Source organism: Amblyomma americanum, chromosome 2 (assembly GCF_052857255.1).
Source record: "Amblyomma americanum isolate KBUSLIRL-KWMA chromosome 2, ASM5285725v1, whole genome shotgun sequence".
In the NCBI taxonomy this organism is placed as follows: domain Eukaryota; kingdom Metazoa; phylum Arthropoda; class Arachnida; order Ixodida; family Ixodidae; genus Amblyomma; species Amblyomma americanum.
This window is the reverse complement of record NC_135498.1, coordinates 31,779,307-31,850,198: the sequence shown is the minus strand read 5'-3', so window position 1 is coordinate 31,850,198 and position 70,892 is coordinate 31,779,307. Positions and strand designations below refer to the sequence as shown.

The window sequence follows — 70,892 nt, the reverse complement described above, 5'->3', positions numbered from 1 at the left end:
AGATTTGAAGTGCGTTGGGGATCGCTATATATATTTGCCCTGTATTCCTTCCTTTAGTAAAGTTGTAAGTCTGCGTTAGTGTGTGTCTGCCTCCCTTTCGTCCGTGTTCTTGTTGCGCAGTTCGTCTTTTTTGCCTTGTAACAATGTCTGGCGTCTTCTGAAGATGCGTCGTTAGCGTGTTCATACTCACTCTCTTTCATCTCCACCAGAACCGCACTAGCCAGAGGCAACGCGTCAGTTTGTTCCGCGTTAGAAATAAGTGCAATGCGTCGTTTGGAATTGAAAGGAACCACACCTTCAAAGAAGCGTAACTCTCCTGGTTGTGTAAGACGCTCTAATCGATGATCTGATGAAACGCCCACTAGGTATCCCAGCGATGTGTTATCAGGACAAGAAGGATTCTAAAAGGAAATAATGTCGCGCCACTGCTATATAGACGTGCTGCATAACAACTATAATTAAACGCCAGATTTAGTTAGAAGACATCCTGTAAGCAAGCAAGCCACAAATATCGATAAGACGTATCCGAAAGGAACAAACGTCCTAGATGGGAATTGTAGCCCATTCAAGATCCCTTGTGCATCCAATAACTTTAAACTGTGGTGTATGTTATACGTTGTGGCACAGAAGTACTACGACTTAAACTGCCTATTCTGCATACGTTCTACGCAAGATACCTTTCTGATGAGGGAAATGCATGTTTTCTAAACTGGCCACCATAAAATTCTCATGAAATTCGGACTTATTTTAGGTCACAATGTAATCTGGGATAGATGACCAGAATGTAGTACATTTTGAACACTTGGCTGGTGCTGCAATGTGCGTGCAGGAACAGCTACTACTCTTGAATTTATTTTTAGCGTTTCGCCACTAATCAGCCTGTTCACTACCTGAACGATTAAGGTTATCTATTGAATCGTATCCTACTCAGAATATTTTAAATAACCTCGATGTTTATTCAGATAGCTTTGCTGATCAACATTTCGCATCCAGCATACCTGGGTACTCCTTATTTGAGCGGAATGCTTCTGTGTTTGGATCGCGCGGGCGTATAGTGCGTACGCTACTTGGTGTTATTGCTGCTATAAAGACGTGCAGTAGGAGAGCTATTATTCGACGCCATATTGAGTTACAAGAAATCTTGTAAGCAAGTAAGTCACAAATATCAATTAAACGTACATCAAAGGACCAAATGTCCGGGACGAAAAATATAGCCCAATCAGTATCCCTTGTGCATCGAATAATTTGAAACGCGTGACGCATAAGTTTCCTGCACTCAAAGCCTATTTCCATTTCGATCAAACTACCTACTTTGCATACGTTCTTCACATATCTGTGGAATGATATGCTCACAATGGCCATAATGACCTGAAAGATACATACACAGTATTCGTGCTGGTGCTTTTTGCTTCAAAGTTGTTTTTCCAGACATTCATAGGACGTGACAAATATCCAGCCTTTTCATCTGTGCTCATCATTCAAAGCGCGTTAGAGGTACCAACGCATTTCTGATCTCCTTATTCTACTGCATAGCGCAAGGTGTGCAAGGGGTGCATAAACAAATAACAATATCCATTCACGGTGCAGTACAATGCCGACCACCTAGCATTATGCACGTGTTCGACAACGGATATTACTGGATATCTAAGAAGTTCCTACATTCCTTGCAGTGACAGCTACCAGAATTCTCACGAAGAGTCTACCCATCTTTACGGGGAAAGCTGTTGATCAGAACAGTTATCTGGATGATTGTTTTGGCTATTCACGCCAAATTTCCGGAGCACAATGCGGTAGGTCTATTTAGGACATTCTGTTAGCGGAAAAGTGGGGTGAAATCACTTCAAGAAAGATTGTGTGAATTTCTGCATGATTCAAAACGCGCAAGCTTGCGCAAAGATATCCTGGCTGGCCCTCTAGCCAGCCTGCAACGGTACTTTCAGCGTGCAAACTGTATAGAATGTCTTCTACACGTGTGAAAAAAGGTGTCTTGCAGCCGGCATGAAAGGTTTGTTTCATGGACATCTTGCAAGAGCTTACAAAGCCCGGAATAGCAGAAGCGTTGTAGATATGCCTAGCACAAAAATTTTCAAAGCGTATAAAGATTCTTTTTTTCAACGCATCTTAGGCTCAGAACACTCGAAATATTCCATATATGCCTTCTAGACATCCAGAAAGAAATTCCTTCAAGAAGGACTGTCGCAAACGATGATAAGTTTTCCAGCGGAAACCATTTTACGCATTACTAGATATAATGATATAAGATTTTTTTTTGTAATCAAATCAGGCATTATTGGTTGCAGAATTATTACAACATATAAACTATACAGGTTAGAGTCGTCAAGTCAAAAGTCTATACCTGGACCCTCGTTTGGTCATTAAAACATAAAACTAATAAGTGTAAAACCAGCGAATTGCTTACAACACAAGCATTAAGATATGAGTAATAACACGCAGAAACGGTGACAAATTTCATAATTACACTTGTACTAAAATTACACAGCAAGAACGCGTGCTCTCGGGCCCACGCGCCAGCTTTAGTAAGGCTTTGAACTGGTAACACCGATAATACACACGTAACCTAGCCTCCGTAAGCTTTCACAGGCACGGAGATTGCGATTTGGCGGTTTGTCGAAGGGCATCACAAATCACTGCTCGCCTTCACACGTCGTGGTATTCATTTACGTTTTCCGCACGTGGCTTTCAGTCACATGTGCTACTTCTGCAAAAATGACTCACTTTCATTAATGTTAGAGCTCCTCGTGTGTGTAATAACGACGCGGCCAGCTGGAGGATCATTTAGTAGATACTTATTTAGAGTCGCACGCCTGGTACTAAAGCTACTTGACCCTGTTGAGTAGCTATAACCGGAATGACTTTATAAGCCAGTCGCTACAAGAGCAAGAAACAGAAAACACTTTATGTGGCAGCTTCGTTTTAGCTCCGAGGAGGGAATGAGCTTATTCCTCCAGGGCCAGCTGATTTTAACAGCAGGTTTCGGCTGCTGTGCATTGCCGTTTGCAAAACATAGCGTATGAACCCGAGGCCGAGTGCTTGGGGTTGAGTTGCGCCAGCAGCTGTCCAGAGGGCGCCACTCGTCCAGCGGTGTGGCACCGTACTCTCAGGGCAAGATTTAAGTAAACAGAGAAAGAACAGGAGAGAACAAACGAAGGGTTTTGAATTAGACGTGCGTATTACAATGAAATGTTTTTTGATTGATAAAATTATCGAAGCAATTGTTTTTATTTTAACTTACTATCAAGCTTTGCGCCTGCATTGCATATTTGGCGATACGGAGGAATGAATACTTTACCAACGTTGGCAATTTTCGGCGCCGTAACATAAATAAGGCAAACGTAATCTCTGCTCAAAATTTAAGCGGGAGGAAAGCAGTGGTAGGCGATGAAAATATATTGTGAGAACAGAAAGCTTTCTTAAATATATTAAAAGCAATAACCTCCAAAAATTTCTTCGCTTAGTTTCTTTAGGCTGTGCGGCCGTCGGCCCCTCTGTCTTATTTAATAAAGATTGACTGTGCAGCTAAACAGAGCCTAGAAAAGTATGCAGGCTTCTGAAAGGTAACTGCTATAATGCCTGAATGCCGTCCATGCGAACAGTTATGCACGTGCAACTGTGTGGAATTCGCTAGGGAAAGTGACCTAGAGAGCAGCTTGCTTTTAATGCAAAGCTGTCACAACGTGTGGTACACGACGACCTCATGATCCCACGTGTTATAGCGTTTGATGTGAAGGGTTATCTAGAGCCAATAATCAGTCAAAGTTCGTGCCGATAACCTTGAACAAGCAACACATGTTTTCTATAGTAATTCCATACACTTTAAACAGAAAGGTGCAAAAAGGGAGTAAGCCCTTTTATGTAAAAGGAGTGCGCTAGCGTACAGCTTACTCCTTTTTCATTCCCATATAGGCGTATTCTTGTTTAGAGTGTAAATTGAAGAGTGTGTGCTGTTGGTAATCTAAGGCACAAGTTAAGAGGTATGCTTTTTGTTTTTTTTCGTTTTCACTGGCGACAACCAGTTATACGAACTTCAGTTGGGACAGAAAGGTTGGTTGTCATTCGAGGCCTCGACAGTAAAAAAAAAAAAATGAATATCTTTTGTTGTCCACCGATGAGGCCGGTGACGTCAAGGCTGTCCTTCCTGACGATAGCATACGCCTTGTACCATATGCCAGTGAGCAGAACAAGCGTAGATCCCATAAAAAACCTTACTTGTTACAGTGCTAGCGTCAAGATAAGTTCCTAAAGGAGGGAAGAACTATGATAAAGAAATAAAAAAAATGACATTCAAGTTATTTTTGCAGAAGATTTTTAAGTTTCTTTTTCTAAACTTGTAAGGGGGCTAGGTAACTTTCTGTATTTTTAAAAACTGTTCACTAGCTGTGTGTTCCGGGATGGGCACATCACTCGGGCACACGACAGAGCTCACTCTGGAATGGACATATTGTTTGCTTTCCCAAACAGAAGTAGACCTTTGTCGGCATGGGGCGGCTGCTCAATCCATTTTGTATGTGCATCACGCCGAGAGCCACGTGCAGCACTTGGCGATGGCGATGGTCACGCCGCGACGCAGGAAATGGCCATTGCTCGCTTGACCCCCAAGAACTGCGAGCTGCGCCGGGCGCCTTTCGCGTGTGCCGACTGCGCCAACAAAGCGCGTATCAAGAGCCTTAATGACCATCACGGGCCACCATCGCTCGCCCCCGGCATACGGTCATTTCAACCGAATGAACGGCTCCCCATGAGGCAGCGCTGCACCAATGCGCTCTTGGTAGAGGGGCGTCGTGTTTGTAGGTGCAGATCGTGCCTTGCATTATTACCGCCTTAACGTCATCGCTTTGAGCTGGCGTATGATACGCCACATTTTGCTCCCTGTGCCGAACTCGCTTGGGGCCATTTGCCGTGATTCTTAGGCGAGCTTGCTGGCGCCTCTGTTTTGCCGCCTTTTCCGTCGTAATGGTCCTGACCTTGCAGCGCGTGCTACGCCACCTATGTAGAGCTTGCTTTCGTTGCCTTGCTATTAGTGCTTCGAAGAACACATCGCAACGTAGCGCTGGAAAGAATAGCCTCTCGACCACGTGAATGCGCGCCCATAGCGAGGGCCTATTCGCTGCCGTTTCATGGAAACAGTTTTGGAGGAGAACATCTCGTCACCTTGGCGCATTGTAAAGAAATTGTGGCATGTCAAGAGGTCCACTGCTGCCTTGTGAAACTTTTTCTAGCGGGGCCATTCATTCTCCTTTGATAGCAACGTTCATCTGTTAAAACCCGCGTAGTTTGTCGAGTGTTCTGGAAAATCATATCAGCTGGATTGAAATAGAATGTAACTGAACAAAAAACTTATAGGGCTTGTCCGTATGGGTAAATATCAGGGTGCAAAACTCAGCTATTACAATTTGGTACACTTTCGTCACATTAGCGTATCCGGTACTTTGAACAATCGTTTCGCCCGATGCATCACTAAACTTGAGCAGCTCTTATCGAGCAGAAGAATATCTCTTCACCTTTGCGTCATGTAAGGAAATTGTGGCATGTAGAAAAGGTCCGCTGCTGCCTTGTGAAAAGGTTCCTGCGGGGCCATTCATTCTCCTTTGATAAGAACGCTCATCTGTACAGACACCGTATAGATTGTCGAGCGTTCTGGAAAATCATATTACCTGAATTGAAATAGAATGTAACTGAATAACAAACGTTAAGGCAGTTATTACAGTTATTACAATTTGTTGCACTTCTGTCACATTGGCGTCTCCAGTACTTCGAACTAGCGTTTCCCCCGACGCATCACTAATCTTGAGCAGCTCATATGGAGCAGGTTGGGCCAAAACGTCGGACAAGACGAACGTTTGACTTAACACGCCAGTGCTGTTAGCGAGCCTGCATAACCGTGGAGGCCGGCTCGAAATATTCCTGAAAAGAAGAATATTGCACGTGCGGGCACTTCTTCGCGTTCCACCGAAAAAATGTAAGATGCGCACGTTGTGAAAGCTTTCAACACCAAAGGTGTCTGTAAGGCCACCTTAATATCATCTGCAGTTTTTGATTCCTAAAATATGCTATAGTTCAGAAAAGCAAAATGAAAAACTTTCCAGTGAATCGATAACAGAGAGCAGCGTCCAGGTTTTTCCCCTTTGCACGGTTGCGAAAAGTCTAGGAGCTGTCACTCTATTGTTCTATATTTTCTAGGGGGGGGGGGGGGGTGCTTTGTTGCATCTTGTTTGACCTGAAGTAAAGAAAGGTAAACATGGGCGTTCACCTTTCCTTTGTGAAGCGAAACGAAACGAAAACGAGATTAAATGGGAATTCACTGAAAAAAGCCCCACCTCTACGCCCTGTGAAAAGCCTCAGTACGCCGGTGACCTCACCTAGGCGGGCTGTACAAGCAAAAGCAGGTTGCATTGTTGCGATCGACACGTACGCTGAATCGATTTGTTGGCTCGCCGCCGAGTATTGCTCTGCAAAGCCAGAACCTTAGGGCATATATCGCTATGCAAACACAGACAGACCTGACACAGCGCACGTGTGTACGGGAGTCATGCAAACTGCCATGAAAATAAAAGAAAGAAGGAAAGAAAGAAAGAAAGGAAGAAAGAAAGAAAGAAAGAAAGAAAGAAAGAAAGAAAGAAAGAAAGAAAGAAAGAAAAGGAACAAACTTGAGAACTTGAAAACGATTCTTCCAACAAAGATAAAAGACATCGACCGGCCGCGGTCTTAAGACATGACAGCAGGACACGTGGCAGTAGCAGATAGGGTAACGGTGGTGGCGTAAGTGCTCGTGCTGATGCAAGATGAAGTTAGGCGAGCATTGACAGCCCATGTTGCACGCGATTTTATTTGCTATGAGGTGATTGCCCTAAACTACAGCTGACCACACAGACATTAAACACAAATTCTAACTCATCACTGACGTGCAGTCTATCACTGGCCGATTGATACTCTAGTCACCTCATAATAGTGATCCGCTTATTTTAGTATCGAGATCTTTACTAAATTCCGCGTGCAAAGTGTACATGCGAGTCGGCATACACATTCAAAGCTCTCTGCTAGTTTATTTGTCGCGTTTCTTGGGTTGACGTTATCGCCATACAATAGAACAACACAGAGCAACGCGGGACAAGGCGCTGGAACTCAATATGTACCTCTATGGGCCTGTCTGCACAGACAATACTAGTAAAACTCACGGCGAGATGCTCTGTGGTACCGATATCAGACGCTTTAATTGCTCCTTATATAGCTGAGCCGAGCTTGGCCAGCAAGTGTTTTGTAGCGATAGCTACATTACGGTAGCATTTCGAACCTTCGGCACGGCTGCGCCGCCACGCTGTCACGTGGTTGGTCCCGTGGTGCGGAGCAGCTGCCGGCGGCACTTTGCAATTCAACTGAGCAAGTCCCACTCAGCCAGCTGTAGCTATCGCGTCACTCCAGGTTTAACCAGAGCTAAACCACCGCCAGTTTTTCCAGCTTGATGCTCTGATAGTCATTAGAGAACTCACGACACGCGCTTGCTAAGCACAGTACATGGTCAACGGGGAGAGAGAGATCGCGAAACTTCTCCAAGAAGCACTAAGTGGAACGAGATAACTAGACTCGCGCTATGATAGTAGGGTTGTCAACCTTTCCGACTTTTGGTCGAAAATCCCGAACCTTGACTCTACCTTCACGGGCGAGCTTAAATATTGCGAAGTCGGGCCTATCCGCACCAACGAACGCCAACGACACACGCTACAAGCACCCCGAGTCAAAGCTTGCACGTAACTAAAGCCATAAAACCTCGCTGGTGTCACTCGCTATGACTCTAGAATGATTTCCATGGATTAAATACTCGCACTACAGCCGTTATCACAACACGTTACCGTTCTTCACAAGTTTTAAAACATTGTTTGCTGCCCACTCCCCTCTGCAATGCCTGTACGACCCTGCGGGTAAATCAATCAATCAACCAATCAATCAATCAATCAATCAATCAATCAATCAATCAATCAATCAATCAATCAATCAATCAATCAATCAATCAATCAATCAATCAATCAATCAGGCAATCAATCAATCAATCAATCAATCAATCAATCAATCAATCAATCAATCAAAGAATGAATGAATGAATGCGAATTTAGCTTGGTGACCTTTAGCTTAACGGTGTGGGAAAGTTTGGCACTTCTATAGGGCACTCTCAGCGGATGAAAGGAACGCTTTGTTCTTGTCGCTGTTGTGATATTTTTTTTGTGTGCAGTAGATGGAACTTTTTCTTACGGTAACTGCCTTTCTCCAGCGACTCGTAGCTATGTCGGCAAGTCGTATTCTTCTTGCCATACCACTGTCGTAAAATGTGGTGCGGTGATAAAAAAAAAAGAACCTGAGCAAGTATTTGTTCTAGTATTGAAAAAAAATAAATGTGCATTTACTACATACCTGACCTCCACCCCCTCGCCCACCTCTTTTCGAGATAGCAGAAAAGAACCAAACTGAGCCGACGTTGTTCGACATACTTTTATCAGATATTTTTTTTTTGACTGGCCCTGGGTCAATAAATCTTGTTTTTAAAGTAATGAATAAAAATTAGCTGATTAATTTCACCTAACCAACTTGTTGAGCGAGCTAATAGAGGTACTGAAAACCAGCTTGAACGAAGCCTCTAAAGAGAAGCTGAAGGGCGTTAAACGAGGGCATCTAATGATCTAGCACAATTACTGTTTTTCGTCTATTTCATTCTTAGGAGCGGCGTGCTGTTGCTTCGCCCACTCCAGTGCTTAAGGAGGCGAGCAGAGAGTCAGAACAAGCTAAGTGACGTAGGCACTGACGTCAGCACAAAGTGTCATCGGAGTGCGGTAGGAAGACGCGAAGAAAAATAAACACGCAGAAAAACTCGATCAGAGGTTCGCCAAGCATAATACCCAGCGGTGTGTTATGCCTGTAGAGCTCCCGTATGTAGTGCTTAGAATAGTGAATACCAAAAGGTGTGTGTCTTTAATCACGCAGCAGTCAGCCGCAATTTTTTTTTTCATGCCATTGCTTATCACTATAAGCTTTCAGCCTACCTCAGTAGAGATTTTCAATCGGGAGTCTAGCAACACAGTTTAAGTGAAGCGTTAGAAAGAGAAAAAGAAACATCACAGAAAAAATATGTTTTCGTATCGCTTCTTTCGTCATCCTGCGGCCCAGTAAGTACACACAGGAAGTAGTAGTCGTCTGGGTGAAAGAAAGAGCACTTTCCCGGCCTTCACTGAACCTATCAGAGTCGGCTATGAACAGTGCTGTTATGCGTTGGAGTTTCTAACAGATCTAACGCAAAGCGAAGGACGAACCATTTCCTCAAAAGACTTGCGTGGCTCCTGACGCCACGAACTTTTACGAGTCCACAATCGACACAACCTACGGTTCAGTCAAAAAGGACCATCATTCGAATGAGTTTAATCGACTGAGTTCTCTTCTTTCCGATGCATCAAAACAAATAAAGAACGTCGAGAAACAATGCTGGTCTTGACATCGCAGGAGGAACCATGGTCACAACGAGGAAAACCCTACGAACCGAGGACTTCAGAAACGCCAAATAAAGTCGGTCCAACCGAGAGAAAACGACGCCGTCACCGGCTGCACTCAAAAAGTCGTAATTTCCTTTTCAGCGCCCGAGTAGGAAGTTCTCTGAAGGACGTCAAAGGGCCACGGCGTTTCTCGACGGCAGAATGCGCAACTGAGCCGGCTTCTGAGGCCGCCACACTTCTCAAGCGCGCGGCAGTAGTACTTAATTGCTTTCCTTTTATTTTTCCGTACTACCAAATGGGAAGTTGCCGTCATAGTGGAGCACTCAAGGCATTGCACACAGCTCGGCGCGTTTTATCGCGTGTTGTAACGAATTCCGGTGACCCTCTCGCTTCTTCCTTAGCATTCAGAGCCATCCACTCGCATAAAGGCGCAGTCTGAACCCTGCCATTCGAGCCGTAACTACTACGGAGGAAGGCGACGTTAAGGAAGGGTTTATTGCGGTGTACGGTGGCTCTGCTTGTGCAACCTTCATGGTTCGCTGGTAAAGGTCTTCGCTTTTCCTTTTTTTTTTTCGTGCGAGGATCCGGACATGACGCGCGGAACACAGATTGCCGGGGATCCTACGTCAAGGTCATTTCGGAGTGTCCCTGGCGTCCTCTGTCGTCAAGCGAAAGCGCTGGTTTCAGGTTGCTGGGATTTTCAAAAACGAGCTCGGATGGCATGCGCATAAAGAAGGGTTATTGCCCCTGCGCATCTTGGCGGAGGTCGACAGAGAGCATACCGACTCAAGTCTTTGGGGAAGATGATACCAGCTCGGCATCATCGAGACATGTGGCGTCTCTGTGGCTCAATAAGAATACCGGAAATTTATATGCAGAGTTTGCAGCGGTTTCAGATCTCGTTTAAGTAGCAGTTTTTATATTTTTTTAGTTCAAAAACAAAGCTGGAGGGCTCCGATGCGAAAGCAAAGTCTGTAGTGGAGCATACATTTCTTGGTAAAAATTTCACTATTTGAAATGTCATATTCAGGCAATAAAAGCAAGAGAAAGGAGGGATTATTTTGGAATAATTGTTCTTCAATCGTAGGACATGTTTATATATTTGACGTTTGAGAGAGAGCGAGACAGAGAAAGGGGCGGGGCATAAAAGACGGGAAGGTTAACCAGATTAAGGTTTCGCTTTGCTGGCCATCACGAGGTGAAAGAGGATACAAGGGGGAAGGATAAAAAAAGGTAAGTTAAAGACTGTCAAGTAAAGACTGTACGTAAAGCATAGACATGGCATAACACACAGTCACGGCACCCTAGAAAACGGAAGTGTCTAGCAAGCCTTCAGAGACAGCGGTCATGGCGCTCACCGTCCGGGAATCTTCATATCGGTTAGCGGCCACAGATTACTAAGGTCTAGTGCACAGCACAGCAATCGCCTCTCGGCATTGAATGCTGGAAATTTATGCAGCACATGTTCTATCTACACTACACTGGAAAGGCACTAAACCATACCGATGAGAAAGGTTTATTGGTTTGTGAATTCAACTTCGAGCCACATGCGACACAGCAGTGTTGCTTTGCGTCGCGGTAGGCAGGGGGGGAACGTGGTCTGTAGTTCAGGCCCGGGGAATGCAGACGAGTACGCAAATTGGCCTAGATTCCTGAGGTATGCCTGCGGACTCGCTGGCGTGAGTGTTCGAATCCTATATCCGGTGACGCATCAATTGATTAGCAGAGCGAATACAGTTAATAGGCACGTGCATTTTATTGCCGCATGAATTGATTAGCAGAGCGGATAGGTTTAATAGGCATGTGTATTTTATTGCCGCATGAATGAGATGGAAAAGAAGAGACGCCTGTAATTTTTTCGAGGCCTTGGAACAGGTCCTTGAGAATTATTGAGGGTACAGGGTGGGTGAATTTCACCGGCAAGAAGGCTATTAAGCTCCTCCTTATGTACATAAATCATCAACTTATGTCTATACAGATCACTTGTCCTCATTATGCTGTATTCTAGAAACGGTAGTTGCTTGCGTGTGACACTGCTGTGAATTAAGCCATTAGTTGAATCTGGTTACATGCGACGCAGCTAATGGCCTTGATGATTTAACCCCCCCCCCCCCCCCGGCGAGAATTCTGTTTTCTTTTTTTAAAATAATAATCTAAATGACCATGCATTTATTTTCTTTTTTTTGGTGGGGGTCGAAGCTGATATTTCGACTGAGAAATTAGATGTATGCAAAACTTAAACTGGTGATTAGCTGCAACGCAGCGTTATTATAAACAGCATTTTTTAATCTATTCGAACTAAAAAACCAAACAGCAAGAAGAAGCGTCCGTGATAAAAGATACTTATTTAAACAATAATCAAGTCAGAAATTTTGTGACAAGTAATACTAAGTGCACCGGACATTTGTGATGTGCGGCACTTGTTGTGGACGTGCCCAGCGACGGCTGCTATCAGAAAACGGCTCCTCAGGGAGGTGGGCCTGCAGTGGAACCGCGAAAGTAACTACGTGAAGTGGACTATGGACAACCGTTTCATTAACAACCTCTGCGACTACCTCAGCGCAACGGTTCTTCACTCCTTCTTTTAACTTTCAATCCCGTGCATTCCTTCCCCCCCTTTCCTTTTTCAACTTATGCCTCATGGCACACTTCTCGAATAAAAAAAAGTAGTAACAGACGGCTCGAGTAGGCTCAGATGTTCAGCGCTGCTTAGCACGTTTGTACACAGTGCCTAACTTTAGCATCCGACATTGCGTAAATATCCATCAATTGTAGAGGAGAACGGGAGGCTGCATGTTCTACCCGCAACTTTTATTCTTTGAGGAGAAAGGTGCTGGAAACGACCTCTACGGCAGTGTTCTCATGCCTAGCTCACTCTTTTGAATAGCGTGTTTCGTACTTTATTTCAGACAAAGGGAGAGAGCAATGTTTGATGAGAAGAAAGCCAGAGAGGTCAGCTGGCGGAAACATGACCCTGGCCTGCTGCCCCTCACGGTGGAAAGCGGATTGGAAGAAAAGAGAGGGGTAGTATATTATTTTTTTTTTTAGAAGCGTTTACGGGCTTGTAAGTCACCATGGAAGCAATAAAAAATCATGATGACTCAATAATATTATAAAATACACCTTTCGAGTGGTTAGGTTTCGCCATTAATGCATGACATTCTGTAACAGCCGATGAATCCAAACTACATACGCGCACTCCATCCATGCCCTGAACCATAGCTCGTAGCTGGCGTAACTGGTGGGGAAACGACTTCACTGTATTCCACCTCTCCTATTTTTCTTATTATTCATACTTACTACGGAGCTCTGGTTAAGCACGTTAAAGAGATCTTGATTTCTTGAGACCACACTTGGAATTTTAATTAAGACCTCTCTCTCTTCCTGCGTCAAAGAAAATAGGACGAAAGCGAGATAGAAGGAGAAGAAAGAGAATTTCATGGGCCTGTTGCCCATGTCATTCCAAACCTTACCCTGCCGACCACGACCCATTATGAACGTTTCCAACTACACCAGTACCTGAGCCATAAACCCGTCCTTGCTCTACAGCGGACTTTGAACACTTAAAATTCCCATGGAACATCCGTTCGTGTGCATCAAGGTGATGTGAGGTTTCCATGACGCTGTTGCGCTGCAGGATTCCTCGCCTCAATCTATATTTATGCCGTTATGGGTTCGCGCTGTCAAATCTATGTTGTTGTTGTTAGCCTATCAAAAGATGATAGGCTAACAACGAAAAGAACATAGATGAAGTGGCTCTACGTGCATCATGCCGGGACGTTGAAACGATAGATCATTTCGTTCGCTTCTGCCGGCTGTTTGCACAGCAGAGAATTCAGTATTTGCAAACTCCTCTCGCTCACTTAGGGCTGCCGCTTACTCTTCCCGTCCTCCTGTCCTTCGGTGCAACCGTCAAAGGGCATGCCCTTAAACAGGTGTGCGAGCTTCTTCACAGGTATATTATCGAAACCGGGAGATTTTTGTGTTAACTTCTCGTTGCTTGACTTTTCTCTCAAAATTTATTTAGTTATGATCATTTCTTTAAAATTAATTTATTTCAACCCTCCAGGCTTCGTTTCCTCGCTTTGCACTCCGATTTCCTCATAGATATATCAAAATTTGTGAATTTTTTTCACACATTCCTCTTTTTATATTTATGAGTCGCTTGAGATAAACCTGGATGAGTTTTCTTCTGTTTGGATCGGCACCAAACTGAATAGCCACCCGATTCTTGGCCGATCCCCCAGTGTGGGTATGTGCCATCTTTTGATAGGCTAACAACAACAACAACAACAAACCCTGGCCAGTCCCCCCAGCGGGGGTATGTGCCATCGCTTTTGAGGCAACAACAAGAAGGAGAACAAGGCCACAGGAGCACGCAAAAGACGAAGCAGAAGATGGAAACAACGCCTCACACCAGCTCTGACGCTTCGAGACTAAGGCCAGATTTACCTGTAAATCGGCGGCGGTTTCCGCAGCAAGCAACACTCGCGTCGACAAAGCCATCCTCCGACAAAGCACCGACGAAGCAAGCCTCCAAAGGACAGATTCAACCTTCGCCTGACAAGGTTTTGGCAGACGAATCCGTGGAAGAACCTGCTTCCATACCACCCAAAATTCCCAGGTTAGAGAGAATAATAATAATAATTGGTTTTTTTTGGGGAAAGGAAATGGCGCAGTATCTGTCTCATATCGTTGGACACCTGAACCGCGCCGTAAGGGAAGGGATAAGGGAGGGAGGGAAAGAGGAAAGGAAGAAGGTGGTGCCGTAGTGGAGGGCTCCGGAATAATTTCGACCACCTGGGGATCTTTAACGTGCACTGACATCGCACAGCACACGGGCGCCTTAGCGTTTTTTCTCCATAAAAACGCAGCCGCCGCGGTCGGGTTCGAACCCGGGAACTCCGGATCAGTAGTCGAGCGCCCTAACCACTGAGCCACCGCGGCGGGTAGGTTAGAGAGAAGTGTTCCTCACCCGTGAAATATCCAACGTGGTCTTTCCCAGCCGAAATAGCCACACCATATGCTTACTTGACGTGTTGGGCCGATGACTGGCGTTCGTCTGCTGAACTCCAGGCCGTGGGATTGAATCCCGGCCGTGCCGTCCACATTTCGGTGGAAGCGAAATGTAAAGACGGCGGTGTGCTATGCTTTGCGAGCTGACACTTATAACCCGGGGGAGGTCGAAAATTTCCAGCAGCCCTCTACAAAGGCGTCCTTCATAGCCACGTCAGCTCCGGGACGTTAAGCCCCACACATACTACCACAAACCACACATCATAGATGGCACGTGGCACTGTCGTATCATACCTCAACTTGAGAGAGACCGGATGCAGAACTGTACCTTCAAGGAGGTAGTACTTTGGACAACCGCAACCGAATTGAACTTTGTAGCGAAATTCCAGTCCTACCCTTAGTTTGGAGGTCGCGGCAGTAGCCACTGTCTTAGTGACTGGGGGAAGAGGGGGGGATCTGTAGGAGTGAGCGCTGTGTGAACCACTACATCCGGTCCTGACGAGGAGAATGTAAGAAGCAGAAGTTGGTTTTCGTAAAAAAAATGCAAGCGAAAAGCGAGTCAGGCTTTCACTGACACTCTGTGAGCATCTTGTTGTAACAGTGTCTATTCCAACGATGCGGTTGGTGTCGCGGAAAAAAAAACTGCTCGCGGAATAGACTTTTAAGAGTTCATGACCGTGGCTCTACCATTTACCCCTTTTGCCAAAAGCAACCGAGCAACAGGTTTTCGCTTCTCAACCGTATAACAGAACCTTTATGGGACCCCTAAAGACCGAAAGGTGTCAGAACGTGAGGACATGGGTTCAGCTTACTTTACACAGATTCAGAGCTTAAGGGCTGCTATAAGTGCTTTGCTACGCGGCTAAGAAGCAAACCACTGTTGCCCGGTTACTTTTGGTAAAGACGGCACATGAATTTAAATGTGCGCCAAGCTCATTCTGTTCGCAGGTTACCGAGGCGGGAACAAGACCAGCCCGCTGAGCCAGTGGAGGAGGCCGCACCCTTGGAGGAACAGCAGTACGACGCGGCGAGCGTGACATTGCCCGTGGCCGGCGATTTAGACGTCAGCGACTTGGGCGTTGCGAGCGCGGTGCTGATGGACGAGAAGGCAGCGGGAATCGAGAGGCTGGGCAAGGCCTTCTTTCCCGGGGAACACCGGCGCAGGAGGCGGGGGGGCTCTACTGAAGAAATGGACTTGGCAGGCATGTCACGGCACGCCGCAAGTAGGGTATGTATATGCGTACTCTGAACTCGAGTCATTTGGTGGTTCATTATGCGAGGTGAAAGTTTCGATAAGCTAAGGACGCAGCAACGACGCTGAAAGTTGAACGCTTGCTGGCGCTGCTTCATTTACATGCCTTGCAGAGCACATAGTAAAACAAAGCCGACCGTTGCAATGGTAGACACGCGCTGCGTATGAGAGATGAATAAAGTGGTAGCGAATGATTGCGAGCGACAGATAACACAGCAAAACTTACATAGAATGTTAAACGGACCGAGAACGGAACTTTAAGATATTTCTTTTTGGCACAACAGAAAGATTGGATTGGGCTCGTTGCTGGCCGTGGCAGTCCATTTATATAGAGGCGAAATGCTAGAGGCCCGTGTGCTGTGCGATGTCTGTTCACTTTAAAGAATCTCAGATGGTCGAAATTTCCGAAGCCCATCACTATGGCGTCCCTCATAGCCTAAGTCACTTTGGCACGTTAAGCCCCATAAACCAAACCAAACCAAACCAAACGAAACCAAACCAAACCAAACGAAACACTGGTGTCCAAAATGTTCGATTCTGCAACTGTTTTGTTATAAACGCAGCAGCAGATTTTTATCGCAAAATTTTCATCAGTTGATGAGCCCGTTTTTGTGCAAAAGTTTTTGCGCCTGTACTTTATTCAAAGCCAATTATTCTATTTGCGGGCAAAAATCAGCGGCACAGAACAAACGTATGAAATACGATGAAGATGATGGCATCCAAAGTAGAGCATGAAATGCTACTGGTTAAGCACGTGACGCTAGAGGTTGTTGTGATGGCCGAGGGGTCTAAGACAACTGAAAAATTTCGGGGGAAAGCAGCCGTCTTGATTTTTTGGCTAAGATCAGTGCAGACATTTTCCTGGTTCCACAAGCCACACGCTCTTCCGGTCTCAGGTGGAAGACTTCAACGAGAAGTTCGACTTTCGAAAGTCGTTCGCCATGGTGGGTCTCCTGGTAGGTGTCTTGGCACTGGCCTTCTTGGTGCGTGCGCTTATGCAAGGCCCGAGGTACGAGACGACCGGCAGCAACACTCGTCCCGCGGGAGGCGGCTGCGACGAAGGTTTCTGTGTCCAGAACGAAAACCCATCCGCGGGCCCCGACGTCCACGGTCCCGACCCCTGCCAAGATTTCAGGTTAGACACCTGAAATCCCGAAATTCACTTTGAAGCACATACTTATTGAATCGCTTATTAGATACGCAGATGGGAAAAGAAAGCGACTTGTTACGGTGGTTGCAGAGACTCAGGGAGAATGATGATGCGCAAGTCTTGAAATGTGAATCTACACTCAAGTCCAATGTGGAGGGGAACACATCGGCTGTGACTGAAGAAACCGAGTATATTTTGTTTTTTCGTCGTAGCTGAATGAAGTAATGCCATCAGTTCAGTATACTCAGTACATTGAGTACACGCACTGACTTCTTAGAAAACAATAAAATGGATGGCGTTCAGCTATCGATAAGACACCCTATATCCTTAGCATAATGGTACCGGAAGACAGTCTCTCTCCAGAACGTTAATAGCTGGCAACACTATTTCCGCGCTAAATATTGGAGGTCTTCAGTTCTGTTCTGCCATCTAAAAAAAATTACACAAGACAATTCACGATTCGTTCTTTGATGTGATAGCATTAGTCGGGCCATGAAGGTGAAAACGGTCCGGCACCGTCGGTGTTTCTTTAGTGCCTGCAGCATATGTGTCTCTTACGCTGCACATTAGTGTGTGACAAGTGGAATAACGATGTACGCTGCTTCTCATCAGAAGCTGCTAAGTAATCGGACTCACTTCAAGTACAACTACTGCTGCTTTTCCCTCTGTGAGGCTTAGTAAAGCGATTTGGTTTTAGGAGCAAAGTTCCCTGTACATATTACACAGCATAAACATTTATACGTACGTGATCCTGCCGTCGAAGATGCGATTTATTACGTAAAGAGTTTTATTATTATTTTTTTTCTGAGGACTGAAATTACTATACATGCTCCTTGGGCTGTTTGATACATATTTTCGCAGGAAGGATTGCCGCGACAAAAACAGGATGTCAGAATACCGTTGAAAGCGTTTGTATTTTATACAATCGGGAGTAAATTTTTGTGGTGGTTTAATTATATAAAAAAACTGTCACGTATGAATAAACTGTGGCTCTTTATTTCTGTTTTGGCAGTTCCGAATGTTTTTGAAGCCACACGGGCAGTTTTGTAGCGATAGCTACATTAAGGTAGCATTCCGAGCCTTCAGTGTGGCTGCACTGCCACCCTGTGGCTGCACCGCCACGCCGCCACGCTGTCACGTGGTTGGTCACGTGTCAAAGTTCCACTCGGCCAGCTGTAGCTATCGCGTCACTCCAGGTTTAACCAAAGCTAAACCACCACCATTTTTTTTTGTTGCAAAACAGCACTGTAATGACTCAAGTGCAACGCAGACGTTATGTGACAGCTAAGGTCGGCACACCTGACTGCTTCCATCTTGTCATCAGCGCTGGCTCGCTGCTAAGTGTTGCCAGACTACTTTCTTGATTTCGCTAGCATGAATTCGGTTATTATAGCTAGAGGTTCTTCGTTTGCTTTCCTTTTCGCGTCCGTAGTTTGTTCAGATCCGAAACTAAAAAGAAAGATTTCGACAGCCCTTTTTTGCACGCACAGTACAGGCTTGTACTGTTGTTCATTAGAACAACAGGAGTAGCAGTCCTTTTCCCTGAATTTTTCAGGTATTACATCTGCTCATGGTGGAGACCTCAGAACCATTTTCCTGAACTGGCCCTTTCCGTTCAAGGTGACCTCGTCGCCAACTGGATCAACGGTTTGAGCTCCATGCTCGAGAAAGCCGCCAGAGACGACCAATCCGGTGTCGCTATAAAACCGCTCTCGTTCTACAAAAGCTGCATGAACAGAACTGAAAGGACCCAGATAGACGCGGAGGCCTTTCTAGCGTTTCTTCGAAGACTGGGCCTCACGTGGCCGGAAATGCCTCCTAACGGAGCCAACGCGCTAGGCTCGATACTGGAACTGAACTATAAGCTGGCCTTGCCGATATGGCTGACGATACGGGTGGTCCACAACAAAGCCGCCGGTGGCAAACGTCGCAGGATCGTGCTGAAACCTTGCTGCATGGACCGTTTGAAATTTTTCGTCCTCCATAATCGGTGGGCAACCGACCATAAGCGTTACTACGACTACTGGACGAGCCACTACGAAGCTCTGATGGGGAGGCAACGGTTATCCAGGAATCCGGAACAGATTGACAAGCTCGCCACAGAAGAAGCTGACATCGTGGGCAAGCTTGAACATCTTTCACACGTGACTCCGACTGCCCCACTCGTGCTGCATCTCTCGGAAATAGGCAGGCGCACGAAAAAACTACCCGCAGAATACTGGCTTACTGAGATCAACAACCACATTGCTGGGGGGCCAGAACCGGCGTTCACGCTTCAAGATGAAGTCCTGGTCAGTGACGCGTCGGTGCTCAAGTGCCTTGACAACCTTTTCGACAATTACAGCCCGGAGCAACTCGTCGACCACTTGTCGTGGCAGTTCGTCCAACTACACGCGTGGAGTGTCGATAGGAGTTTGCTGGACTTCCGGGGTGCGAACTACTTGCGCATCAACGAGCCCATGCTTTGTGCCAGGGAAGTGGAGGACGTCTACAGACCGCTACTCGCTACGCTGTACGTCCAGCAGCACCTCTCTAAGCAGGAACGACTTGAGCTCAACGCGAACCTCAGCGACTTAAAGGAAACAGCTGCCAAAATGTATACCTCCGCGACCTGGCTCGACCAAACTGACAAAAACATGGCCGCCAACAAGCTGCGTGCTATGGACGTAAACCTCTGGCCACAGGAAGCATTCTTCGATCCAGGCCAACTCAGAACTACATATGCTGGTTTCCCTGATGAGAACACCACCGCTACCTCGTGGGTGCGGCTGTGGATCAGCGCGCAGGAAAGGTTGCGAAGCCTGGCGGGAACGTCGATTCATGACGCCACGGCCAACATGCGATCCATGTTGTACCCTGCCTTACTTGGCTACGACTACCTGAGTAACCAGGTTGACATAGCAGTGAGCTCTCTCGGAAAGCCCCTCTACTGCCCGCAGGCGACTCCGGGACTGTTCTACGGAAGCCTGGCGTTTTCATTTGCCAAGGAGATGATGAAGATGCAAGATACGACGGGCCTCCGAGTGCACTGGAACGGTGAGCTCGTGCAAGCGGGTCGCTGGTCCTGGCTCTCGGACAGCACCGCGGCTGCCTACAAGTTGAAGGCTGGATGTCTTGGCGCAGATCCCGTGAACTTGTCCGACATCGCTGCCTTGGAGGTCGTCTATAAGACGCTATCAAGAGGTGTGCGTAACACCACCTCGCTTCTTCAGATGAGCCGCGATATCGACGAACAGAAAACGTTTTTCATGGCTCTATGTTTTCACAGCTGCGCAGTAAACGAGAGTCACTCGCCCACCGTCAACTGCAACGCCCTCCTGCGGCACTCGCGCAAGTTTTCGGAAGTATTTCACTGCAAAACTGGTTCCCCCATGAACCCGTATAGGAAGTGTTCGTATTTTTAAGCAGACTCTTGCCGCGACGTTCTCTCACTCTTTGGTCTTCACTGCAGGAGCGGAGGATATTTTTTGAACGCGGTAACGAGATCAGCTCGCCGCATAGCGATCAGAACGAAACATGGTTTTAGTTAGTTTAAACATTATTCTGTGCACACACGTCAGTGTACGTTTATATATACCATGACGCAGTGAGCTTTGCGAATTTACAACAAACCCTTATTCTCGTGTTCACCATACATCCCTTCTAGGCATGTAACATGACACTCAGCTGTTTTCCTTTGTAGTATCTTTTTATAGTAGTAAGAAAAATTGCTTGTACTTTGCTTTTGTGTTCTCGTTTCAAGGTTTGCTTCAGGCTCTGACTCTAGTCGGGGGAAAAAAGTTGTATTTCACTACCGGATGACAGGAGTATCTTCCCAACTACTGGGAAGTATGATGAGACTGGATTTTACTCAGTCGCATAATTTATTACGCACTTACACGGTTTCTAATGCTGTCTTTGGATGTTAAATACAACTCTGTCCAACTATCGTTCTTTGCAAAAATAACTTCTATGTCTCTTTCTGGCTGTGCTGTTGCTTGCCGGAAATCAAAAGGTGAATTCATGGCCGAGAAAGTCGAACTTCGAAATCTGCCCGTCTCTCAATTCAAACTGTTGACAACAAGACCAAAATGGACTCCGGGGCCAGCGTTCGCAAGTCTAAGGGGTGTATTCTATAGCCTCAAGGATCCGTGATTTTGAACTGTCTTCACGGGTCGCAGTTTGCTTGCGAAAACAGCCGATGGTGGCGACACAAGTATTTTTTTTGCATGACAGTTTATAATTGATAAAACCTCCTTTTTTTTCAGTGAAAACAGCGTGTTGTGATTAGAACGCCATATATTATCGGTTCGCGCCGCCTTGATTTCCTCCTTTTCCCTCCAATCCATCCCTATATAAAATGTAGTGTTCGCACTTGGAGACAGTTGCTGGCTTGCTTGCCTCTATCCCTGCGTTGTGCAGCCTCCTCGATTTGGCTGCGCTTTCTGCACTAGTTTCCAAAACTTCTGTGCCCGTGCCGCGCTAGTTCTTGCGGCACAAGTGAAGCCTGATACTAGCGTCCTCGGTGCAGGGGCCAATTCATCGCGGGAATGGAGAGACGTTCGTCTGAGTGTTTGTTGAGTGATTTGACATGCGTGCGAGATTTTGGTACTTGTATTCAACGCTGCGAATTTTTCTTAAGTGGCGCATCTCTTGGCAGGGGCCATGAATCTTGCCGATTCCAAGAGCTCTAACGTTTTTGTCGCGTAGAGCAAAGTGACGCAGGTCGAACATGACCTAGAGTCAACGGGTATACTCTTGGAGATGTAACAACGAAATACTTGCACTTAGATTATCATAGCTCTTGAAATAAAACTGTAGCGCGAGGCATTTGACAGTTTTCGGTTGCCGCGGTGGCTCAGCGGTTATAGTGCTCAGCTCCTGACCCGAAAGACACGGGTTCGATCCCGGCCGCGGCGGTAGAATTTCGATGGAGGCGAAATTCCAGTGGCCCGTGTACTGTGCGATGTCAGTGCAAGTTAAAGAACCCCAGGTGGTCGAGATTTCCGTAGCCCTTCACTACGGCGCTCGTTGAGGTTTAGGTTGAGGTGTTGAATGCTACAGGTGGGGTTAGCCTTGCTTTATCTGCCGGCAATTGCTCCACCGCAGCGTCCCTTCGATATTAACAATGCCGCATCTACCCCGCTAAGCTCACAGTCTCTTATAATAGCACACATTCTCTCCCGCAGTCACCATCTATGCACACAATCAATCCACACAGTTCACATCACAGTCCACTCCAGAAGTCACCATCTATGCACATATTCAGTCACAGTAGAACATACGCCATTGTAGTGCCACACTCCATACACACATTCACTCACAGTATAAAGTAGTCCACTCCGGAAGACACCATCTAGGCGCTCCTCATAGCCTGAGTCGCTTTTGGACGCTAAACTCTCATAAACCATAAAACCATTTGACAGTTTGTGCTTGAACTGGTACAGGCTGTCACCGTTCTACCCGATAACTGTCTCCGGTAGTTCGCCAGTCCCAGCAGCCCCATTCCTCGCGTTCACCGTCGACGCGAACGGTTGCAGGGGAGTGACTGTCATAGGCTAAGTGGTAGCCAAGGATGTGGGCTGAGTAACATGCTTACAGTCGCTGCTGTAAGCGCTGGTGCGCATGCTTCTGCCACATGCTTAATACTGGTGCGGAGGCCGCCTGGGCAAAAAGAACAGTCGTGGTAAGTCATTAAAGACGTTGCACTCGCCTGTGTATCAAAAATAACAGCACCATTTGCCTCTTTTGCAAACGCTCCGTCGAGCTCCATGTGGCCATCATTTTGAGCTAGCACAGGAATTGCGGCCGTTTCAAGGCCGTTTCCAAGAACAAGCGCGGCCGTGGAGCCGTATGCTGCTTATATGCTATGGAAGGCGCCAAACACCTCGCACTATACTTGCACGCGAAAAGAACTCGCGATGAGACTAGAGCAGAACTCGTGTTGCACCATGTCAAATAAAATAACGAAGTGCAAGTGGCGCTGGCTGCACTGACAAATCGAGTGCGAAAGTGTCACACGTCAGAACAAGTCCAGCAAATGCAGACAAATCGAGGAGACCTGCGCTTGCATATTTGGCTCTTTATTCGTACGGATAATATGAAATTGCCATAAATAAATCTGACTAGCGAACAGTTACTTCTGTAGGCTTAAAGTGGAATGAAATAACTAGAAATGACACCGATCTTGGCGAAATTAGAGATTGTGACGGCCGAGGACTCTTAAACAATGGTAACGATTGCTGAATCGCATATAAAAAATTAAGCTCCAGTTTGGCGTTCATAGCCTAAAAAAAAGCCGAAAGAGAAGTATAAACTAGCGTGATATATTATAAGGTAGTAACGATTAATGCTAGGAAAATAGCAATAAATTCATCGAAATTATATTTCACACAGACTTTAAGCAGTGAAGCGACACTTGAGCCATTAAGTTCTTTAAGCGCCTCGGGCAAACACTTATCATAATGACTTTAATTTACATGCAGGCCTCGAAGATAGTTGCATCGTTAATATCATTCTGTACTAATTTTGTTGTCGCACTCCACGAGACTATCTGCACAGTGCTTCTCAATTACGGATAAGAACTTCCTCTATATGGGTTACGTGGACCACTTAAGTGTAGTGCATTCGTAATTGTTATGAGGAACATGTCCCTCACAATCCGATGCAATAGCCAAGCCACGGGGCTTGCGCGGCAATGCCCCTTTCTTCTTTCATTAATGTCGCTTAAATGACAGAGCACTCCCCGCGCGAGAAAAGTCCTTAAAAACGCGCGGTAGCAAGAGGCATCCCTCGTAATTTTTTAATTTCTTTGTTGTTGCTCGGTATAGGCTTTTTGCCTCCACTTTCTCGCGTGAACCTATGCACAGAAAAGAACAGAACACTCATAAGGGCGCTCTAAAGGATGCAGGCCAAATGAACTTGAGCCAATTATTTAGATGAGTAACTGAAATGAGTAGAATTTTTATCGTCAGCAGAACGTATAAATTTCGGTACAATTTGATGAGCAAAATTTCAGAGACATTCTGAACAAACATCTGAAATGACCGGCTTACTACTGAGTAGAGCGAGATCACAGCGTGCATTTGAACAGGGTGGAACTTTGAACTTTATCATTGAAAGGAAATTCCAAAAACCTCACTGTAACCGCGCCTCTGCGAAAGGGCTAATAAATTGAAATAAGTGAAAGAGGATGAAGAAGAGTGAAAGAAATGCACAGAAGGAGGCCGAACTATGCGAACCACGTAAACGTCAGAGATGACGACGTTGAGCTTGGCGGTGAGAGCAACCGAAACGAAAACCTCTGTAAAGGAGAACTTTTTGATAAAATTTCTAAAATGTTTTGAGAAACTTATGTGTTTCATTACTTGCAATGTCTTTCTCAAGATTTTAGGAGAAAGAAATAAAAACAAAAGACAGCACAGCTTAAATGACACACACGTGGCACAGAGCAAACTGTCTGCTTTTTCATGCACTTTTTTTGATGAGCCGCTTTTGCCACAGATTTTCTCTTTGCAACAACATGAACCAATGAGACGCTGAAAGCAATTTACGAAACAGCCTGTGAACTTGAGTGCGCAATGTTTGATCCGGGCTCATACTGCAACGGCTTCTTTCTCCTTAGCTTTCACGCAACGTGTACATCAGTATATCATCATACACCATACATAAGAAATATTCTTTAAAGGTGCTGCATGCATACTATTCTTTAAAGGTTCTACATAATTTTTTCCGCCCAGTTGCTTCTGTTGCCTAATGAATTTCAGTGTGTGACACATGCGCAAGTGATACAAGGAAAAAGAAGATAGCTAGCTCGAATCAACACTCATCCCTTTTCTGTTCATGACAAAAAATTCACCGGTGTTGCGCTCCCACGTGCTTTTCCTTTTTGTTAACTGCGTTCAGGTGAATAGCCACCCGATTCTTGGCCGATCCCCCAGTGTGGGTATGTGCCATCTTTTGATAGGCTAACAACAACAACAACGTTCGGTTCCCGGTCACAGCAGTGTGACAGTAAATGAGATTGCTGATAATCTCGCAAAGGCTTCCCTCAGCGGCCCCGTGTTGCCAGTCATCCCGGCTACAGCCTATATTACAGCTTCTAGATTTCGGCGGCGTGCGTTTTTAAGCACGCAAGACACAACACTTTTAACATCGGCGGATTATGAGCATCTTAAATATTATTGGAACAGGAAAATTTGTTCTCGGCAGCTTGAAGTATCACTGACGAGGCTGCGCTGCCGCATCCCCCCTCTAAATTTCTATTTACACAAGTCGGGTTTGGCGCTTTCTCCCCTTTGTGCATTTTGCCGTGAGCCTGAATCTATTGAACATTTTTGGCTGTATTGTCGCCGATTCAACTCTCTGAGAAAAAGGTTGCTGGAGGAGCCCTTGCAGCATCTTGGCCTTAGTTTGAGCAGCCCGCTCTTGCTATCATTTGGCGCCACCACATTTGGGTTCAGCCACAGATCTGTTTGTACCGCTGTTCTAAATTTCCTGATAGAATCTCGCCGACTGCCTTGCTAAGTGTTCCAAAATTTTTCTTTTTCATCAATTATTACATTTTGACTTAATCATTATTATTTAATCCCTCTCATTATTATTCTTATAATTTTGAAATCAAAACTCTCATCTCTTTTCTGTTCATGACGAAGAGTTCACCGGTGTTGCGCTCCCACGTGCTTTTCCTTTTTATTGACTGCGTTCAGGTGAATAGCCACCCGATTCTTGGCCGATCCCCCAGTGTGGGTATGTGCCATCTTTTGATAGGCTAACAACAACAACAACACGTTCGGTCCTTTCCCAGCACAGAAGAAGAAGACGGTTAACGCGTTCAGGTCGTCGTTCCATCGGCTCCGAAGACCAGCCAGCTGGTGATACTGCGTCCTCTACGACAGCATGAGGCTTTCACGTAAGCGTTCACAGTTTATACAAATCATCATCGCTTATTGACCGGTTAACGTCTACTTTTGGTTGGCTGGACATACGTTGCGATTAGCCTGCTCTCCTAGGACAAACCTGAACGTCAGAATAACATGGAGGCCATCGCTATGCTTTGAGAACACTGCTGCAGAGATTTTCGTGAAAGCTGCTATTATCTTGAAACTTAAGCAAGTTATAAACGTATTGGATAGGAAATTTGTAACGTCATTGGCGCGTTTTATATGCGCCTACCCTGGCAGGTGGTGGTTAAATTAATGGTTGATCGCGAGAGGTTGGTCACCAAATGAACGCTGCGGCTTAGCTCGGCTATTCCAGGATATACGGAACGAAAGCTAAATCATAGCATTGTTAGCCTTGGTTAATCTTGATTGCATGTTAAGGTTAGTCTGGTTGTCTAGCTATGTTGTCGCATTGAAGTCGACACGACTGTGGCTGCGACGCACTCGAGCTCTCCTTTTCAATCCTCTGACATGTTATCAGGCATGCGGCGTAGCTGGCGAAGCGAGCGGAGGCGAGCGCAACGACAAGGAACGCGGTGTGACGTCATATGTGCATGTCGGAACGTAACGTCAGTCCTGTTACAGCTCTTAGTTGACACGCGACGGCTCGTTTTCTAGGCACAGATGAACATAGCTCCAGCAGCCACACGCATGCCATCAGTTGTTTGTGACCTTGCTGTGCCGTTTTGTGATAACCGACATGCAGAGACTAAGCGGTTATTGGGTGCCTAAATTTTTAATTGGTCTCTGGCGTCTTTTATAGTTAGTATCGAGTGAACCGCAGGAAACTTATAGCTTCTGGGATGTCTTAAAATGTTTTAAACGCATTTTAGTTTATGTATGCCTTGGGAAATGTGTGGCGATGGCTAGGGGTAGGCTGAGGCAGGCTGAGCTGAGACTCACTGCCTGAATCCGAGGCAAAAAAAAATGTTATTGGAACGACGAAAGGTTATTTATGGGTCACAGTCACGTGACAAGCGCGGGGTAGACAAAGGCATTCACAAGAATACCTGCACCGACAAGCCTAAGAAAATCGAAGTCTACATAAACTTCAAATGAAACGCAAAAAAATGTTCACACAATATTGCGCACTTAGATACACTGAAGGTGATTTTTCATTTCGGAAAAAAGAGTAACGAAGCGTTCTTTTTAATGAGTTTTTGAAGTGAAGCCCATTTCTTGTCATCTGCTACGCTTATACCTGCCGTGTCGTCGCGCTGTAGGCAGAAACTTATCGTTTGTGGCGGACACTGGACTGACTTAATTTTAACCCAGCTAACACAATTTGGTGTTTTATTGCAGCCTGATGCGTAGCACCTCAGACATAATTCCATACTGTCGCAGAAACTTCTCCACAGCTTCACAAAAACTTATTATAATGACGCCCCTTATAGCCTATGTGTTGCTTCTGGACGTTCAAGCCCACAGTTTAAAATTTGCGTTGACAATATTTGCGTACTAACGCGACAGCGTTAAGGCTTCTCTTATGCAGAAAATCCGGTGCCGTCGGTCGTAGTTGTCATGTTTATGGTTGCGTCCCAAAGAAAAGTGATTTGCCACTAACAGAACTTGTACAGAAAGGTGAAGTGACAACTCAGGGACCTAAGTTCCAGTTTACCTCCTAACACACTTGAAATCAGCCTGCGTTGCACTTTAATCTTGGGAACGTTTTGCGTCATTTCTCAGGTGCGGCTGTCCCTCGGAAGTCAGGTTCTCCAGCGTGCCCTGCTCTGGTAACCACCTGGTTGGTATGCGCATGCGCACCTGGGCCTGCTCTCGGCAGCGACATATACCACAGGGTCGCCCTCCACCATGTTATGGGGGACGTCATCCCGGTGGCAGGATGTGAGTGATGTATGCTTTGATGCACTCTGGAGCGATTAATGTACGGAATGTGTCATTGCAGTGATATCCTCATTTATCGACTGGATTTGGAAATAAGTCCTCTACTATTCACTGGCACTAAGTGCGTAAACGTCAAGCTCGAATTATTCCAAAGTTCTGTGCAGCGTTACAAAAGGTGACGCTGGCAGCGCGCAGCTGTGCTGCTTAAACCCACGCGCTGTTGTATCCGCCTTAAGATATTAGTACGACAGCATTAGAACCATCATGGGAAATAAATGCGTCTTCGGAAGATCAATTCGCTGATTGGCTGGATGGAACTGACGTCACTTCCGGTAAAGGCATCAACAGCTTCTAACGCTATAGCAGTGCCAACACGTATGATACTGTTTGCAGGGCGCGAATACTGCGACGGCGGCAGATGGGCCCACAAGTCACCGTACTGCGGAAACGTGACCAATGTGGACCCCAATTTTTCAGAAAGTAAGGAAAATCTTCTCTCATGGTTTGTTGCTCTTGTAGCATACCCAAAGCGTACAGGTGGCGACAAAAGTTTTCGGAACTCCGAAATCACGAAAAACATAAATTTCCTCACTGACTGGAACCGCAGCCAGGCACTGAGGGGTGCATTCTGCAGGTCGCGCTGTGAACAACCAAGCACACACATTTCTGTTCATGACTGCATACATAGGCTGCCCAGTGATTAGGCTTCGTTGCAATTTTCGTGTTCCGAAAACTTTTGCGGGCACCTGTACATAACATCGCTTATGATGCATGGCTATAAAATTCCAGAGGCATTAAGATTCCAACTCACGAGATTAGTGAGAAAGGTGTCGACTCTCGAGTTCGTAATCCCTTCCTTCCAGAAAAAAAATTAAAGCAGAGAAGGTACTGTCGGTTTTATTTCGTGGCTGAGATTAAGTATCAAATACAGAAAAGCATCCGAGCCGAAGTAATTTGCTAACACGTTCCAGAAAAAAAAACAACACTTTGTCATGAAAACACGTAATAAGTAAAAAAACATTCCTAGATCTATGTTACAAGCACCTCACGAATTCCATACACTGAGCCTAGGTCGAATCAGTACGAAATAAACACTTCATTAGTGTGCCTGCAAAAATGACTCTTCAAGCTTGAGTGAAAATTAAGTTCTCTTTCTTAGTAGCTTTTCTAAATGCATGATCTTCTCAATTTATCTTCAAAACTCTATGCAAGAGTAGAATATGTTTTGTTTTTTTGCTTTCTTTACTATTGCTTTCACGTGCGCACAGAGGACACACTTCGAAAGTAACTTATTTACGAGATATCTTTGCATTTAGAACGCCTGTACCACGACAAACAAAAATTAGCTGTGGTTTAAACTTTGGTAAACCCTGGTGAGAAGCAAACGCTTTCTTTGCATGGCTACGTTCACAAACGCCATACGCACTTCCGAACGGGTTGTCTGTAAAGCCTCGATGAAATGCCCGATGGGGCAGTTGCCACCTGCCACGGTGGGCAGATTGTGATGACGTCAGTAGGTCACATGACCTGCCCTCTTGGGAAAACCTAGCGTAGTGAAGCTTTCGCTTCAAAATTCTACACGGAAGCTCTACACGCATTTACGAGCCGCTGACGTAACTATAGCCCACGCTTACGCTTAACGCGCGCGATTAATCGCGTTTAAGCATGTCAACCGAGTGAGCGGAGGCGTGCGCGTGGCGGTAAAAAAAAAGCGTTGCCGCGTTCCCCGCAGACCAGGATGCGTGGCCGCACTTCGAGAAGGCGTGCGGAAACCCCGGCCAGTCGCCCGTCAACATCAACTTCCTGCAAACCAGCTTCAAGAGCTTCGCGCCCATCTCGTTTCTCGGCTACAACCTGCCGTTCCGCTTCAAGGTCGAGAACGGAGGACACGCGCGTAAGAAAAGCATCGGGCACGTGATCTGATAGAGCGCGCGTGTCGCTTAATATGTTAATGCGTAAGCACTGTATGGCTGCTTGCGCTTTCGTGTCATCACGAGCTCGTCATCCCGATAACGTTCGAACGAATTGAGTTATAAGAAAAAGAATGGTTGCAATAGATAGAACATCTAAAAATATTGCAGAGGAAATAGTGAGGTGCATGTGAGGTAATTAGTTAATTAATGGTAGCCAAAAATGTTCAAAAAGTGGGCAGGGCAGGAGCAAAAGTGGCGCCAAATTTGTAAACACCGAAAGTGGGCGGAGCTAAAGAGTGGCGCCAAATTTGAAAAACCGGAAGTGCATGCGCTCTGGTCCTTCGTTGTGTTTAAAGGCAGGGGGTGGAAGCCTCACTAATGTTAGTTGGAGTCAGCGCCCGTCCTGTGTGCTTCTTCCTGTGTCCTTGAGTTTTGTAGCGCTATAAAGAACTTTCATGAAAATATGCTTCACCAACTAGCCCCACAACGTGTTTTGTTAAGCGCACGAAGCGAAGCATGGCGCCAAATTTGAAAACGAAGCGTGGCGCTAAGTTTGAAAACTCAAAATGGACAATGGTGGAACTTGATTAATTTAGGCAAAGAGGGGCGAAGAGGCGTCAGCGCCTACGCATTCCTACAATGTGGGTGCCGCAGTGATCTCATAATTTTTTGGTACAACGAAAGGGAGAGACTTACACCACCAGTTAAAACAAGCTTGGTGCTAAGAAAGCAATGATTGGCCATCGGAGAAATGTGGACGTGTTGAATAATTCAAAATGAGAAAAAAAAGAGAATATGTAAATGATGCACAGCATCCACACTAATTCTGTTATGTACAGCTTTTCTCAAAAGCAGGACGCCTGAGCGGTTCTCTTGTTAACTGTATTGTGGCGTCTTTGTAGAGTCCGTGGAGGGCCCCATATTCGGAGAGGTAAGCACGAGAGTTGGCCTTATTTTAAAGCATTTGAAACAACGGAGATGCAGTATGAGCCATACAGCATGGCCCGGAATCAACCCTTATGGGCTCCAAACTACTGACGAAGGCTGCATACTATTCATAACAAAGTTAAATATACACTGTACATGCTGTATGGGAATAGTCCGTAACTCATTGCTCCAGTCACTAAATAATACAGATGTCTTATACGCACGAACTCGTCAAGATCATTGAGAACGCGTGATATCCACTCTTAGGCCCAATGCCTGCGAAAATGAACTGTCTCCATAAAATACTTGGCCGATTTATTTTATACATACACAGAATACTAACACTGGCTACGCATCGGGTGCATTCTCTCAAAACAGGGTGCATGTGCATGAAGGCGCACGCGTCGTGAAAGTAATTTTATATTTTGCAATTGGCATTGTTTCCTGCATTTAAAATATTGGGACGACATTTTTGAAGCGCAGAGTGGTCACCGAGAATGTTGCAAAAATCATTTAGGAAAAACTTCACCCGATTTCGCTGGAATGGTGTTCTATTAAAACGCCTCGGAAACACCCTCCGCTCAAGCCGCCGCGGTGGCTGAATGGTTATGGCGCTCGGCTGCCGGCCCGAAAGACGCGGGTTCGATCCCAGCCGCCGCGGTCGAATTTCGATGGAGGCCCAGGTACTGTGCGATGTCAGTGCACGTTAAAGAACCCCAGGTGGTCGAAATTTCCGGAGCCCTTCACTGCGGCGTCTCTCATAGCCTGAGTTGCTTTGGGACGTTAAACCCCTACAAACCTACAAACCAAACACCCTCCGCTCATTGCGTATCACTTTGCTCGCAATGGAAGCAAAACAAACAATCTATAATAGATTAGGTTTTCAAGAGATGTGTTAAAGAAGCTGCTGGTTTACGAAAGAGGGGTGTACTTCTCATCACTTTGTGTGGATTCAAACTTATACACCACCGTCACCGCAAAGTTCATAGAGTCTCCGAGTTAACTGTACGCAATTCGAGCACGAAAAGATAACTACACTCTAAACACAAAGGAGTAAAAAGAGAGTAAGGTGTCGTCTGCACACTCCCTTTTATAAAAAGAAGTGTGCTAGAGGGGTGCTTATACCTTTTTTACTCCCATATAGCCGTATTAGGAACGCCGCCGCTGTGACTCAGTTATGGTGCTCGGCTGCTGTTCCGAAGGACGCGGGTTCGATCCCGACCGCGGCAGTCGAATTTTCGATGGCGGCGAATTTCTAGAGCCCAGTGTACAGTGCGATGAGTCAGTGCACGTTAAAGAACCCCAGGTGGTCGAAATTTCCGGAGCCCTTCACTACTGCGTCCCTCATAGCCTAAGTCGCCTTGCCACGTTAAACACTATAAACCAACCAGCCGTATTCGTGTTTGGAGTCTATACCTCGCCGGTGCATTGCAGATCGCATAGCACACGAGGCGACCTTGCAGAAGTAGTGACGAAAGTGCGCCGCTGTCGCTTGCTGCGTTTTGTGACACAGTGTATATCACGCCCGAGGATGCTCATCTCGAGTCGTACGGAGGTCCGCTGCCCGCCCGCTACAAGCTGTCCAAGGGAGTCTTCCGCTTCGGCAATGAGACCAGCGAGAAGGGCTCGGAGCACACACTGGACGGCCGCGACTTCGCCGCCGAGGTGACGCTACACGTTTTATGCCATTTTTAACGCGTTTAAACGCGATGATGGATTTGGCGCAGTCGGTAGTACATCTGGTAGTGCAAATATGACTCTGACAGCTTGAGTTAAAATCAGCATCGTATGGCCACTGTCGGCTTTGTCCGGCACTACTCCGCCCTTACAAAAATGGTCTACAGACAGTTCATAGACTTTTTATAGACTCTATTGCCTTCCTATAGATTTTATTTTTGTCTGCTCATAGTCTATAGACTGGCCATAGAAAAAAGTCTACTAAAAGTGTGCAGCCATAAATCTATAGATTGTCTATAGACTGTCTATGGACCTCCTTCACCCCGCGACGTCACGAAAATGCGGTGGCGCTGATGTTAGCAGCGACTTTCGCATGGTAGGCAAAACAGGTTCCGCTTGCCCGTGCCTACCGCAGCTGCCGCAGCTACCGGCGGCTGCTTCAAGCCTGTGCACTGCAGAAGCAGCATGTATTGACCAGCTGCGTCACTGCTGGATCCGCGTAGTAGCATAAAAAATATTAAATTAGCCTCGATAGGTTTCTCGCGCATAAATGCCGCATTCGGAAACTGGCTAACAGGCATTGGGCCACGGTTGTAAAGCGCGAAGTCTGGGAGTCGATAGGCACTGCCACTCAATGCACTTAATGCATGCAAGTTACGGCGTTCATTCACCTGAACTTCAGGATAGTAGGCTGATAATTGCTCAAGGAAAAAAAAGACATATGTAGCTGCACACGTACTTATCACCTTGAGCCGGAGTGTACGGGGCGCCGACAGGTTCACTCGCCCCCAAGGAATGCGTTTTTTTGTTAATAGCACACCATGTTTAAATGGCGCGTTTATTGACATTTAATAGTTACTTGAAACTGTTTCTTGATATGACGACGTAATTATTTCATTCGAGTAGAAAGAAGTCTGGTAAGTTGTGTCAATCTTGCGCGGTCGCGTTGGTGTGCTTAGAATAGCGTACCTTAAGTGTGCTAAACGCCATATTCTTTTTCATTGCATCATGCATGTGTCATGTTTCATGAGGTAATACATGATCGCGAAGCTTGTTTGGAAAGAAGCAGCCGCAGGCGTGCTACTAACAGACACGTGGCGAGATTGAGAGGGGACGCGGAAATGAAAAGTGTTTTCGTTATTCATGCATGCGATATGTAACTAAACTTGGTGCAAATATGAAATTCCTACGCTAGTTTCAGTCATTCCTTTTATTTATAGCTATACCTGGCGCAGTTCTGGGTAATTATAATTAACACCGTCGTCAAGTCCCCCCAAGCTAGGTCTCAAATAATTGAGTAGATAGTGCGCAGTTTTTTTTTTATGCCAGCATATGCATAAAGCCCTGTTCTGTATGATGACGCGATTAGTTGTTTTTCTATATGATCAGTACTTATGCATGGATAGTTACATGAAAACGTTTCTTACAAAAAATAACTAACACAATACTGCACGTGTAGGGAAAAAATCGAGAGATTTATTACGCTCCTCAACGTCTCAGGAATAGTTTGCGACAAATGGAATCATTTGATTTTCATGCGAATTACGAAGGTGAGTGATCCAGTCGCAGAAAATGTGAGAGGTCAGAAAACGGACCTTAAAGTTTATTCCCTCGTTTATGGCATCTTCGCTTTCGCTTTGGTCAAAGTAATGCGGCACTGAAATCAAAGAAATTACCTCACAATTTTTGACGACCACACTTCTAAAGAGCGTAATTTATAAATTTGTACTCAATATTTTGCTATAATTTTTCGTCACGAAACTAGACTTCAGGGCTAGGAAAGGAAATAATTCTAGAAATCAAAAATTTTCACCAAATCGACCAGCTTAACAAGAGGACAATTCGGCCTGGCTGGTGCGTGGTCATGCGGCTAAAAACAGCGCTAAGCGAGACAGGAGATCGGGGACACGACTCTGTCCCCACTTTTCGCGCAGCGCGACACGTACGTATGTCAGCAGACGATGAGCGCATGTCTGCTCCGGCGAAACAACGCCAGCACTTCCCCTCACTACTGTCCCGAAGTAAAATCATTCCGGCTAGTGCAGAGTGTCAAAACTTGTTTTATTCAATGCCTAGCGCGTAAATAAACGGCAGGAACGCTTTCTACATGTTTACTACTAGCCATATATACAATACACAGTGGCAAACTATTTCTCTTTATAGGCCGCACGTGGACAACGCGAGCTCGTGTACTTCGACAAATTACTAAGTTGGAAGCATCGACCATTGCTGTGATTTGCTGAAACTGGAAACGCGCCTACAAGCCTTGAAAATCCGCGCACAACACCTATCCGCGACGCCACTCCCCGACCTTTTGCCTACCACGAGCTCGCTAGCGACTGCAGCGCCACCTCGTTTGTTTACAAACATGCAGGAGGTCCATAGAATTTGTATTGAATATAGACTTCTCTAGGGTTCGTCTATAGAAAATCTATAGAATTTGCAGACAGAAATCTACGGACGGTCTATAGACTGTCTAAATAAGTTTTTGTTATGGCGTGAGACGAATCCGGCAGAAAATAAATGCAGTCAGGTATTGTGGTTGTGAAAAATACTGCTATTTCATTTTCTCAGTTTGTGCTGCAACTTGGAGCATTAAAAAAGCTGACTTCAGAGCATGTGGACGTATTACTTTTCAGGTTAGTGTATAAAAAACAACATTCACTGACGAACTGTATGGCATCTCCGAGGTGCAGCTGATGATAGTGATAAGGCCCTATAGTGGGCAGTCCGTGTTCTTTAACTGGGGACCTTCGTTCTTCCTGATTCGCCGGATTCTTGTCCTACAAGCTGATTTCTCAGAGATCGAGTGAAGCCCCGATTTCTGCCCGAAAGTGCGCCTTCCACAAAATGCAGTTCCGCAATGCAAGAAAGTGATTAAAACGCACGGGCAATAGCGGATCTCTTGTGCTAACTATAATGCACTGTTTTGCGGCGAATTGCTGCAGATTTTATTCCTCTTTTAGCTCTTGTTATTGCAGGTCTGACCTAATTTGGGAATAGATTCGAAAAGCATGTTTTAAGAATCAAACGCAGGGAACGACCAGAAGTCTCAGCAGCATCATTCTATTGTGTGGCACCAAGGATAATGGAGCCCTGTCCTAGGGCTGCTGTGTTCCACTGTTGTACTGAGTAAATGTTTCTGCTGTGTACATCGGCAGGCCTAGATCAAACGAGCAAGTGCTGAACGGGAATAGTAATGTTCTTGACGACTTAAATATAATTAGATAAATAGAATGTTTCATTTCGAAAAAATAGTTCCTTTCTGCACCCTTCCAATTCTGAATTGTTTACAAAAAACAATGTTTACAAAAAATGAAATAATGTCCCACTCAAAAACAAACACTAACAGTCGTTTTTGCTATATAAAATAAGTCGAAAAACCCGGATTATGGAACCTTTTCTTGAATAACCCGTGTTTGTACACGAATTTGAACTGAAGAATTAGCATGCACTTTTTACCCCCCCCCCCCCCCCCCCCGAATTCTGAAAAGAAAATAATTTCATAACAAAGGGCCTTACTTGTAGCTCGGTGTAGTGCACTCCGCAATGTTCTTGAATTCGTAAGCTGTTTGAAGAGAAGTTCTTCTGCCGCTTCTGTAAGTGCTGGACATATGCCCTCTTTTCTCCTCTCCCCTTGTGTTGCTTGAAAACGGTCAGTTGAATGTTATTTTCCTCCGTTTCTGCGCAGCTACAGCTTCTGATGTCCTGCGAGACGCCAACGCCCTCTGACTGCCTACGACGGGACAAAGGGTTGGCCATGTTCGTCATCCTCTTCGAGGTAGGCAGGCCTGGCTTTTAATCGGACGCCACTTGCACTTGTATGTCCAGCCATCGTAGCATTGCAATCGGAGACATGGACTGCGGTCTGGCCTCATCGGCTTCGGTGCCTTAATGCAGACTAATGGGAACAACTTCATGGAATTTCTCGTCGTATACTTGACAATGTGAAGCAACAAACTGGAAGAAAGACCGAGGGAGTGGAGTTGTGGTCTTGGAGGGCTTTGCACATAAAAGGGTGAAATTGTTGTAGTCATACGAGGTGTTTCAGCCCGGAATCGGGACCTTGCATTTTTCTTCCAGATGTATTTGTGTTTCAGAGGGACAACAGCGACCTACAAACTCGGACACCTAAGAGACCGTTATATGCATGACAGTAGTTAGTTTAATAATAATAATAATAATAATTGTTTTTTTTTGGGGAAAGGAAATGGCGCAGTATCTGTCTCATATATCGTTGGACACCTGAACCGCGCCGTAAGGGAAGGAATAAAGGAGGGAGTGAAAGAAGAAAGGAAGAAGAGGTGCCGTAGTGGAGGGCTCCGGAATAATTTCGACCACCTGGGGATCTTTAACGTGCACTGACATCGCACAGCACACGGGCGCCTTAGCGTTTTTCCTCCATAAAAACGCAGTAGTTAGTTTGCCGATCATGCGATGCAATGCAGAAACTGCCCTCATAAAAATGGTCTATAGACTTCTTATAGACTCTATTGCCTTCCTATAGATATTTATTTTTGTCTATTTATAGTCTATAGACTGTCTATAGACGAAATGCTACCAAAAGTATATGGCCATAAATCTTTAGATGGTCTAAGGACTGTATGTAGGATTTGCATTGCCTATAGACTGTTCTCTATAGTTTGTCTACAGAGAATCTATAGACTTTTAGACAGAAGTTTATGGACAGTTTATAGACTGTCTAAAATTTTTTTGTAAGGGTGGGCGCACGACACTGTACGAGAGCAGTGTTTCTGCTGTGATAAGGAGTCAACTGCTCCTTCTGTAGACGCCTGCATGTAGAAAAAGTAAAATGTTTATCCCTACCCGCCAATTTTCACTCATGGTTCAGTGAAGGTATAGTTTGCGCACTGATGTTTCTAGACTGATCAAATGAGCTTTCATCCCAAAGCGGGCGCTCTGGATTCGTGCGAGATAATTCCAATTGTGGCAATGTGTAGCGGATTAGGAGGACGGCTTGTCAGATTACGACACAGTGTTGTCTCCCAGGCAAACTGAGGCAAACGCCCTCGAAAATATTTGAATTTAGGGGGGACCAATTTGGTCTTAGTTTCTAGCTGGTATGAAACGTACTCCGGAGCTGAAATCTGTGGTCGCCGGCCTAACGATTCCATGTGGCGTTGTACTTAACGGGGTATCTAGTAATGGCTGGCTTCAAAACGTTGGTGGTCACATAGACGCGTAATGAGGTCGTCCAAGAACATCCTTTTTTTACCCGACTGCAGAAGCGGGAAGCGCCCAACCCGCTCTTGGACGTGCTCATCAATGCCACGGAGCACATGACGTCCCGGGGCAACTCGACCGAGACCAAGATTCCCATGGCCTACCTGCTCCCGAACACGACGCTCAGCTACTACATCTACCTGGGCTCGCTCACCTTCCCGCCATGCACCAACAAGGCGCTCGTGGTGGTCTTCAGCAACGCGGTTTTCATCGGTGAGCAACAGGTAAAACATCTCCCCTGATCGGTCTTGCTAGGGTGCGCTCTAAACACGAAAGGAGTACAAAGGGTGTAAGCTGCTCTATCGCGCAGTTTCTTTTATAAAGGAGTTCGCTATATGATAGCGTACTCTCTTTTTACTCCCAGACAGGCGTATATAGGCGTATTCGTGTTTAGAGTGTGTGGTGAACTTGAAGAAGTTCTCACAAGTCTTTGAACTTCGATGGCAACATGGGCCTATTATACTTCGCCTGGATAACGACTTCTCACCCTCCTTTATCCCTTCCCTTACAGCGCGGTTCAGGTGTCCAAAGATATATGAGACAGATACTGCGCCATTTCCTTTCCCCAAAAAAACCAATTATTATTATTATTATTATCGCTATTTTGGCTATTTTTTTGCTTTTTAGCTACGCGAGTTGTCTTCAGTGGAGAAGACTTTTCACTGAGGTCACTTACCTCCTCTGATTTGCGAAACCATCAAGGTAAAAAACGACGTGGCAGTGAGGGTTCTAAATGCAAGATATGGAGCTGCAATGTGGCGCGGTTCAGGTGTCCAACGATATATGTGACAGATACGCGCCATTTCCTTTCCCCAAAAAATCAGTTATTATTAAGATATGAAGCTGGGCTGGTTGGTTGGTACTAGTTCATGCTAAATGATGCAGCGCGAATGTACACCCGCACTATAAAGTTCATGCAACAGAATTTTAATAGAAAAAAAGTAATTTCATCCCCGTTGTTTCACGCTTCGTGGCGTAGACGTATGCATCCTAATTCACATTGCACGAATTACGTATAGCGCTATTGAATCTCAGGTATTGAGACTTTCATGAAAAAGAAACATTTTTAAAATCAAATTTGCGTCCCATAAATTTATGGCGTCCCATAAATTCGTGGGGAAGGGCGAATAAGGCACCGGGCGAGCACTGCGAACGAGCATGGGCGTGTATAGTATGTGTGAGCACTGTCGATCTTGAGTCGCAAATTTGTGCTGGCTTTAAGAACAGATGTTTCTATTAAGCGAGGGCTGATAAACGTTAATTATTTTGCGTCGAACGTCGTTAATATTGTCTGCTGGGTGTGCTTGCAGCTGAGGAAGTTGCGGAACAACCTGTACTACTATTTCGGCACTTGCAAGAATAGGGTCGCCGGAAACCTGCGCAAACAGCAGAGCCTGGGCAACAGGGTCGTCTACAGATCCTTCAAGTTCACCGGGGCTGCAATTATCACAAGCGTCACAGTGGAGCCATTGCTGGTGGCACTGGTCGCTTCTGCGAAGTATTTAGCAACTAGCCGCAACATTTAGATAGATCCGTGAATGAGTGACAAAATTACTTTTTACAACGTATGAGATTAAATCCTGCGATTCTTTTTGAGTTGGCTACATTATACTGTAGTAAAATATATTTATTACGAGAAAAAAAAGTTCATAAACTGATAGCCGTCACAGTGTGTACGGCAAAAAAGGATTTTACTTGGGGAAAAAATGTTTTCTGCTTACGTATACGTCGAACCAAATATGCAACAAAGACTTTCCTTTTATTAGGACTTTAAATTGAACGATGCGTTTCTTAGGGAGCATGCGGTTGAGGAAAAGAGTTCTTACGACCCATTCCTGCCCCCGTGACCTAAGGACAAGGTTGATAGGTAAAGATGTAACGAGCCATATGACCGCACCTCTTTGGGAACGTACTTTACGTGTTGTACAGTCAGACTTTCTTTAAAACTGGCGCATGGTATCTAACCAGACCAAATACTTTAAATTTGAGTGCTTTACTATTTGGAACTTGTCTTCAAGATTGTTTCCTCTAATTCTAAGATGAAGATAATTTTCTTTGTGGAGATCTGAATGCCTACAGCATAAAAAAAGCTAGTTTCTTACTGCTATGTGCATTTCACAAATCATTTTTTGAGCTAAGGTTATAAGGACATGTGGCAATACTTTGCATATTGAGAAGGGTGTATTATCTGTTACTTTAAGCCTTGCTTGATTTTGAGTTTTGTTGCTGGATGTTTGTTTGTTTTGTGTTCATTACGTGCAAACGCGTGCAAGGCACACCCATAGTATCGTGTCTGGGTTTCTACACCTATCGCGATATGCACTAGTGGACAATGTGCGATGATGCTTTGTAAGTACGCAACGCACGCTGAACGGTTCCTTTCCGTGTTTGTCACGGTCACGGTCAGGGAACGTGCTGCTATTGTGGCAGTTCACCTAATAAACAGCATCCATTGCGAGTTCTTCGTCTCCTTTCCTGTTACCATTCCCTAACCACGCGGCAATACAGCTCTGTCTCTCTTCCTCAAGGCACTCAATTAGCCCTGTGGTAAACGAAAAACGAGTTCGTATGCATAATCTTTCATTTGAAGTCACCATGTGTTTTCTGTGTAACATGCACTAGAAGAGAATGTGCTTGCATGCGGTGTACTGGCAATCACAGCGGTCGGAAATATGTGCCGCTATGACCAGGGCGTTTTATGTGGACGGTTACGTCCTCACACATGTCTTTAGTTCAAAAGAGCACATAACGTGACGAGAGTTCCAGCTTCCAGTGTGTTGGTAAGAGGAAAGTGAAAGATAATACGCTTGGGTGTGACCAGTTGGGTACGCTATTTCTGAAAGTCACGTGACTGACGGCTGATTATGTGGCCTGGATCTGCGATTGGGATGTCATTTTATCCGGACAACGGCCAGGAGGCCTCTCTATTGGTGGCGAGGGGGAGATGGGGCTCACTCCAGCTGCAACAGCTGCGGTTCGCGTGACTCAAGGGACGCCTTCTTCGAGTTTGCCTCCGAGGGTAGAAAATTGGCTTCGGAAACCCGCCTTCCTTTTCTTCGAACATGTACTGACCAGGAGTGCTCGGTGAGCTCAGCTAATGTAATAGTCACGGCACGACTGCTATTAGAAAGATACAGGTTTAAAGCGCACACAATTCGAGCCGTAACAACTCGGAGCAGCGCACACAACGGCTACTTGTAAAACCGTCGTTCGGCTTCAGGTTTGTGGCTATAACAACATCTGTTTCTTGTGATGGGCTTTGATTTCGGAGAACAGCGCTTCAATGTCGAGCTCAGTCGAAAGTGACTTCCCTTGATTACAGGTGGCGGCCCGTTTATTCACGACCACCGAAGGTGAAACTCTTAGGTAAAAGGGTGCTTCCACATTAGGCGACTCAATCGCCTCTCGTTATCGCTGTCAAATGTGAATGAGTTTGCGCCTAGAAAGTGTAAGAATGGACCGGGAAGGTGAGCACTGATGCAGGTACCCTGTGAATCCTCACCGGCTGCTACCTGAAGTGTGCCCCTAACGGACTGCACCGCACCTGGTGCCAATACACTCGGCGCAGGCGGAAACTGGTTGTATCTTCACTCCATGTTTAATGTTCAGCGTAAAATAATTTATGGCCGATGTGTTCGGTAACTAAGCCTGCGGGATTGTGTCGCCTCAAAAGGAAGTCCTCACCGCTCCAAAATTGCATTGAAATAAAGTGCAGCTGAGCCTACACAATGAAATGTAAAAGAATCGCAGCAACAACACAACTGCGAGAAACGCGCTGCATTTTTTTTTCTGCTGCAAATCAAAGTTGAGCTAGTTTCTACGACATTTACTAGGGGAACAGAGCCTGTTTTAACTATTACTATGATTTTTGTGTGCTAATTGCTTTATTGGTTTGAGATCTCGGACAGTTACTCTGCCGGTGCAAAAAAAAAAAAATAACGCGGTGGCGTTACTACAAGCTGGGATGCAATAGTGAAAAAATCCTTAAACCAGTTGCATCCTGTCTTTTTTTTTTGTATTTCCCGCCCTTCGTCACCGGCCGAAGCGAGGCCACGCCCCGTATTCGATTCTCGTTATTGGCTCAAGGCCATCGATAGTGGAAACGCGGAGTCGCTTCTGCCAATGATGAGACGGAAAATACATAGAGTGACGGGAAATAACGAAAAGGTTGGAATGGATCGTTATGTTCCGCCTACCCTGTTTCTATCGCAAGAAAAAATGAACACTCGAGCAATAATTTTTACATTATGTCGACACCAAGAAAAAAGGAACAATGGGCAAAACAGTAAAAGCACCTCGATCTCTTGTTGTAAGTGCTATATTATTTCAAAGTAACGGCGTTTAAGCTTCAATAAAGTTTTCGGAACTCTACGCTGCGAAACCGTCACCCGTTCTTTGTCACGGGTGCTTTTATCAAAAAATAGGCCAGAAGCAACAGCGACCACGACAATGCGAAACACTGGGAAGTGCCGGCTCCCCCTCCCCCATCTCATTTGCATTCACAGTGGATACAGTTACAGTGCAGTGGATACACCCGCAGTTGCATGCAGTAGCCGCCATTTTCGAGACATTATTAATATGAGCCAAGGGGAACTGGCTTCAAATTTTCAGGTTTTTCGAGTAACATGGTCTGGAAGTATCAAACAGAAACAATCTGGGACACAAAGGAAATAAAGCGGCAATATTGGCTGTCATCCAGAGCGAGCGTATGTTGGTAATTGGTTAATCTTGAAAAGCCAAACCTGCTAGCAATATGGCGGTTGTCATTGAAGTGAAGTTATCATAGACATTAATATATTGTGGTGCTACAACTAACAAGCTTGGGACGCAGCTTGAAAAGAGAGCAAATCCACATGCCCTGCGCTATTTTCGCATAAATACCCTGCGAGTGGCCTCTAAGGAAGGTACACGTTTCGGGTATAGTCTGTTCAGTCAGCCGGCAGCGAAAATTTACGGGACGCGTGCGCTCGGCAACAAATTTACTCTAGCGTTGCCTCGCGACGCAGTCGCGTGGTATTAACAGCAGCATGCACATCTGGTTCTATCTGCGGGCATTTCAGGCGACTGCCTTGCGGGACAGCGTCGAAATTTGTTTTTTCCCTCACGACGGCCTCTCACAAATTTTTTTCTGCATGCTGTGCATTACGGTAGCGCTACAAAGCACGAAACGGTACAACCGAGGACCTGAACAGCACTCATTCACATTAAGTATGGTCGTCGTTTGTGCTCTGTCATTCTGCCACGTATCCCCCTTAGCCAACAGCATTGATCTTTCCACTGAGCAACACTTCACGTACTTTTTTTTTTCAGCTAGATTTTCTCATTATCATGACGCATTATTGCTGACGCACAGTTCCAGAGAGACACGATAGAAATAGCTGAACCCGTCTCTTGATCAAGGCCATCCGCCCCCCCCCCCCCCCCAATCCCGTTGGCGCTGTGCCTCGGAGGAAATCCCGCCTTTCCCGACTGCCTTGTGCACGCTACTACTTGGCAGCTTACTCGGGATAGACGTCAACGCATACGCGAGAGAAGAGGGTTGAAACAGCGTGCGCTAAAGCCACGTTATTCAGTCAATTTCAACGTGCGCACCCGTGTGGAGCTATACCCTGTGCTTTGTAGCGTGTGCGGTGCCGTGATCTTGCGAGCAGTTTCTGTAGAGACACGCTAGCAACGAACATGAAGACGTCGGTGGCGTTTGTGGTGGTGATCGTTGTTCTCGGTAAGTGCTATGCTGCCCTCTAGGTGTGTGTTATAGCGCACTACACCAATCCATTTCTTTTCTCTGCCCAACGGTTCGCTGAGATAGTTTGTTACCGCAAACAAAAGCGTTTTGCAGAAAAAGATAAGTCAAGGCAGCAGAACATGATTTTCGGTGTGCTTATAGTTGGACGCTGGAGGTTTTGTTTATTTGAAAGGTGACAATGTTTGCGACGTCGAATTAGACTAATATTTCTATTTCGTCTGTCGTCACTTTAAGACTTACTCTGCAGGGATTTCAAGCTTATTCACATGCACATAAATGTACTTCTCACGCTGGCTCATTAAACGTTCAGAGTGACCTTCGTTAGGTTTCAATTGCTTTCAAGGGTTTATAAGTAGGCATAAAACCGAGGATTAGTGGATACGTTGCCTTCCTGCAGTGATTACTATGTCACTGTTTAAATCCCCTGTGTCGCATTAAATGAACGATGATAGGGGACCCGTTTCCTTTTCACTGATTTGATAGTAACGATCGGAGGTCCTGCCTTAATATGAACAACTTGCCGTCTCTATATGCAGCCCCACATTTTTAATGTAATATTTTGGCTGGTTAATTGAATTCAATAATTTCAATAATTTTCTTCTCCTGGGCTTCCACTTATCTTAAAGTGACGAGGTTAGAAGATGCTACATTAAATAACTATTAAATTGTTCTCTTTCCTCTAACTCTTAAACAATATCATTCTGCCAGGAGTGCACTTGTGTCAATGTTGCACAAGTCTGTACATTTCTCCCCAAAAGTGTCAGAAGAGTTCTTTAAAACCGAGAAATTCAAAAGTAAAAAAAAAATGATACTGCAATGGCTTAAAGTGACTAGCGCGTCGGTGGCAGAGATGTACCCAGCTGGCGGAGATACCGCTCTGATGTGAAAAGTAACGGAATCCTAAGAGAGAAGACAATCCAAGCATTTATTTGTATGGAGTCTATATTAATTGCAACGCCTATTAAAGAAAGTGGTAGCCTTAGCAACTCTTGCTCAGGTAAAGAGAAAATGAAAGAAAAAAAGCCAGAAGCATAAAAAGAATAATTATTTGTTTTCATTTTTTTTTCATAAAGCGACCTTCGCTGACTTCGCTACTGCCATGATCACGACGGACCCTGCGTGCCACAGGATGCGGACAAAAGTGGTGAGTGGAAGCGAAGCAAGACGCTGAGTTTTTTAAGCTCGGCTCATTCAGCACGCTCTAACGCTTTGGTGGGGTCACTTTGCTGGCGCTTAGAGAACTAGAACGCCGAATTTGTGAAATTCTTGCATATTGATTAGTTTCCGGTTCCAGTACGGCTGTGAATCAATGGCCCAAAATATAAGCCGTATATACTTAACAGTCATTATAAGCAGGCCCAACCACTTCACAAAAACAAGGTAAAAAATTAAGAGCAATTATGAAGAAAACAATAACGAAAGCTACCAGAGACCATCCTGAAACAAAACAATGGCTGACTGAGACTAATCCATCAGACGCGATAAGCGCATAAGCCGTTAGCACCGTTGTCGTTGCCAAAGGAAAAAAAAAAGTTTCCCAGCTCGCTCGGTCTCCTTGATTGGGTAATGAGCCTTCTCGAGTCCGACTCTGACAGCTGGTCTCGTTGATATGATTTATGTTCACAAGCTCCTGAAAGTTGGCTAATGGCAGTAGACAAGGAGAGGGTAGTGGTGAAGTCATCTTTTGCGCATGCACGAGGAAGACATGCTGTGTGAAGTTTCGCTGCATATGATTTGTTTGGAATTCCAGTCGGCGCCTGGCACGTGTGGGGCAATGTGCCAACACGGCTTGCCGGCTCAAAGTGGCAGACATTGCCCTAACCGCCCATGTAGCAAGAAACTCAATGCGTAATTGCGGCTTGACCCCCCCCCCCCCCCAAAAAAAAAATGATTAGCAAGGCAGCAGCCCATACCATAACCGAGCGGCTATGGTTACCAACTACTGAGCCGTAATTTCTAGACCGCATTTCCGGCCGTGGCGGTCACGCGTGAACAACAAAGCCGTCTAATGAGTTTCGGTGTACATTAAAAAGAACGATAAGTTCTCCACCGTGGCGGTCACGCAAGCAGACGAAAGCCGTCTAATGAGTCTCGGTGTACATTAAAAAGAACGACAAGTTCTCCAATTTGTTCATTAACCCCGCGTTGCGCATAAATTACAAGCCCAGAAGCAGTCTTGCCTCGCAAAATTACACTTCTCGTAGAACTGCAATAAGTATCAAACAAATTAGCAGCAAGTGCAGTATAGAATGTTTTTGGGTAACGTTATGAGCACTACATAAGCTTTATTTCTGTGTTCTCCCATAGGACAAGGTTCGTAGACACTGCGTCTACCTGTGCCACCTGCCGGAAGGCAACTTGAGAATGGGACTGGAGGAAGATGGAACGCCGTGTCGGGTAAGCACCATGCATGGTCGTGTCCTCACTTGAAAGCGCGAACGCATTCTTAATGCACAATACGAAAAGCAGGTCTGCGTATTACCGGTTCTCCGCGCAGGAGGGGTATTAGAGGGTTTAGGCATAGCGCGATGCTCGGCCGTTACTGCAAACCGCTCCCGCGCGCCGCCTGAATGCGCGCGCGCTGATTGGTCCCGACGCGACAGGCGTGTGCGCTACTGGCCGCAACCTGGTGTCACGTGGTGCAGCGATCTGCGCATGCGCAGTGGCTCCCCGCTGATCGCGCTGTGCTAAATATTGTCTTAACGGGACGGGAACCGCTGTTGGGGTTGAGGGGAAATCGCGTCCGGCTGCTGAGCTTAAGGTCGCGAGATGGAATCCTGTACACAAGTGCTATATTTAAATGGAGGCGAAAAATGAAGCAGTTGTGAGTGGCGTTGTCTGCTCTTGTTTGTCTGTTTTTGTTTTGGCGCCTTAAATGATTTACAATGAACAGCTACCAACTCACTAAACAAGAAGTTCTCTTAATAAGAAATGTAAACTCTCGCGCGTGCTGTGAGATGGGAGCCCACGGTTAATAAGATCTCTGTGCAGAAAATTCATCCATAAGCTGCTACTACGGCGTCTCCGTAGGATGCGCGTGCAGCTTCTGGACGCTTAACATCACACGCCCTTAGCGCAACGGGCTATGGGTGATATGAATTCAGAAACACAGCGTAATTTAAAAAGATGACAGTAGGAATAGATAGGTGACTCAGGGGTGCTTTCTTTCAATAATGGCAACTTTCGATGGTTGCAAGTTAGCTCTCCTGTGTCTCGTGTCCTTCTCCGCTGCCCTCATCTTTAATTTCCTGTTATTTTGAATAAGTGTTGTGAAAGAACCCCGCATTCTGTGAGGGATAGCAAATACAAGCCAGGACCGATAAAGGTGCAATATTTTTCGTTCACCAAAACCCCTCCTTCCAGCGAAGTGTTTGCAGTTTTACCAAGAAAAGTTCCGGATGCAATTTTTTCTTTTTTACATTTCCTTTTCTGAAAAAAAGTAATTGCAGATTTATCAACACGAAATCAAGATTTAGTTGTCTGCTTTTTAGCAAAGTTACTGGAGACATTAGTGTGCCTGCTACTTTAAGAAACGAACTATTTTTGTAGCCGTATTTGTAGCCTTGTGGCTGCGCTTGGGTGGATGCCAATGAGTAATTGCTCCCTTATTATTTTTCCCTTTCTTTTTTCAGTCACTGTTGCACGAAGGCGTGTGCATTCGTGGCAAGTGCCGCATGCCCAGGCCCAAGAAAGGAGTCTCGGCCAAAGGCGATGAAGGCGACATCAGCGAACGGCCAGAATAGACCCACGGCCATTACGGCAAATAGAATATTAAGCGATTAGCGGACAAGCTTGGAATATGTCGCTGCAATGTGACGTATTTTACGAATACAGGCGCCGCAGAATTTGAATGCGCTTTTGCTTCGTTCACGTGGCTCGTCGAGTAAAGGAGGTCTGAGCTGAACCCTGCACAGCTGCCCGAATGGAGTTTTCTTGATGCAGTGCAATGAGCACAACTACGATAACAAATTTTTGTCCCACAAAAAACAGACCTTAATAAATAATTTTGTCAAGAATAGTTGGGCTTTTTATGGAAAAAAGCTCGCGAGAATAGTGAGCTTAAGTGGAAAATACATGCAATTAACTAGTGTAGTAGTTGAAAGTATAATTAATTGAAAATTTGAGCTGTTTGCACGGTTAGAGATTTGTTTTTGCCAAAGCTGTGCGATGTCAGTGCACGTGAAAGATTTCAAGGTGGTCGAAATTATTCCGGAGCTCTCCACTACGGCACCGGTTTCTTCCTTTCTTCTTTCACTCCCTCGTATGTCCCTTCCCTTACGGCGCGGTTAAGGTGTCTAACAATATATGAGACAGATACTGCGCCGTTTTCTTTCCCCAAAAACCAATTATTATTATTATTATTATTATTATTATTATTAAATTGAAGGATTATGATGTTGCTACCTAACAATATTACTTGAATGGTTTTACCGTTAGTAACTTCTGTGGTAGAATAAAATCAATGGCTTTTATCGAAATACCTCTGTTGGTTTTGATTGTGAGCGTCAGATTGGCAATTTACTTCTATTTTTATCTCCTGAAAAATGTGAATTGACCAACGTACGTATCGAAGTCCCGAACACGGAACAGAAGCCAAGGCGGCAGCCTTGTCATTGGTACTTCAGAAAAATTTAGGCAGCAGCTAGAGATAATGTTGGGAGGTTGCGTGCAAGAGAAGGCGTGTTCTTTCGTGCATTGTCCCAATTACAGCCTTTGGCGGGCAATTAAGCCCCGATGTGAGTCGCGAAATTCGATAGCCGGCTCTTGAGTAACCTTTCTGTACAGGTGTTGACGCATGTAATAAACATAAGTTCTGTGACAAGAAAACAGACTTCAAAGAGAGAAATGGCTTTCACCTTGACATATAAGAGCACGACTGCAAAAGGAAGTTTCGATCAGTTCTCTTAACGGGGGAAATCCAGCACCGCTGTGTTGCGTGCGGAGCTCCTGAGCCATTGACGTCATCATCGGTGAAGCCTGCCTGCTTCCCGCCTTCTTGTCGCCCGGTGCCTGATTGTAGAGGAGGCATTTCGCCGAAGTTTGTATTGACGACTTAGTTGCCCTTCGTGGTATTGTGTAAAATCCAGAATTAGTGATGAGAAGCCCAGGGGGGAAATGTAGATGATTGTTGCCATTTGCATTTAGCGTTTATTTCTGCCTGTGCATTTTTTGTATTTACTTTTGTTCATTCCATATACTGCCGATCCTTTGAAAGGGGATAAAAAAAAAAACGCTGGGCCATCTATATCACGATCCGAGCCGGAGAGGGCGTATTCCTGAGAATAGTTCTTGATTGACCGACGCCTATGAGTGGACTATTAAGATTGCGAACAGTACGGCAGCCAAATCGAGAGCTCCGGCTGGCATTGACTGCAGCGCTAGCTTTCCCGGGGCCTGTTAACACGCCCATTTACGCATGTGCAACTGATAATGCCACACACACGCACACACAAACTCACAAATGGGTTTTCAGTTTTCAGTTCCGTGCAACTAAAATCAATGGTGCAGTTTGTGCAAGTAGCCTTGCGAGTGTGACATTGTCAAATTCTCTGCGCTTTGTCAGATGTACACTTGCCGCCATATACCTTCAAGATTCAGACGCGAATACGTTTACACATGCCCCGCTTTCTTGGGCAGAATCACTGGTGACTACTGATAGATAGGTAATTTTTGCATCTTCTTTGTATCGGGGCGGTGACAAATGTCACCTCGCCATTAATTCCTAGCGCACTTAGTATTTTTGGATTAACAGCCCATTTTCCTTCCCTTTATAAACTAATCCCTTGACCTCCTCCGCCAATCCTCTAGTCCTCTCTTACTTGTTCCTACTTTTGAAAATTGAGCATGTCCTCGCTATTCCGAAACCCTAGTGCTTCGCGAATTCCTGCTGCGGCGTCGTGCGCTGTGGGTTGGAGGGTCTTACACTGGATAAGAACATGAGAATATTGCACTGGACAGTACCAACTAACGCCATCTGTCGACCATCAGTAGCGAACACCGCGTAGTTCAAAGGGAGTATTTTCATTTGTAACAGCGAGAAGACTAAAGAGAGCAGTGAGATGGTGCCCGAGTACGACTTAGGAAATGCTTCATGCGATCGCGCCAACCAGTTCTGACAGCCAACAGGAAATCAGTGGGGTGTACCAAAGATAAAAAATCCTGTGGTAACATTTTATGATTAGCGCCCTGGAGCATGCAGTTGCTACCGCTCTAACTAGAAGCGCGCGTCCAGGATTGTTGGGCTTGAAAAAAATACGAGGTTGACTGACTGAGCAAGAGTCAACGCGTAGCGCTATCTGCTCTCATTTCATGACTGCTATGCACAATGTGCTATAGTCGAATATAACTAAAGAACGTAGCGGCAGATGAGTCTCAAAGGAGGCCCCAAAGCCAATGGCATCAACAGATTTTTATGACGCTGCGGTTAACTCGATTAAGCCATGGTTAATACCCTTCCATTTGCCACACCCTGCGATGTCACGCTAGTAGGTACAAGAGGATTAACAATGAGTTCATGAGAATCAGTCGACGCAATTGCCTGGAGGGTCTCCTTTGAGGGAAATTTGCCCGTTATTGAGTTCAATACGACTGTGGGAAACACCCTGGTCTGGTGAGGCACGGGGTACAACACCATGTTCACATGTCCGGGCCTACAGAGAGGGTTGAAGGCGTTGGCCGGGAGAGAGGATTGTGCATGCTGGAAATAACAGCAACTAGTGGTGCTATACTGTCTGACGCGTCTCCTCGAAGGAAACGTAGACGCCGACACACGTGCAGTTCCTGTGCTTGCCTGTTGTGCATTGTTTTTTGGAGAGCCATCCAAGGCCACGAAGTGGCAGCGTGCTTTGAAAGTAGCCGCGATGGGAAGCTCATTTTTCGCCTTCTGCTGTTGCGAGAACCACTCACGGACATTATTTCGCTCCAAAGAGCACCTGCTTGTAATCTCAGCCACCAGGACTAACGCAGTGCAATTTTCACTAGTTCCCAAGCAAGTGGATTTCCTCCTTGGCGCCGAGTATGGCTCATATAGCCCTCCTGGGCCTTCAACCCTTCGGACGTCAAATAAAACATTTCGGCGCACTATATAGGAGCACTGGAATGCCGTTAGTGCTACTACATGCCCGCAACAGTAAAACTGGGTGTCTGGGAATTTTTGACAAATCCCGCGCTTTTTTCTTGAGGAAGCCAGATGGAAACATCCAACGCACACAAAGATAGTCTCAGAAGCGCCTGGACACAATTGCCAGCTCAGAATGCAGCGCTGACTCCCTCCCGTTTCAGGTGAATCGTACGGCGCTGGTAAACAAGGCGGTCGCTGCACGTGTAACCGTGTCATTTATAGCTACACGTACACTTGCGTATTGCTGCAGAATGAAAAGGTTGTAAGATTTAATGATAGCAGCACACGCTCTGGCACAATTAAGCTTAATAACCATGTACGAGTGCTGCTAAAGGATTTCTTTCTTATGTAGTAATTCCGCCTGACGGCAAACTTCCGTCTGGCGTAATTATTTATTCACTCATTCTAACGTCATTTTTGCTCAATATTGGCAGCTGCAGCTCGCAACGCTTACGTCAATTTGACACTCAGACCAACGCCTGAAGTTGAGTGAAAGGAACGTGAACAAATTCAAAGCAGTCTTGCTCTGATTAACGTCTCCGTGGGCACATGCTTATTTGCATACAACAAAATTTATTTACAGGAAACAGCAGTAATTTTCCTTTCGGCAAATAAATAGTACAGGGGTGAAAAAATAGTACATGAGTAATGATTCAGACAGCGGCACAGTTGAGAAGTACGTGAGTAATACCCTGTAGCAGTAATTTTCCTTTCGGCAAATGAATGCTACAGGATGAATAAATAGTACATGAGTAATGACTCAGACAGCTGTACAGTCGAGAAATACGTGAGCAATACCCTGTGCCAGGCTTATTACACAAAGTGACACGCATGTTGCATGTAGCAGCTGTGAAACATGGTGCTAATGCAAGGGGGACTGAGGTGGTGCCTCGAAGGACACCTACGGTGAGGGTGTACCACTTTCTGTGGCGTTCCGGGGCACTTCATGACGAAGAATTTCTCCGAAGATGTTGTCGGTCGGGTCCGCCGGCGGGAGTAGTCCTTCGTTAGCGTTGAAGGCCGGGGGATTGCGGCCCATCAGCGCATCCTCGCTGACAAGGAAACCGGAGAACGAAGTGAACGCCCTACGGGAAGACTGAGACTCGTGGAACTTCCCGTCTTCCAGGTACAAGTAGACGAGGTCGTTCTGTGCCAGGTAAAGCACTGCCCCGCTCGAAGCCCAGCTGAAGCCGTTGTCGCTCGCAAAGGCCGTCACCACGGGCACGCGGTTTCGGCGCAGAGACATGCGGCAGGAATCCCGGCGGGATGCCATGAAGGTGAAGGAGAAGTAGTAGAGGCCAGGCAGCTGGCAACTGCGGAATAGGCGAACAGAAGGACGGGACATATTAGCATTTGGTTAGTGACCCCCTCTTCCATCGTTGACACCGCCTTCTATCTTGTCATACGTGTCTATATTACGTGGCATACGTGTCATACGCTATTCTGGTCTGGTATTACAGCAGATGAACAATAAACGCATCATCACCGCGTTAGCTTAATCTCAAGTTTAACGCGAGGTTATACTGAGTCATTTCTATGTATTAATTGTTATAAGTCCTATGTTCCTAGGTGTTGCCATTTTGAGGTCGTCTACGGGCCGAGTGAAAGTACTAGTAGCGTTTGAACAGAATTGAATGGAAGAGAAATCAAGAATAATCAGTGTAGGTAAAATGAACGACACCGCTTAAATTGTGAATCAATTTCAATACATTCTGAAGCTTGTTATCGACACTACAGACGAGGAAAGCTAATCTCAGCAACGCCCTTGGCGGCACGAGAGAGTCAGAGAACATTTTTTGTCGAGATAGAAGTGGCGCCATGAGTTGGGAAATCGTCGCTGAAAGTTATGTGATAAAGTATCTTAGGAAGTTAACAAAACCGGACAGTTACACTGCGTGAGGTTATTGACGATAATCCTTGGTTAGATTTCTGAGTAGCGGTGCTATCTGTTCAGTCGCAATTAGAGTTTATGAAACGTTCACCGTTATTTGGAACCATTTTTGGTTCGTTTTAGCTAGGACGCTTGCCTCTGGATGCCAAAGTGCCGACCCGTATCTTATTTCGAGCTATGATGGTCGTCTACGTCTAAAGACCGACTCACATGAAACTATTTTCGGACGAAGAAACGACGAACGCTCTACGGCGGCCTTCGCTAAATGCAGTCATGTCGAGGGGCGTTACACTGAAAATCACACTCAGACATTTAGTACAGCGTAGACAAACGTAGACGCGACTATAACTGCACAACTAGTGGCGCCATCTATTTGTTATTAAGTGAGCTGTTTTCATCTCTAAACCGACGTCTCTCGTTAGGGCTTGCAGCTGTCGAATCGTCAGAGGGGAAAAAAAAACGATAAAACAACTTTACTGCCGATCCATTTCGTTTCAGGAAGCCCAATACGAAAAGAAACTACTTTGAGCCATTCACAGCGAGTGGCCTTCCCGAAAAAAAAAAAGAAACAGTGAAACAACGAATTCACCGTGAAGCGGAAGCCTCGCTTCAGAGCGCATCGCCACGTTAGCAACGCCCTTTTATCGTCATACGTGGTGCAGTCTGGCGAAGCTACGCTGTTGTGCCGCCACACCTGCGCTTACCGCGCAAAGTTCGTCCCGTGTGGGTCTGCCTTAAAGCAACAGTGAAATTCAAAGCTCGAACTCTTGTTTAAGTTCAACACAAAACTAGCGTACTTCAGCTTGCGGCTCGCCGTTGAAACTAGCTGAGAAAGACGTAGGTTGATTGCTGTTTTCAACCTTTTCACTGTACTACATACCACAGTCCGGCTTCTGTGCAAAGCACGAAAAAAAAAAGAACCTCCGAACTGTTTCATTCCCTTTCATGTCACTAAGGAATGGTTTGAAAACGTGCCTGTGCTTGCTTCTTCCTGATTTAACACCGAAATGCCTTCAACGGCTCCATTGCAGCATTTATGGATAGATTTTTGTCAGGAAAATACTGTGCAGCAATTTTTGCCCGCAGTGGGTGCTTTAGTGGAGGAAAGGGTGGGCACATCCTGCACACACCCTGCCTCTTCTTTCTCTCGCCTTGCACATAAAGCGGAGTCATCAGCTACTTTAAAAACGACGGTGGCAAGCACTGCACCAGCTCAAAGAAGCGTGCTGCCCCACTGACCGGAAGGCACCGAGGTCCTTGGTGAGGTCCGCTTGCACATTGGTGAGCACCTGGTCGAAGCGGACGTATTTGCCGTCTGCTTCTCCCTGAGTCATGGTGAAGCCTACTGAGGCGCTGGCTCCATTCACCACGAAGGGAACGACGAGCAGGAAAGAGAGCAGCCAGCAGGCCGAGGAACCGCAGAACGCAGACATCTCAATTGTATACCTGCGAAAAAGAAACATCTTAATGTTTAGAATTCAGGCAGTTTACACCGTTTTTTTTGTGCAGATGTGCAGTACTTGTGCACAAAAATTCAAGCCATGTTTATTTTGGAATGAAGGATCGCATTCGGGAATCGTACGGGACCCGGAAATGTTGAGAAATTTATTGACAGAAACGTGTCGCGCGATGTATCAAAATTCTTGCACCTGTTACAAAACCTACACTTTGACACTGCAGCAACGCTGCACATCGACACCTGCCATTTGCGCCGGATCGCCCCCCTTCTCTCATTCTCATCGTCCTTCCTTTTTACAGGAGTGGTTATCTCTACCTTCCTCGTCTTCTGTTGTAATTGTTTTAAACACCCACCTTTGTCACATTTCCCAAAGCTAGGATTACCTTCAGGGCCACTCCTTCCTGACGCCCACATATATGCCTTCCCTTTACGAGAGACTTATAGTTAGGGTGAGGAAATGAAAACAAAAATGGCTCCTCCTCCTCCGCCAGCGGGGACAGCAGTTCGAGGTCAGCCAGTTCGATCACGCACAGCTATGGCCGCCACTGAAGCGAATGCTCAACCTGATCTTCAAAAATATCTGTTCCAGACGTGATTTGTATGAAGAAAGAAAATTAGGTTTCTTAGCTCAACTTTACCACACCAACTAGAGGAACACAGTAACACCATGACCATATGAAGACACGCATACTCAGGCTTCAAAGCTCACGACAAAGCGAAAATAAAATAAACCGTCTCAAAGTTTCATGGCGCACACTTGTATTGCATAAACTCTTACTTGTCCTAGTCTCATAGAGTATCCTCACTCCACAGCATAAATCTTCTTTGTGGTTTCGGACAGGGATGCTGAATTCGTACATGGGCTAGGATATGTGCGCGCAGTCACATTCGCTCTGAGATCATGTAGCGTTTAATGGGAGAGAGAGGCTGCGGGAGCTTTTTTGAGAGAAAGGCGATAGCCGATAAGTATCGCAGGTTGGCTTTCCTGACAAGGGGAAGCAACTTCCTATGCACCGCTGTGAATTAGCGCTGCATTGCACTGAGCTCTTACGTTTTACGCAACGTGGAAACCTGCACACACGCTTGTTCAGACTGTTCTTGATGATTCTTTGCCAGAACTCCAGATATACGTTGAAGTCTTGGAGCATAGGACCTCTTTAACGTGCTCTCCACAGCAGTCCTCACAGACTTTCAAAGAATGTGATGCTTTTATACTTGATTATGAAACAGTAGAAGTCTTCAGACACTCCTGGAGTGCAGCAATAATGCCGAATTACGCAGGTGGTGTTAATATTTGGGTTTAACGACACGAAGAAACATATTGACTATGACGGGTGTCTTAGTGGAGGGCTGGTGATTAATTCTGACAACCTTAATTTTAAGATGCGATGTATTGGCGCAGCACACGGGCGCTTTTGCAATTAGACTCCATCGAAATGCGGCCGCCGCGTATTCTGTGGGGATTAGATCAACCAGCATCTCTTACAGATTTCTCAATTATCGTTCACGCTCTAGTCAAGGGAATGATCAACAGAATACTCAGGGTGGGCCTAGTTATTTCATCGTGATATTGGTGCTACACCATTTCAACCAACTCTTTTTTAGTGCGATATGTAAAATAGAAAATTTAACAACAATGCACAAAACGAGCTAAAACGTACTGCAAGCTAATGGAGGCAAATCGGCAAACCTTCGTTAATACGCGACGCTATAGAGACCAACTGAACACGAAATACCTCAAAATTTTAGTGGTAATTATGGCCTCAAGACATAGAAAGCAGATTATCATAAAATAATAAAAAACTGAACCTTGATTTTGAATGTGCAATCACTAGGCATTATTTACAAGAAGCGCACTACTAACCAAAATCTAACTAAAAATCGTTCTGTCGGAAACTTTCAGTAATTCCCAAAAAGAGAAACATCACTGACCTTTTTGTGGAGACCGTGACTTGAACGTAGCTTGGTTTTTTCGAACCAATGGGTCAGACACGAAGCGAAGGCACCCTGTTGCACTCACGTCGTACGCTTGCTGCCTTTAAATACAAAAATGTTGAGGAACTGGACGAACAAAATCTTGAGCATCTATCCCTATCGGCGAGCAATACGAAGCTACGCGATAAAGTGAAGCCTGATATTACTGATACTTCCTCTGAGTCATCCTCATTTTAGATGAAGGAGAAGAATAACTGAAATATCTCTCTACAGCTTTTAGGCCGCTGATAAACGTCGTGAATATATCACTATATGAAAATGATATGAAACTGCGCGATAAGTTGAAGTCTGATATTAGTGACACTGCCTCTGAGTCGCCCTCAATTCACACGAATAGATAACTGAGATATCTCTCTCTCTTCCCCGCTTTTAGGCCACTGATAAACGCTGTGAATCTATCCCAGTATTAGAACGATATGACGCTACGCGATAAAGTGAAGTCTGATATTACTGACACTGCCTCTGAGTCGTCCTCATTTTAGACTAAGTAGAAGAATATCTGGGATATCTTTCTTAACACCTTTTTAGGCCACTGATAAATGCTGTGACTCTATCCCTATCAGAGAACGATATCAAGCTACGCGATAAAGTCTGAAATTACTGACACTGCCTTTCAGTCGCCCTCCTTTCAGACGAAGTAGAAGAATAACTGAGATATATCTCTTAACCCCGTGTAGGCCACTGATAAACGCGGTCAGAGTTAATGTTATCTGATGAGAAGCGGGGCTAGCATAGCATGTCAGAACATATTGGCATTATAACCCAACTTATATTTAGAGGAAATCTCTTAACGCGTTCGACTCACATGAGGAATTTCGAATCCCTAGTCCAGATAAAGGCTAGGCTGCGGGTGCTGCGGATCAGTTTTTTTTTATTGAGCGTCGTTTCATAAGATTGGCTTCGTTTTGAGGTCTCTCGATAACTGAACCAGTTTGGTAGTGTTGCAAGAGATCCTCGCAACACCACGTACAAGAAAAATAAATTTCGCTATAAAACAAAATACATGGTCGTGGATTCAATGCGTAAATCGGCGAAAAATGTACACGAGGAAGGCCCAAAGAAATGCCAAGGCAGAAGCTTCACACGAGGGAAGCCAACAGCCACCAAAAGCACGGTAATGATAGGGGAATTTTCCTTTTGAATTTGTTGTGTCTATAAATGAGAAATTAGTATTATAACAATTTTTATGCCTGAGAGATAACTGATGAGAAAGCAGAAGAAAAAAAAACAACCCCATGCCAGAAGTGCGATCCGAACCCACGACCTCCGCATGTCGCATGTGGTGCGCTATCAACTGAGCACTCAGCTGTGGCGGCGTCTGTTGTCCAATCTTCTACTTCGGGAGTATTTATGTTGGGTAGAAGCCGCCCACAAGAAATATGGCGAATTGGACGCTTTGGTATGCATTTGAGGGGACGGCAGCACAAAAAAGACAGGCACGGAGAGGACACGGCAAGGACGCCACTGAACATCCAAATTTTATTGCAAAGGTTTCCACGCATATACACATTCTGTTCGAGCCGTGGTCCTCGTCAACGCATGCGCAAATACGACAAAGAGAGGACCTATGTGCGCATGCGCTGCGATGACCACGGCTCGAACAGAGCGTATATATATGCGTGAAAAGATTCACAATAAAATATGTTGGAAGTTCGGCGCCGTCCTTTCGTCTCGTTCCTGTTTTTTTTTGTGCTGCCGTGTCTTCAAACTGTCCTTGTCAGTATTTAACAGCGCCACCTTCGTATATAGCGGCGGAGATGGAACATAATGAAATACGGCGGGTGCCATGTGGAACGTGATCGAACGGTGAGAGCGGCAGCTGTGCGAGAATCCTCTTAATGCTACCTGTGGAATCCAGACTGCCAGAATTGAGGCCCTCATTAAGAGGGGATGGGGGCGTGAATCGACGACAAAAACATTACAATAAATTTTTTATTACCAAAAAATGGCACACTATGTAATGTGCAAAGCAATGCAGCGGCGAGTGCGAAGGAGGGCTCTAATCCTTTTAAGCATCACGCCAAACTGCGCGTCTCCTGCTATTTAAAGATGGCAGAGGTGAGCGTTGGGTTCGCGTGTTGCCTACCTTCTCTTTATTTTCGCGTACATGTATTACGTGATGAGAAATATCGCTAATGTGTGAAATAAATTCAGTTTCAGACGTTTGATCAGTTGTAAGGGGAAAATTTGCCTGTAGATGGTACTATTGTAAGGCATTGAAGGCTGGTCGTTGTCTAACATAACACAGCAAACGGGCGCCTTGCGTTTCGCCCCCATCAAAACGCTGCTGCAGCTGCCGGAATGTAACACGTGTCGTCGGGCTCAAAAGTCGAGTGCCTAATCACTGTGGTACCATGAGCGCGGACTTTCTGCAGCTGGACATTTGTATTCAGAAAAAAAAGCTATATTTATTTCCTCACGGCTTTTTTAGGTTCTCTTCAAATCTCTTAGAATAAACTTTGAATTTATTAAGTGTACCTCAATATGTAATTCCTATAAATTCAGTAAGAATATTATTTCTTGTACGTTGGCTGCAACGCCTGGACTTATCTGTAAGTTACAGACTTTCCATTAGTTTTAAGAGCGCGAATGAAGAACATTGCCTTGAAGAAAATAATTTCTCCGTGAAGTTCAGAGCAGGTTTCGTTTGTACCCAGTCCCCGCGATGATCCGTGCAATATTTTTGCATATATAAGGTATAACGGTTGAAAACGGTGGGATACGCCGGCTACAATTATATTGTGAATTTTTAAAGCGAAATTTATTGCCCCAGGGCATTAATGATGGGTGAAGGTGTGATGAATGATGTAGTAGAGATTAAATGAATGGAAAAGGTTAGCTGATTTGATGAAGTCCGGTAGAGAACGATGGTACGGCCCCTGCGTCCAGGCAATGTATGAAGCAGGGTTGCTCGGAGAAAGACCTGCTGCCATCAGGTGCCGGATCCTTGTAGGCTTGAGAGCTGGGCGGTCGCAGAGTAAGTAGTGAATGTCGGCCTCAATGTCCTCGTGTTTACGCATCGGACACCCTGGCCGAGGAAACAATTCTCGGTACTGATTACTTTTGCTTGAAGGAAATAGAAATATAGGCAATGAATTCCATAAATTAGCAGCACATTTTACGTTCTCTAATTATTCCTGTTGCGGTATTTGCAATAAAACTCTTAAAGTTGACGAAGGAGGTGCGTCAGATTAACAGGAAGCTCAATCACATGTATGTATTGTTGTGTGCACACTAACGCATTATGTATTTCCGTTCCATGCACAACGTTACTGCACACAGTTTTTTGTGTGCAGTTTCCTTATCCTAAAGAATAGTAAAGACCCGTGTTTAGCCAAGTTGATTTAGCCCTGAGTACCACAGGCTGCCTCGTGTGCCGTGCGGAGAAGGGTAGAACAATAATATTTGTCGAAGTGGCTTTCCGAAATAAACCCCCAGGGCACCGGGAAAACTCCGCCAGAAAACAAAAGTCATCGGCAATCTTCATGAGAGAGGAAAGAAACCCCGAAAGCAGAGAACGTTGAGCTACCGGGGGCACGATGAGATCAAAAGAGCGAAGCCCGCCAAGTAGGCGTTGTTCCAAAAAGCCGGAACGCGCGAGGTGAGCGCCTTCGTCTGGCCAAAGGAGCACGACTGGGCGTCTGGTGTCGGTTAGAGTGATTCAAGGCTTCCATATCAGCGGCGCTACCGCTGTTGCGGCCGCCAGGAATATGTATTTTTGTTTTGGCCACAAACGAGTGCAGCCTTGTTCGCGTGGCATTGACCCTATCCTCACTCTTGGCTTCTTCGATGACAAAGGGCCGGAAATTGGTCGCATCTGATATATAGAGAAAAAAAATAAGGAAAGAACATAATCTGAAAATGGTCAGCGACGTTCGATGCACGCAGATTCAACGCTGAAACCAGGACAGCAAGGTTTGAGGCGTGCTTCATTTGTTTATTTTATTATTGACAGCTACAGAATAAACGCGGAAACAGTTGACGCCGTGAACGAAATGGCAGGGCTTGGCGCTTGCTGTGCATCAAAGGTTTTGCTGTACATTTTTTTTATCTCGCCTTGAGTACGCCCTCTGCCACGTAACATCTTTGGATTTGCGTGGCAGTTAAACCTCGTAGTCGAGCGATGTTCAGTTGATCTTTAGAGCATAGGAATCTATGTTTGCGGTCTGTTACACCCATATTTAGACATTCTTGTTCTTGCCCGAAAAAAAATGCATGTCTTTACCGGGAGAAATGCATGCAGGCGACAGGCTCTTGAATTCCCCTTTCACACGTGGAGAACCGTTCTGGACTCAATCGCATTTTCACCGCCGCTGTGACGTTACAAAATAGGCACGAATTCGCGCATCATACAACTTCCCCATGCAGTAAAAACTTGCAACTCATTTCCTGTACTGGCAAATTGATTGGGACTCCTTTTGTTAACAGCGTCGCCGGATATGAGGGCTGCGCTCTGCACAGACGCACAAAATAAGCGGCCTTGTGATTACGAGAGCAAGTGATGCCGAGCAGGATGGCTTGTATGCCCCCTGCATCCCCCTTTCCTGCCTGAAAGCTCCACTGCTATACCACGCGACACACAGCCTGTCTACGTCCTCTCCATTACCACACAAGCTCTTTATAATTACCTCGCGGGAGGTCAAAACAAGAGTAATTTTTTTTCGCTCGATGAACACATTATGCGGAAGATGTGCCACCATGTTGCCATGCCATACAGAAGTGGCAAAAAAAAAGAAAAAAAGAGAGGACAAGCCCTGCACCGCTGTAACCGTGCGAGAAAAGTTTTTATTGGAAAAGCGACAAGGGGAGGCCGCGAGCGCGATGGTTCCTGGTTGATGCGTTTACCAATACTGGCACGCGCTTAACGAGTTGCGACAAATTATGCGTTCGATGGTGACACTCATTTTCCGGGACCCTGTTACTCCCGACCGTAGTTAGCTCGCTGTGCGCTCAACACAGTGGGTGACATCGACGTACTGCATGCAGTGGTCGATAATTTGTCGATTTTCAATAGCGATTTTTTTTCTTCTCGTTGGTACACGTTCAGGCTGTTTTTCTTACGCAAGTAGTACGTACATTGTCGCTCAGTATGAAAGGGAGCCCGGGAGAGCGTGTTCGTAGCGCTTCGGGAAGCGGTAAAAAGAGAGCAGATAAAAAAAGGCGGCAAAAGTGCCTCTGCAGTAAGCCCGGCCGGCTGCTCTTACAGCCCATGCTTCTGGGGCTATCCATGCTCCCCAGCTCTCGGCGGCAGGCCTTCGTAAAGCGTGATGGCTAAGCGGCCGTGTGTTTCCTTTAATACTGAGCGAGCCTGTACAGCCTTTTTTCAAAAATGTGCCGGCCATCAGGTTTGCTCCTGTGCCATTCAGTGTGGCTCGTTTTGCATCGTCAGCATTCGCAGTCTCTCGAATGTAAGGGAAGCTCTCCTCCTAACATCGTCAAAGGTTAGCATGTGCAGTTTTCCTCGAGATCAGCAACTAGCGCCATCTGTTGGCTGCCAGTAGCGAGCACCGCGTAACTAAAAGGGAATATTTTGATTTTAGGGCGCTAGCACTGAGACCACCCCTCACCAATTTCTCCACTGTCTGTCTGGTGACGCGGATTGCATGGGAAGAGCAACCTGGGACGCAAAAGCCCCCACCGGTGGCAGCACCTGCCATCGCAGGGCCATCGGTTAACCGCTAGCTGCACCACTGCGCCAGGAGTGGTATGAGCACTTCCAGCGATTTATTAATGTAAAACAGAGTGTGACCAGTTCCGCATACCTGAGCATTAACCCATTAGCGCAATCGCGCCCTACCCTTAAGGCGGTGCTTAAGTGCCCCCTCCAGTTTTTACTGCGGCAGCACTAAGCCCCCCCCCCCACCCCCCCCCCCCCAATTCACCGATTTCTCCTATCTTTGTCTAAAGACTGTTTTACCTTGAAAAACCGTGCCTCGAACCAAAATTGAAACCAGAGTGAGAGCGCACCTAATTCCTTGGCCTAACCACGGTAAACCTCCTGTCATTTTTTGATTGAGAGAAAAGGAAGGAGTGCGGCTAGATGATGATGCGCGAAAGTGTTGACACTGGTGACTTAATCTTCCTACGCGCTGTGTGTTCTGACTTTTAAAATTCTTCCTGCTCTCGCACCAATTAGTGTTGACTACCATAGGTAATCAACAGGAGTAAACGTAACATTCTAAATTCTCGCGGTAAAATTTGGTTTTCAGCGCCATGCAACGCATGGTGGCACTCGAGCGAACTAGAAGCATTTGTCCAGATTTTTTGCGCTTGGCTTCCAGAGGTGCTGATGGCCCATTATATAGCTTAGAAGCGGGGCCCCTGAAACCATGAGAGTTAAAGTGTAGCACAGCGTTTTCCAGGTTAAGAAAGCCACTAATGATTTATTTTGGAAAGAAATGAGCCCGTTTCCAACAAATGTGCATTACCGTTTAAAAGCCCGATGCAGCAATCACTACAGAGGCCTCTTCAACAATGTCCGAAAACTGGATTTTGGAGGCTTCCAGATGGCCCTGAGCCCCGAAAAACAAGTAAACGGGTAGTGGTTTGTATATATATATATATATATATATATATATATATATATATATATATATATATATATATATATATATATATATATATATATATATATATATATATATATATATATATATATATATATATATATATATATATCATTGAGGAAGAGGGTATAATAGCATTATAGCGACATAAATCTAGTGCAAACAGCATTTGAAAAACGACTGCGAAGTTCGATTTTTTTTCTCGGTGAAACCAGGAATTCGTGTGACGAAAAAAAGTTGGACCACAACCCTTATTAGTCGGCTTAGCAATCATCATCAGGTTTGCGAATTAAGGAAACGTGCTTTTGTGGAAGAAACTGCAGTTTGTTTCCTAGAAATAGATGAGACGACTGGAACAGTTTTGCAGTTTTGTAACGATGAAACGGTGGCCCTGAGCCCCGAATACTTCCTCCAAACCTTCCTACAACGCTAGCAATAATTTCTGAGCCCTTGATACTTCCTACAAGGAAGTATCAAGAAGTCGACTGTTGAACAACACACTGTACAAACATGAAAAAAGCGAACGCCGACAAACTTCTTTACGATAATCTCGGTACTCGTGGACACCAAGGAAGTGATGAAAGGGTGAACGATAAAAGACAACAAAAGCATAAAACTGAAAGTAATTAGAATCACTAGATGGGTTATTGATTATCAGATAAGCTTTATTTCGTTACAACTCCATTGCTTTCCCTTCATATCTTGGCGTAAGGCTCTTCGTTGACAACAGACTAAAGTTTGAGAAGGACGGGCAAGATCTCAGGATTAAGCTAGGAAATTTCCTTGCCTAAAAAGGTAGCAATGAAAATGTGCTGCTGGTTCTAATGGAAAGGGGGGGAAAACCACGGAAATGAACTGCTAAGCTGGGCTTTGTACCCATAAGTGTTGAAAGACACTGGCTGATTGCAATGCGTTATGCTTGTTATAAATTCGCAACGTGACTCCGCAGCCAGCTTCCAATTTTCCTTTGTATATTTACGTAGAACAGTGCTCTTGTGCTCTTGTACTTGTGCTCTTGTACCTGCGGTTATGCCGGAACAATTGTTAATTTACGTTTTTTTTTTGAAGCTGCGGCAATTTCTTTCTTCGTCATTGTGTGTATTTCTATCCTAAGAAAGAAAACAACTTTTTCATCTCTGAATTTAAAAAATCTGAGAGCAAGAGACAATTCGGTTGCCGGCGATGTTAAGACAGAAGGCGTCACTCGACTGTGTGATTCTCAAAGACGCTAGCGCAAACAAAACAGAGAAAAAGAAGTAACTGCTCCGTTAAAGTTGGCTGCAACGTTGTTGCCACCTTTTCTACTGACTAATAATAATAATAATAATAATAATTGGTTTTGGGGGAAAGGAAATGGCGCAGTATCTGTCTCATATATCGTTGGACACCTGAACCGCGCCGTAAGGGAAGGGATAAAGGAGGGAGTGAAAGAAGAAAGGAAGAAGAGGTGCCGTAGTGGAGGGCTCCGGAATAATTTCGACCACCTGGGGATCTTTAACATGCACTGACATCGCACAGCACACGGGCGTCTTAGCGTTTTTCCTCCATAAAAACGCAGCCGCCGCGATCGGGTTCGAACCCGGGAACTCCGGATCAGTAGTCGAGCGCCCTAACTACTGAGCCACCGCGGCGGGGTTTATACTGACGGACTGAATGGCTTTTTATTTTTGAAAATTTCTTAACGCGAAGCTAAACGGCTCTTCCAATTTTTGTTTAATCGATGCATTCGATTATTCGAGTTGCATGCGTACGAATGTACCATATACGGCAGCTACTTATCTATTATGTAGATTTAATCTGCGCGCCTCATTCCCGCTTCAGGGGCTTAACGAACCCTTTTCTGCGGAAGGTATGAGACTGTGGCCTCTTTCCTCCGCTCCGTCCTTCGCACAAAACTCGTCACACGGCTTGTGCTCTGACGTAAGCCGAGAGGTAACTAAAAAAGGGAAAGATTTTGTTCTACATCGCTTCTCTCACCCCATAGTAAGTTCGGAGTCATGAATGTTTTATAGAGTTAGTTTGGCGTGCCTAGAGGATAGCCTAACCAAAACGAATACCCCAAAAGAGCCACCAGAAAAAAAGGATGACATTTTCATCTTGTTTTCATTTACTGTGCCAGGAATGACCAAAACGTGCTCACAGAGAGTGCCATTTTGTGCCAGTCTCCTAGCTGCATTAGCTCCAGGGCGCATTAGCTTATTGGGCGCGTGTGTGGCATTAGTGAGCCTCTTAAGAAGACATTTCAGTCCCTGTGTAGAGAAACAGGAAGATGGGCACAAAGTAAACACAAAAAGGAACAACAGGCCTTCTTCTGCCTTCATCAAAGAGAGAAAAAAGATAAGATCGGAGAGGAACGCAAAGGTGAAGCTCACAACAAAGATGGGGGAAAGAAATGAAGAAAACGAGTGTAGTTTGGTGTATAGGATTAAGCAAAGGCAGAATCATTGAAGTGTGCATAACTAAGAGCTTCCTTGCTACGGATTAGTATCCTTACAGCAGATAACGACCCTCAGCCGCCTTTGCGTCATGAGACCAGAAAAAGAGTTTCTTCGGTACGGTAACCTGCCCTAGCAACAGTGCTGTTATCGTCACAACAGGAACGCTCCTTGGCGTATCGATTTTTCTTTTATTCTTTGCCTGTTACTAGCCTCCCCTCTCCGCTCCCTTGTTTGCCTTTCTTACGCCATTTCCACAGCCTATATCGCGATCCTATTTCTTTGTTGCCACAGATGTGGCTCACGGAGCGTGGTCCACAACATCGCTCTCTGGGTAACTCGAGTAAATACGGCGCCGGGTAGAACCCGCCCAACACTGCCTGCGGAGTGTACGTTTGTTGTAGTTGTTCTCTGTGCATGGTAGAGCAGTGGTGACGCTGTGGACCGCAACATAAGCAGTCTGAGTACTTCTAACATGTTACGCCACTCAGTCATAAAACTGTTGTCGGCTTGGTTTTCTGAGTCAAAGCAACTCAGGGTCAAAGCAACGTGTCAAAGCCACTCAGGGTATGAGAGACAGCGTAGTGGAGCGCTTCGAATAATTTCAGCCACCTCGGATTTTTTAATGTGCACTTCGCACAGCACACGGGCCTCAAGCATTTCGTCTCCATTGAAACACAAACGCCGCGGCCGGGATCGAGCCCGCGTCTTTCGGGTCAGCTGCCGAGATCACTGAGCCACCTCGGCGGCCTGTTGAATACTTAGTTTAGTCACTTCAAAAGTGCTCGGCGTTCTCAATGAGGACAGCCAGTAACATAGAAAACTATACAAAGGGAAACGTATTTAAATAGGCAAATATTTTAATTTTTTTTTGCGTCGACGTTGTAGCCAAGTACGACCTACTAAAATGAGTAGTGCAGTGGCAATTATACTCAGGTGGCCGGGAATATATAAAGAAAGATTAACCAGTTGGCATATCTCGGTACAGAACAGTTAGCAATAAGAGATAAGAGCGCAGCCAGACGCTTACAGCCTTCTAATTTGTTCCGCCACTGATGTGGCCACAGTTGTTAGACCTTAGGTCGCGGCAACGAACACTTCTTTGTCCATATCTCGCCACCAACGTTTTAGGTTCATTCACCACGATGCAGGTGTCGTCCTTGCGTTCGGACCCTCCAATAATTAGAATTCTGGCTAATCAGCGTGGCGCGCTCTGATGACGTCACGCCTGACGTCACTTATACTGAGCAATCAGCGTGGCACGTTGTCACGGTATCAATTTGTTCCAACACCAAAGATAAAGATACTGCATGAAGGGGAAACATGACCTTAACAGCGTCCGTATAAAAAAAGATTTTTTTTTTTGCTGCCATTCTTGCGGGTTCTGGGGTTCTTTAACGTGCACTGACATCGCACAGTAGTATAATAGTTGAAAAGTGTTTGAGCTGCTTCAATAAATTCATGGCCCATCCCTTATCGTGAGTATGGGCCATTTGTGATGAGGACAAGAACAACAACAACGACAACAGTAGCGAAGGGCTCCGTATTAATTTCGGTAACCTTGGGTTCTGTAACCAGCACTGAAATTCCAGTACCGTGATAGCAGTTCCTGCTTTATGGCGCCATCAAAATGAAGCTGCTGTGTACGGCACGAAATCGATTGAATGGCGCTCAGCAGCTGAGCGCCATAAAATCTAAGAACTATAGACTATGGCGAAGCACCTAGTTTCCTAGTGATTGGTATGCCTCGTTTTACCACAAGCAAATGACGGATCACATGAAAACGTGAAGTGAAGAAATATATCGATTTTTTTTTTGTACTCAGAGATGGCGGTTGCTTACTGTGGCGCAGGTTTAGTGGATGGCCAGGCATTCTAACATATTTTAAAACACTTAGCTCCTCCTAAAATTGAACTCGCCGCGTTCTCCGCTGCTGTCGGGAGCAGACAAAATGATGTGTGCAAAGCCTCGTCTCACTTGCTGCAGTGCTGGCAGCCCTTCCGTATTTCTTCATTAGGCTTAAGTACGGATATAAAATACCAGATGGTTTCGAGCCAAGCAGGAAACTTTGTCTTTTCTGCAAACCGTACAAAAAAGGAAGCCGGTGCGGCATAGTCGTCGATCTCCCTATTACAAGTATCTCAAGCTTAATCGCACCTCGTTTTATATGCTGACACTATGGCTTACTTTTGCACTTAAAAATCTCGCGAAAGCTTACTAAGGCCAACGAAAGCTTTATAAACGGCACTAGAGAGGGTTAATTTCGGCGTGTCATCACTCGCTGAATTCCTTCTGTCAGATTATGGCAGATTCATTAGGAAAACTCATTGACTGAACCTGCTCCTGACCCGATATGTCACTGTCCGCACACAGCAGCTATAGGCCTACGCCGTCCTCGGCAATCGACCGAAGACCAGATTCCACCACAGCAAGTGAGCTCTGTGCTAGACCTTCATTATAACAGCTCGGGAAATAGGTCCGAAGTTTCTGTAAATAGACTATCGACGTCTGGAGGGCTGAATTCTTTATTACCAAACGGGGCGCCTTTCCGGCCAAAGCCCTGCTTCTCCAATAGGAATGCCGAGGCTTAGGTTTCCATGCCTATGTAGCCCGGATTTCAGGTCGCCAAGTTTAGAAAGTCCCCAAACCCTTCCCCCCCCCCCCCCCCCTTCCCTCGGACAGAGCCATTGGCCATTGATCTCGGCAAATTCTTAGCTAAGGTGTCGCAATGCGTCAATACAACGAACCGACGTGAACTCATTTCGCTTTCTTCGTCGGGCCATTCCAGGTTTGGGTCAGTACAAAAGAGCCGTATTTTTTTACGTCGCATAACCTGTGCGGCCCCTAGGTAAAAGAGATAAGTAAACCCATTAAGCGAAAGAAGGTGTGAACACAATAAGATGTACCTTGATGGCGAAATTAAACAAAAGGATATTGATTTTGCTGGTTGCTTCCATCAAATGCAAACGCAATTATTACCGTAGCTACTTTTTACCGTGCTCTCTGGGTAAGGCATATGGAATACGATTACAGCGCAAACTCGATATGTTTGCGGAGCGCAGCAAACACACTGAAATATGGAAAGTGCAGAAGAGCGCTAATGAAGTCGGGTTTTAACAAAGCACTTTGCATCGTTTCACGGTTCCTTTCTCGTGTGGAAGTGCCTGGTCTTGCAGTCGCTGCATATGAACCAAGCAGGGGTTATCAGGTTATCACCAGCAGAGAAGCCTTGAATGCAATATCAGTTTTGCCGCCGGTGAAATTCTTCGCGCCAGTTTATAGTTACTGGTCACCAGTTCGTGAACACTGGAAAGAAGCGGCAATGCGATGCGATTTTCTTTGGCTCCAGAGTGTGTGTGACCTTGTGCGGCCGGCCAAGTTATCATAAAGTTGGCTCTAACTTAACTTTTTTTGAAGCAAGAGTCACAACTATGAAGCGAGCGAAATGGGATGACCAGCGAGAACTTATGTCCCTGTTTTGCCCTCTGCGCTGCTCACAGCCAGGTTGAAGAGAAATCTCAGCCCCCAAAAAGAGAAAATAAAAAAAAACAAGGCTGTTTGTTTGGTCAGCGAGGACAAAAGGTTTCGATGAAGAGTTCCACGCACTGTCTTTTATTTCACATGGAGATATCGGACTCTTCCGAGCATTCACTTTATCTCTTTATATTTCCGGCAGGCACATTTCTTTTTTTTCTTCTTTTGTTCAAGTACTCCGGCTGTGGAGGCGCCTGGTCTCAGCAGTAAATGCGATTTCCATTTGAAAACCCCGAGAACCGCGCCGTGGAGAACGCATGTGTGAATGCCTTTGCAATCTCGTTTCCTCTGCATTTCTCTATCGACGCCTTCCTGCTTTCTCCACCCTTTTCAGGGCGCAAGTGGTGTTGGTTTCTAAGCCACTGCCTGCGGCTAGTTTCGGTATTTCATCTTACATTTTTTGTTTTCTTTCCCAACTAAGTTCTGCACTTTATATACATAGCTTTCTTTGGCGTGCCTTACTTTGTTTTCCTTTTTTGATGTCATGACAGCATCGACTGAGAACTTTCCAAGATATCATTGATACTCGCGGCCTTCAAGCTTCCTCAAAAAATTTATTATTTTTTTTTCTGCCGATCTCAAGCTTTCGTATAGTGTTCATATTTTATTCGCCCGGGGATCCAGGGTCTGAAAGAAAGTTTGCTGGCTGCTTTCTTGTGGTCTTACGACAAGTTTGTTTGCGGCCTCTGCAGTCTCTGAACATTTTAGTGTCTTTTGGAAATATGGCGCTAAGAACTCGTTTCTAGCCGGGATTCTCAACCAGGATTCCAAAGGTCGAGTGCTTTGCGACCGAGGCTCGGTCACCTTTAAAACGAGGAACTAATAAATGCTAGAATGGGTGCAGCACTCTTCCACGACCTTTCGTTTTTAAAGGTCGCCAGTCTTGAGGCCCTGGTTGTAATACAATAACATAGATATGTTCGCTGTTATTTCAATCAAATGAGTTATGTTGAACTTATTAAAAGGGCGCAAACTGAGTGCTGAGTAGAAAGCTAAGGGCAGCTCGAGGACGTGCCGGGCTTTTAAATTAAATAATCAAATCGGCAGGTTAAAGACTTGTAAGAATGCTATTAAACAAAAAAGCCCTTGACTGGATTACGAAAGTAAGCAGAGACGCAAGGAACGCTATACCCAAAACCTTAACTGCAAAGAAACATGCCTCGAAAGTCTTCGCTTCCGGTTGCAAAAAAGAAGAAAAAAAATCTTTCCGAACAGTATACAATTCAGCCAAACAAGCTCTCTGTTAAAAACAATCCTCCTTGAAAACACAGCAGTAAAAAAAATAGCACCAACAAAACATACAAACTTGTCACTTGTAGATGCTTGAGATACATTCCTCACAAGAGAAGGCTTTAAGGAATTTTAAGGGCTGGTAAGTCTCATTATGCTAAAGGTAAAAGAGGTGAAACTCCGCCGTGCGTTCGTCTAAAGGTCGGATATAAGTGCGTCTAATGAAGCACCGAACGAGCAAAAAAGTTCTCGTTTTGTGCAAACCTTATCACGTGCCAAGTTAGGCACTGCCCTTAAGTTCTCTTCGTGAAATGAACCTTACCACAGAGGGCATCTGCTTCCACTATAAGCGCGAATTGTCCAGTTGCTTGCACTGATAAGAAATGGCGCTGCAATATGCAGCTTGCTCAATAATTTATCTATGACAACAATTATATACATTAATTAATTAACATTCTGGCGCTACTGGAATCACATCATTCGCAAAAGAGATAGCCTGGCCGTAACCGGAAATTTCTAGGGTTGCAGCAATATTGGCTATACTTGTGTAGCTTCCTATGCCCTAACGCTGTTGAGTAAAGCGACAGCACCTCTGGTCAGAGGCGTCTTATCGTTTGCACACTAATGCACTCCTTCGTCGTGGGTGCGATGTAATGTTCGAAGGGGATAATGGCAATGCCACCTTTAATATTTATCGCCTTCATACACACCAGATATGCTAGCAAATGTCTAAAGGCTCCAAAGAAAAACATGGAGAGCACTGTGAGCTTATAAAAAAAAAATCACAGAGGTTTCTTCAAATTTTTTCTGCAACTGACAAGGGATAAGTAAGTACGGCGGACGAATTTCCAGAAGTAGCATTTGTTCCAGCTTCGAACATAATGTCCCCAAAAACGTTGATTTGCGCAATGAGCTGTGCACATACCTTTAGTGTAAAGAAAAGTAGATACAGAAAGGTGAATTTTTTTTTCAGGTCCCTTTTTATCTAGACCGCAGGCAAAAATAATACCTGGAATAGGACAAGCTCTAGGGCTAGTTAGTATTGCATGACTTTTTTTCAGCACGTAGCAATACGAGGACGAAACCCGGATAAGCGCAATCACGCATGAGCGCTGAATTTCAATATTTTTTCAGAGTCGCCCTACCACACCATCAATAGCCGCAAAAAATACTCACCATGGGTGCAGAAGATGTTGAAACACGGTAAAAATTACTAGCATGAGAAAAAAATAGAACAAATATTGCAGACACCAAGCCATGCCCAAGAATCTTTATCAAACAGAAAGAAGAACTCGATGAATGGTGGTTATCAAGGTAGCGTAAGCGTGTACAAAAGGACGAACAGCAAACACAGTTACAAAGTTTAACAAGGCTTTAACAAGCTTTTAATGCAATAGCGTTTAGGCGGTCTTCATACAGTTGCTGGTTTCTCTGTAACAAAATTACGCGATTAGCCGAGAGGCACGTGACCTTGTGACGT

General features: G+C 45.5%; 4 protein-coding genes across 4 annotated transcripts; 3 read left to right on the top strand and 1 right to left on the bottom strand.

Annotated features, from left to right (window-relative positions):
* Positions 1-13,065: 13,065 nt before the first annotated feature.
* LOC144119607 (neprilysin-1-like) lies at positions 13,066-20,380 on the top strand. Its single transcript, XM_077652183.1, has 5 exons — positions 13,066-13,097; positions 15,456-15,735; positions 16,656-16,894; positions 18,465-20,092; positions 20,361-20,380. The coding sequence occupies exons 1-5, from the start codon at positions 13,066-13,068 to the stop codon at positions 20,378-20,380; spliced, it is 2,199 nt and encodes a 732-aa protein (XP_077508309.1).
* A 7,176-nt stretch (positions 20,381-27,556) lies between these two features.
* LOC144119606 (carbonic anhydrase 1-like) lies at positions 27,557-38,962 on the top strand. Its single transcript, XM_077652182.1, has 7 exons — positions 27,557-27,675; positions 28,069-28,155; positions 29,408-29,569; positions 32,029-32,180; positions 35,884-35,973; positions 37,439-37,660; positions 38,747-38,962. The coding sequence occupies exons 1-7, from the start codon at positions 27,648-27,650 to the stop codon at positions 38,960-38,962; spliced, it is 957 nt and encodes a 318-aa protein (XP_077508308.1). The 5' UTR covers positions 27,557-27,647.
* Positions 38,963-42,956: 3,994 nt separating this feature from the next.
* LOC144118436 (uncharacterized) lies at positions 42,957-48,286 on the top strand. The gene is made up of 4 exons (XM_077651373.1): positions 42,957-43,158; positions 44,256-44,326; positions 45,490-45,579; positions 46,815-48,286. The coding sequence occupies exons 1-4, from the start codon at positions 43,116-43,118 to the stop codon at positions 46,923-46,925; spliced, it is 315 nt and encodes a 104-aa protein (XP_077507499.1). The 5' UTR covers positions 42,957-43,115; the 3' UTR covers positions 46,926-48,286.
* Positions 48,287-51,203: 2,917 nt separating this feature from the next.
* On the bottom strand, positions 51,204-53,626 carry LOC144119605 (complement C1q tumor necrosis factor-related protein 4-like). Its single transcript, XM_077652181.1, has 2 exons — positions 53,433-53,626; positions 51,204-51,615 (listed from the first exon to the last, which is right to left on the bottom strand). Exons 1-2 carry the CDS (start codon positions 53,624-53,626, stop codon positions 51,204-51,206), a joined length of 606 nt encoding a protein of 201 aa, XP_077508307.1.
* Between the last annotated feature and the right edge of the window lie 17,266 nt (positions 53,627-70,892).

What these genes read in the sequence shown, in the direction of transcription:
- LOC144119605 (XM_077652181.1), bottom strand. Translation starts at nt 53,626, where the DNA reads ATGTCTGCGTTCTGCGGTTCCTCGGCCTGCTGGCTGCTCTCTTTCCTG. An exon ending in AAGGACCTCGGTGCCTTCCG is followed by an intron (nt 51,616 to 53,432) that starts GTCAGTGGGGCA and finishes CCTATTCCGCAG; the next exon opens with TTGCCAGCTGCCTGGCCTCT.
- LOC144119607 (XM_077652183.1), top strand. Translation starts at nt 13,066, where the DNA reads ATGGAACATCCGTTCGTGTGCATCAAGGTGAT. An exon ending in CACGGCACGCCGCAAGTAGG is followed by an intron (nt 15,736 to 16,655) that starts GTATGTATATGC and finishes TTCCGGTCTCAG; the next exon opens with GTGGAAGACTTCAACGAGAA. An exon ending in GACCCCTGCCAAGATTTCAG is followed by an intron (nt 16,895 to 18,464) that starts GTTAGACACCTG and finishes TGAATTTTTCAG; the next exon opens with GTATTACATCTGCTCATGGT.
- LOC144118436 (XM_077651373.1), top strand. Translation starts at nt 43,116, where the DNA reads ATGAAGACGTCGGTGGCGTTTGTGGTGGTGATCGTTGTTCTCG. An exon ending in GGTGGTGATCGTTGTTCTCG is followed by an intron (nt 43,159 to 44,255) that starts GTAAGTGCTATG and finishes TTTTTCATAAAG; the next exon opens with CGACCTTCGCTGACTTCGCT. An exon ending in AAGATGGAACGCCGTGTCGG is followed by an intron (nt 45,580 to 46,814) that starts GTAAGCACCATG and finishes TTCTTTTTTCAG; the next exon opens with TCACTGTTGCACGAAGGCGT.
- LOC144119606 (XM_077652182.1), top strand. Translation starts at nt 27,648, where the DNA reads ATGGGGGACGTCATCCCGGTGGCAGGAT. An exon ending in CGAGAACGGAGGACACGCGC is followed by an intron (nt 29,570 to 32,028) that starts GTAAGAAAAGCA and finishes TTTGTGACACAG; the next exon opens with TGTATATCACGCCCGAGGAT. An exon ending in GCCGCGACTTCGCCGCCGAG is followed by an intron (nt 32,181 to 35,883) that starts GTGACGCTACAC and finishes GTTTCTGCGCAG; the next exon opens with CTACAGCTTCTGATGTCCTG.